Source organism: Neovison vison, chromosome 12 (assembly GCF_020171115.1).
Source record: "Neovison vison isolate M4711 chromosome 12, ASM_NN_V1, whole genome shotgun sequence".
NCBI lineage: Eukaryota > Metazoa > Chordata > Mammalia > Carnivora > Mustelidae > Neogale > Neogale vison.
In genome coordinates, this window is record NC_058102.1 from 2,427,279 (window position 1) to 2,499,040 (window position 71,762).

The window sequence follows — 71,762 nt, forward strand, 5'->3', positions numbered from 1 at the left end:
AGTGCACATGGGGCGGGGGCAGAGGGAGAAAGAGAATCCCAAGCAGACTCTCTGCTCAGCATGGAACCCAACGTAGGGCTTGATCCCAGGACCCTAGGAGCATGACCTGGCTGAAACCAAGAGTCGGACGTTTGACGGACTGAGCCCTTTAGATAACCCCACCCTATTATCTTAATTACTACTGCTTTAAAATAAAATTTGGTAATTATCCACTGCTCTTATTAAATATTGCCTTGGTTATTTTTGGTCCTTTGCATTTCCATATAAATTTTTTAAATGGTTTATAAATATCCTCAGAAAATTTACTGGAACTTTTATAGGGATTGCAGTAGGCTAGAGATGAAAGTGAATACAGTGGCTATCTCTACAGTATTTCGTTTCTCAATGCATGAAAATAACAGAGCTCTTGGTGTGTTGGTAAACGGTGAACTATGATTTCTCCAAGGGCAAATATGTGTCTTGCAACATTTGCCGATTTTTGTACTGTGAATCCTACCATTGGCCAATTTCAAGCTACCATTGTGTATTACTGAGCACAGACTTTGGAAGAGATACATAAAATTTGCTTTTCTGAGAAGTTAGCAACAAACCCGTGGATCTAGCCCTCCATTTATGTAGGTCTTCTTTCATCTCCCACAATAATGTCTGCCTTTTCTGTGTAGATAGCTAGTTGCATGTTTATTCCTAGGCTTTAGATGCTCTTGTAAATGTTATTTTCACTGGCATTTTTAAGTTTCATTTTCTAATTTGTGTGGCATACACATGAGGCCACAAAATGTGGAAAGAGAGGCAAATATATAATAAACAATTCATATTCTCTTCATTTCCAGACTTTGGGACCGTCCTAAAGGAATACAATGAGTTTTTGTGCATTGTCCTATTTTTGAAAAGACTCTCCAAGTTCACGCGTTAATTGTAAAAACTGATTTTCACTTTTTGGGGGTTCTTTATGTATATAAACATTCTGTCTTCAGATAATGACAGTTTTATTTCCTGCTTCCCACTTCCTCTACATTCAGTTTGTCTTTCTTGCCCTTTTTTTTTTTCCTTCAGGTTTAAAACTCCAGTTAAAATGTGGATTAGAAATGGTAATAATGGGCATTTTTGTTTCCTTCTGTGTGGTATTATAAAATTTTTCTGTAGTTGTCTTCTAAATACAACTTTACACATTTCCTATTAAGGAAATAGCACACACTTATTTCTAGTGTTTTAAACTTTTTGCATTAGTGTTGTTTCAAATTTTATCAAATGTATTTGTTTTATCTACTGCATCATGTGACTTTTCTCTGTATCCTGTTTTTTCAGCATATTACATGGAATGATTTCCAAATGTTAAATTGGCCTAAAATTCTTGGAAGAACACCAGCATGGCTGTGATGTATTATCCCTACATACTGCTCAATTCATTCTGCTGATATTTTGGAAGGTAATGGAAATATTCTTTATCTTGATTAAGGAAGGAGCTGCATGACCATATGCTTTTGTCAAAATCTATAGAACTGCATATTTAAAAGGGATGAGGTTTACTTTTATATTAATTAGAACTCAATACACTTAAGTTTAAAAAGATAGTAATTGTTTCTCTTTAATAAATCTCTATTTTGCTTGTTTATTTGTTTGTTTGTTTGATTCTCTGGTCATTGTCTCTCACACTCCAAAATCCTACTTGGACAGCTCATCTTATATGGGAGTTTTTTGCCTGTACCAAATGAGGGCTTACATTACCATCCTCTTTCCTTGTTCCAAATAGAGAATGTACTCAGTGAGCGTTCCCACCATCAGGACATGCCTGGGAATAGAGTCTCCAGCCCTGACTTCTCCAAAGGACCAGTCAGTTATGAATTCCGACTGGTCTGGGGGTGCCCAGTTTCTCTTCCCATGTTCCCAATTATGCAAGTGTCCTGTCCTTCACCTGACCTCTAGTTTCTGACCTCATGCATTTCTAGGGTCTTCCTTGGTTATTGGTTATCAGGCTTTCTATTCTCCTTGAGTTCATTTTGGTAAAGTCTATATATTCATAATACCCTCTGCTAAATTTTGTTGACCATTTAATATATTTTGAAATTTATAACATTTTTAAAGTTCATTTATACATCATCGTTGGTAGGATTCTTTTATCACCTTAAGCTTTTCCATAGTTGTTCTTACCTACTGTCTTTGGTTCTAGTGACTTATTTTTGTTTCATTCTTTTTTGTTGTTTATGTTTGCTAAAGTTTATCAATTTCTCTGTTTTTGTTCCAGAGAGTAAGTCCTGAGTACATTTACCAGCTCTGGTGCTTTTCTATTTTCTACAGCACTTGTTTCTGCTTTTATCACGATTGTTTAATAAGTTTCCTGCTTCTATAGCATTGTGTTTCTGTGGTTTTCTATGTTTTCATTAAAGTTGCAGTGGATGGTTAACAAAGGTGGCTGTCATGACTTCCCTGCCTGAACAGCACTCCCTGTAGACCCTTCCCGCCCTGGCCCTGGGCTTGGCCAGGCGATTTGCTTTGCCTGCTAGGTCAATAGCATATGGGGCACAAGCAGAGACTTGGAAACCACCTCTGTGTTGGGGCTGGCCCTCTCCTTGCTGTGCTTAGAACCATGAGACCATCATGTGAATAAGCCCAGGTCGGCCTGCTGGAGAAAAGCCACATGCAGAACCAAGGCACCCACGCCAGCCGCCGGCCAACCACCAGATGTGTAATTAAGGCGTTTCCAGATCAGCTAGCCTTCCCACCAGCTGGCCACAGCCGCGTGAATGAGCCCAGCATAGACCAAACATGCCAACCCTGCCAGAGGAGTGACCCAGCCAACGCACAGAGCCAACCACAACAGTCATTTCAAACCCCCAAGTTTGGGGATGGTTTGTTATGTACCCAAAGCTAACAAATACAACTGCCACAGTTTTAATGTCACTTTCTGATGATAAGGTAATTCCTGCTTATGAATTTTCCCTTGAGGACCATTCTGGCAAAATGCTGTAAGGTTGGGCACATAATAGTCAACGTAGTCCGTAATTGTGAAATTGCTTTGTTTCCTCTCTCTCTTCGCTAACAGTAAGTTAAGAGAACATTTACATTCCATCTTTCCTTAGTTTAAAACCTGATTATTTTCTAGCTTTCTGGCATTGTAGTTTGCAAAAGTAACCTGAACAATTTCTGCTTTTTGTAATAGATTCTTGTTTTCTTTACGGCTTAAGAGTTTGTCAGTTTTTATAAATGTCCCAACAACGTCGGCAAAGAAGAGATATTCTCTACAGGATTTGCATTTCAATGATTGATGTCTTTCCAGTCAACCTTCCTCAGAATGCGCGCTTCGTGGGGATGGGGTGGTTGTCTCGTGCATGGCTGCACCCCAGCCTGCGAACATTGACTGGTACGCACTTGGTCCTCGATTACTGTTTGCTCATTGAGTGATGGATGAAGGGACCTCACTCATAATACTAGTTAGATCCTACATTGCCTTACTGTGATTCATTATTTATGCTTTATTGTGACGATTGATCCTACTAATACGTTGGGAAGTGAAAAGGATATGCTGTTTTGTTGCTGTTGTAGGATTGCCAGTTTCTCCATGCATATCTGGTACTCTTTCTTTTGCCTATTCTATATTACCCATTGGTCATAGATTTTCTAAATCTTTGAGGTTGACTTTTATTTCCGTAAAATCATAAAATATTAAGTATCTTGAACCTCAGACAAAATATTAAGCTTTGTCTTGTGGTACATTTTGCCATGAATTTCTCTTTGGGAATCCTCTGCCTGATCTATTATTGCCTCTCCAGGCCAGAGATGGTTCGATGGCCATCCAACACCTCTCTCCCTCTTATCCTTGGTAGGAAGAAAAAAAGAAGGAAAGAAGGAGGGAGGAAGGAAGAAATGGGAGGGAGGAAGGGAAGAGAGAGGGGGGAAGAAAGGAAGGGAGGGAGGAAAGAAGGGAGGGGGGGGGAAGAAAGAGAAAGAGGTAGAGAGGGAGGAAGGAAGGAAGGACGGACCAACGGATGTTCAGAAAGAAGGAAGGAAGGAAAGAAGGAAGAAGTCACTTTTCTATAAGGCATCAATGTGCCCAGCTGAGAAGTCACATTTCTTCTGAAGTTAGAATGATCATAACTAGGTTCTGGCCAATGAGACGCAAGTGGAAGTTGCTGAGTGGAACTTGATGAAGGCTTCTTAAGAGACGCCACCCAGGAGTGCCACTGTGTTCCTTTCCTTTGCCCTCTCCCCCACGCCCCCTTCAGCATCCCCAAAGCCAGCTTGGATGCTAAGGCCCTCTGAGGGTCAAGGCCATGCACGAAGTGACCATGCAACAGGAAGAGAGAAGCCACACTCGTCTCCAGCAGCACTGGGCGGCGGCCTGGTACATCTGGACTTGTGTTACATGAAATGAAATGCTTAAGTGCAAATGTCATGTTACATACCAGGCATTTTGCAACATCCAGACTTAATTCCAAATCAGCTTACTCCAGTTAGTGGTCAAGATGCAACTGAGCAGCTTAAACCTCAGGCAAAATATTACGTGTACTTGCTTCATCTTCCTACTTGCATTTCACATCATCCCCATTGATTTCTTACAGCCCCCCTTCCTCTCTCTCCGTCCCTCTCCCCACCCTCCTATTATTTACAAGATATTCTCTCTCTTCAGAATTTTCAAAAATGTTCTATATGTACATAATTCTAATGTTCAAAATAAATCCTTTCGTGACATAACTTTATCATCATTGAGCTCTTAATTTGTTGCATCCATTGGCTGGTTGGCTAGATCTCCAGATGTATCTAGAGAAGGTTATGTAGGGAGTGTGTGTGTGATCCTTTGCCTTCACACCTTAAAAAATCTATCAATTCAATCCAATCCAATCAACCCTAACTGGATACCACATTATTAGATTATAAGGATTTTCTTGTAAAATCCTGGCAGAACTAGCAGACACATTTTCTTTTCTTTCTCTGTAAGCATCCTTGAATGAGTGGATTATAATGTGTAGGCTCACAGAAAAAAAGGTCAGGACTCCAGTCCTGAGCCAGGCTCTCTGAGCCAGCATCTTGAAGCTGTCACTCTCTCAGGGAGATTGAGACATGGACTACTCCCTAGCTTACAAGGACCATCCCAACTCAAACTCACATGAAAACCCAGCTTCACACACCTAGTGGGAGCCCTGCCACAGCTGGCCACACAGCGAGGGACTATCACTGTCCTTGGGAAATATCAAGGCTGCTTCTTCCAGCTCTCAGCATGCAAGCGAAAAGTTGGTGCTGGGCCATTGTGTGTGTCTCACTGACCTTTTGGAACACAAGTAAGACCCATGGAGACCCATGGACCCTGGGGTTCCCATCCAATCCGGTTGCTGAAGTGGTCCACTGATTTCAGAGAATGTTCCGTAGACTGGATCCTCCCCCAAGATCCTGAAGGATGACTTCCTGGCCAAGCATGGCCAAAATTTCATTTGAGGACTCCACTGGGTTAGATGGCAGACTCAAAAAATGTTAAGTCCATGTCCTTAACCCCAGGAACCTGTGAATATGGCCTTACTTGGAAAAAGGATCTTTGCAGATCTAACTTAACCATCTCCAGACGAGATCATCTTGGGTTTTGGGTAAGCCTCACATCCTTATGAAAGAAAGGCTGAAAATGCCTTATTTTCTGACTTCTGGCCTCCAGGCTGAGAGGATAAACTTCTGTTATCCATGAGTTACCATGTTTGCAGGTGGCTGTTACAGCATCTCTTGGAAACTAATGTAGGCACTTACTGCATTCATGGGAATTTATTAATAAAAATGAGTTCAAATTGTTTAAAGTGTATTTTGTGTTGTCACCTAGTAATGTTTGCAGAACTATCTCTGTTGATCTGCAATAAGAACTAGGACAGAGCATATGCATGGTGCCAGGTGGCCAGTATGACCTTGGAGCAATCCTTAACGATACTTTCCTTTAACTCCTTCCAGAATCAGTAGAGTGTAGTAGCAAAAGCATGGGCACTGGAGGCAGGCTGCCTTGTGTGAACCTGATTCTGTGCAAAAATAGCCAGTGGCAGAACCTTGTGGAAGTTAGTCAATCTTTCTGTGTCCCAGTTCTGTAAGGTCAGATGCCAGTATTTACCTTATAATGTATTTAGTACATTTAAAGAGCTTCAAAGATTGTCACATCATCATCATCTTAACCACCATCACCATCATCATCACCATCATCACCACCATCACCATCATCATCACCGTCATCATCACCATCATCAACACCATCACCATCATCACCATCATCACCACAATCATCATCACCGTCATCATCACCATCAACACCTCACCATTATCATCACCATCGTCGCTACCATCACTCCTAACACCACCATCTCCATTACTGTCACAACCATCCCCACCATCACCATCACCATCATCATCACCGTCATCATCACCATCATCAACACCATCACCATCATCATCACCGTCATCACTACCATCACTCCTAACACCACCATCCCCATTACTGTCACAACCACCCCCACCATCACCATCTCCATCATCATCACCATCACTATCATCAAGAACTAAACTGTCCACAGTATTAAACTTTGCCTGAAGCCTGTGCTCCCAGAAAACAATGATGGTTAAGATGTGCTTCCCCACCTTCCAGGAAATACAGATCCTCTGCCCATATGATTTACATAAGACTCGTAGGTGCATCTCTTATTTACCTAGAAAAATCCTAGACACAAACCCTCCAAATTCCTATTCCATGCCTCATAAATAGCATAACTGCTTTTTCCCACTGATCATTTAAAAAAAAGTGCTTATTGACTGGTTTGACCAATCTTATGTTATGCTCCCCTCCTTCCCCCCAAACCCTGGACTTTTACCCACCCTCAAGCTAAACCAGCAAAAGACCCTCCACAAGAGCCCCTCCCCAGAGTCAGCTGACACAAGGAGAAACAGTGGTCAACTGTCCCACCACATTGCTCACTCCCCCATGTGAGTTCTTTCTAGCCTTGCTAGACCTTTCCTATAAAAGGAAATTCCTTTTAGGACCTTTAGGATGCTGTAGATCTGGTCCCCATTGTGTTCTCCCATGGTGATAGTCCCCTTCCTCTACTGCATAAATGGAGGCACTCCTTGCCTAAACGTGGACTTTTTATTTGACACTATGACCTCAGTGTTTTTTGTATGAAGAATGCAAAAATAATGGAACATTGGTTTTTTAAAGAACTCCTCTGCTTCACACCTGTTCCTCGTTCCCATTGTTTTGGTTGACCTTAGGTATGACTGAAAGTCCTACGAGTTTAAAGGAAGGGAACTCATGAACTGCCCCTTTAGGAGTGAAGTTATGGCTTGGGTTGGTCAAGCCCAGGATGGTCAGTGAGTCACACCTTTAACAGTCTCTATGTTAATGCCTTGTGGCCATCAATGCAAACAAGGTGATTTAATTAGCAGAAATTTACTTTCCTCACAGCTCTAAAGTCTAGAAATCCAAGATCAAGATGCTGACAAGTTTGGTGCTTTCTGGCGGCTGTGAGGGAGGGTTTGTTCCAGGTCTGCCTCTCAGATTCTGGGGGCTTACGGATGATCTCTGGCATCCCTTGGCTTGTAGGAACACCTCCCCAATGTCTAGCTCCATCTCCACATTGTCCTGTGTATATTTCTGTGTCCAATTGTCCCCTTTTATGAGGACAGCTGTCATGTGGGATCAGGCCCACCCTTCTCCAGGATGACCTTATCATAAATGATGACATCTGCAAAGACCCTATTTCCAACTCAGTTCTCATTCGAAGGTGCTGACGGTAGGACTCGGGGGACATGATTCAACCCACAGCAGTCCTCATGCCTGAGGTCAGGCGTCCTTGAACATCATCCTCTCCTGAATCCCCTGACTCTGCCTAGTGGAGGGTTAACAGATTGGCCCCTGTCTAGGGGACGTCTCCTTTTCCCACAGCACTCCCGCTCCTTCTTCAGTGGAGCCAGCCGTCACGGATGCAGAGCACAAGCAGCAGGCTGCCCCGCTCCCACCCTCAGACACGCCTGAGCCAGGGAGGGTCAGCGCTCAACCTCTCCCAGCACTGTTTAGTACACACCCTCCCTTGGATGGGACCCTGCCCAGAGCAGGACTGACCACAACATCTGGAAGCCCCCAGGGCTATTACAGGGAACCTACTGACACACCTCCTTAGCCCCTAGCAGAGGTTGCCCTCTTGTCTCTGGTCAGGAGACACAGTGGGGGAGAAATCAGAGGCCAACAGGACCCTTGCTTACTTTGATGTGAAGTCTCTCTTCTCCCTGGATAGTTCCACGATGGCTTTCTCCATCCTTGTCATGTCAAAATTTCCATGGCTGTGTCTCCTTCTGAGTTCAATGTGATGAGATCTTTCTACCTGATACATGAGCTGTTCCTTCTAGGGAGAAAACTCGTCCCCTACCTCTCCCGCTTCTGCTTCAGTTCTGTCTTCAGTCCCATGCGCTGGACTCTGTCCTACCACATCTGCTGTCCGCTCGGCTCTTTTTTGATCTCCCAGAGAAGTAAGAATGAGCAGGTGCCCAAGGGGCAGCCTGTCAGCACCTACGGGTTAGATCAGGGTACGTGTTGTTGCCATTCCTCTTAGACGAAGCAAGTCAAGAACGGCAGAATTAAGTAAATTGCCCTGGGTTCATCAGCTTGTTGGGGGCAAGTCAAGATTCTCAGCGGAAACCCTCTTACTTTGTCCAGGGAGCAGAGCCGGCTTTGTGCTCCAGTCCTACGGAGTCCTGTCCACTCCAGAGCATCACCTCTTGGTCCCCAGTGATCCAGTGTAAACGCCCGACCTCCATTGCCAAGAAAGCTCCCGCAGGACTTCAGAGCCCGTGTTGGGAAGAGCAGGGCCCTGGGAGAGACGTGAGCTCACCGCCTGCCTGCCGGGGGTGTGTCTGTGGCCACCCAGGGCCATTCACGGGACCCTCTGTCTCCAGCTTCCGCTGGATGCGCGTATTCTAAAACATTCTTCCAACACTAAATACAGCCAGCCGGCAGCCAAAACAAAAACAGCACACGAGTTATCACTTAGAAACTCAACCTGTTTTTTTTCTTTCCCAAGCAGAAGCTTGTCCACACTTCAACGCGTTTACAGCCTTTATTAAGAGAAGCGAGAACTCAGTCTATTTGATTTATAATTGAAAATCATAAACTATAGCATTCACCTGCTGTTCCCATGCACTGGTGAAATGATACAAGGCTATTTCATCACTCAGCCTCATAATTGGCATGAACCAGCGTTCAGTATGCACCACGGTGTTCCCAGAGGTCCACTAACAAGTTGATACAGCCACACAGGCTGGAGAGCAGAAATTTAGTAAAAATATTATTTCTGACTCCTGCTTAGTGAAGAATCGCCGGGACGCACAAGGGCACTTTATTAGTAGGGAATGGAGGGCAGCGAGCCTGGGTCTGGCAAAGACACTTGGTCCCCTCCGTGCTGGGAAGGCCGCCAGCCCCACCGTCCGCTGCACACTGACCTTTCAAGTCCGGCCCAGAGCAGATCCCTGCGCCTCATGCCCCACCACCACCACCACCAAGCCTGGAATGGAACCCACTGGGGCTCACACAGCCAGGAGAGACATTGTCTCCACCCTCAAGGGCTCTCCTCTGAGGCCTGAGGGCACCTGCAGCTCCAGCAGGGATGGGTTTCACTGAGCATGGTCTGTCCTGTCTGGCCAGGCCCTGGAGACACAGCGGTGCCCTGCCTTCCCCTCGGGGCTCCCAGTCTCAGGAGGGAGATGTCAGAAGGGGAGGGAGTAAGTCACAGGGACAGAGGAAGTGAAAGGAACAGTCTAGATTAAGAACTGGGGATAGGGGTCAGAGCACTTGGGACCGTGTCATCCCTGGAAGTTGTGACCAGTCTCAGCTGAACTTAGGAAGCCGGGAGGCAGGAAGACAGGGTGAACCATACGGAACCCCTCTGGTGTCCTGGGGGTGACGGCAGAGGCTGGGGTACAGCCTGGAGACCAGGGTGGCCCACGCTGTGCACCGTGCACTGCGCACCAAGGTGTCCCCTAACATGACAAGACAATCTTTCTTATATTTTTCATTTAAAAAAGAATGACACCAACAAGTATTCTGCACATCTATGGGCCAGGCATGTTTATGACATTATATCACTTTAAAGTGTTTTCTCCTTAAAGTTAACATACTGTAAAATAGACCCTTTTCTGACTTACAGTCATACAAGATTTAACATGTGTAGGGGGCCATGTAACGTCAACCTAACCAGGGGAGAGAACAGTTTCCTCACCCCCAAACGCTCCCAGAGCGCCCCAACGCCAGGCAACCACGGACCCATGCCTTGCCGTTCCCGTCTGGCCTTTCCCGCGGAGGACATCAATGGGATCGTCCAGCGAGGCCGGCTCCCTGCCCGCGGCGGAGTGCCCTGGACAGGCCTCCGTGTTCTTCGATTGGCGAACAGCTTCTCTTCATGTGAATAAGCTCGTTTGCTTCCCCAGCCACCGGCTCAAGGACCCTGGGGCTGTTTCCCATTTTCCGCGGTGTGAGCCTTCCCGTCGTGTGTGGTTTTCCCTCCTCTCTGTAAATACGTAGGAAGGGACTCCCGGGGCACCTATAGCCCACGTCTCACTCTACAAGGACCCGCCTGACCGTCTCCGGAGCGGCCGTGTAGACGCTGCTGGGTCAGAGAGGGATCTGCGTGTCCCCGTCGCTCCACATCCTCGCCAGCCCTCCGTCCTGCCACGTTTTCTATTGTTATTTTATTCCATTTTGTTCGGACACACACCTGGCACGGTTTCAACCACTTTACATGGATTGGGGCTTGTTTTAGGATCACAATGTCGTCCATTCCGGGGACGGTCACATGCAAACTGGAAAACGGCGTTGGTGCTCCTGACCCTGGTGGAAGGATTCCAGAAGCATCATGTGGGCCCACGTGGCTCCGGGGGCTTCCGACTTCCAGGTGCTCCTGGTTTTCTGACCCCCCCCCCGATGAGGCACTGCCAGAGCCCACTCACGTCATTACCCAAGGGTCCACCTTTCCTTCCAGTTCCATCGGTGTTTGCTTCTTTATTCTGAGGGCTCACTTTCCAGAACGGTCACGTCTCCTTGGTAAGCTGGCCTTTTGCTCCTGGCTCTGGCATAAACCCTTCTTGGTCCCTGATCATTTTCTTTGCTTTGAAGTCTGCGCGGCCTGGTACTAATAAGGCCGTCCCGGGTTTCTCCCGGTGGGAGTGCACACGGCACATGTCCCCCGTGTCTTACCTGCGACCCACCTGCTCTGGCAGATTCGCAGCATGGCTTCAAAATGGTGCATCCTCGCGTCTTTTTATCGGTTCCAATTGTCTCTTTTAAGAGGTGTCATGTACTAATTATACTAATTTTTATTTTCCAGTCCATCAATTTTTACAACTTTATTGAAATTTCAAACACACAAGATTCCCTTGTTCAAAGTAGAGAGTTGTTTGGTTCTTGGTGTAATCATGGAGGGTACAGCCCCAGAGCAGCCTCTGTTAAGGGGATTTTCAACACCCCAGAAAGAAAATCCACGCTCGCTGGCCATCGGTCCCCACTCCCCCCAGTCCGGCCCAGGCCGCCCGCCGCTCACTGACTTTCTGTCTCCATGCATTTGCCTGGTCTGGGCATTTCAGGGACATTGCACAGTGTTAATGACCGATGCCAACCCCGTCCCTTTCTTCTGCGTGTTTAGAAGACATTCGTTTTTCTTTCGTTATTTCCCGTTTTCTGGTTTCATGTGTGTGTGTGTGTGTGTGTGTGTGTGTGTGTGTGTATTTAGTATTTCACTTATTTTATCTACAAGGTTTGCCTGTATCTTTAGTGGTTGTTGAACATGTAAAATTATTGTCTTGCCACTTGGAGCAGAAGACGTACGTCTGAGCCTCACCAGGTGTCCCGCACCCTCGAGGCCCTGGTCCCTGCAGAGCGCCCGTCGGTTGGACACTGGCAGTCGCCCGGGATGGTAACAGTCTTTTTGCCCCGATATCCATCATTCCCTTTGTTCTTCCTTCATCCCCAATGTTCCATGTTTCTCTCTGGTATAATTTCCACTTTTCCCCGAAAAACTTCCCCAGCATTTCTAAGAGAGCAGGTCTGTCGGCAACACAATCTCCTAGGACTCCTTTATCTGTCTTTTTCTCCTCTTCTCTTGAAAGATGTATTTTGCTGAATATAAAATTCTGGGTCTCCAAGTCTCCCCTTTGGGTACTCTAAACACATGACGTCCGCCCCTTCTGGCCTTGCGTGTCCCGAGGTGCATGCGGCAGCTCAGACGCGGGCTCCCTCACGCTGCTCTGGCTCCCTCCTCCTCCTCCTCCTCCTCCTCCTCTTCTCCATCTTTAAATTTGATTATTATCTGTCTGGTCGAGGACTCCTTTGAGTTTACCTTCTGCGGGGCTCCTGAATCTGCAAGCTTATGTCTTTCCCCAAATTTGGGAAGTCCTTAGCCAATATTTTTTCAAAACTTCTTCCTCGTCTTCTGTTCTTTCTTGCTGGGCCTTCGATGATGTGGACGTTGGACTTTTTACTAAGGTCCCACAGGTCTGTGAGGTTCTACTCGGTTTGGATCCACGTGTTTTCTCTCTGACACGCAGGCCCGGCCATTTCCGGAGGCGCGACTTCTAACCTGACAATGTTCTTTTGTTCTCTGCACCTTCTACTTCTCTGCGAGACCTTCTGTTTTTCTCCTTGCTTGCAGAACGCTTGCTCCTACTTCCTAAAGCACAGCTTTCCGAGTAGTTTCCTAATAAAGCCGTGGACGGGGTGTGGTGCAAAAACAATGAATACTGTTACGCTGAAAAGAAAAAAAAAAGCCGACGACTGCGCCATCCTGGCATTGGGAGCCGGGGTGGGCTTTCAGCTTGCTGGCTGACTTTCCCCTGGTTCCCGCATACCAGGGGGAGGGGGTCGGACCTTGGACACTTTGAACAACACGTTACAAGACCCGAGGTCTTGCTCACATCCTGTGGACAGTGTGGATCCTTTGTGCGGTGGGTAGCCGAGCTGGTTACGTTCAGAACGGAGTCTGGGGCTCCTTCTGTCCTCGGTCCCCACGTCAGTCCGGTTTTTGAAGCCTCATAGCGCCGCTTGGATCAGCCCACGGTGCGTGGTAGCAGGTGGCCCGTCCGGGCCCCGGGCAGCAGCGGATCCTGTGGTTTATGTTCTAAATCCACCATGTGCCTTCGAAGATCAAAACGATGTGCCCAGCTTGGAGGTGACCCCCAAGTTGATACATCCCTCTGTAGGGCGGCGGCCTTGATCCCCGTTCTCCTCCTGACCTCCCGACACACTCCCTCTCTAGGGTCGTCCGCCGTCCTCTCACCCGAAACCCTGGCTGTCGCTCTGCCCTCCTCATCCATGCGGCACCCGCACTTGTGTCTGTGTCCCGGTGAGAAGGACCGAGAGCGCGCCCACCTACTGCTCTCTACTAGCCTCTCCGTAGGGGGAACACCGTCCTCCCCGTGGGCGGCATTCCCACAGGTCTACAGGGGTACAAGGAAAAAACAAAACCGTGGGTTTTCCCCCCTTCTCTCCATCTCCAGCACCCCCTTCCTCTTCCGCAGGCCCCAAGCTGGGCCACTTTCTGTCCACAGCCTGTGAACGCATCTGTGCTCCGTGCTGCCTCGTGTGAGGCCGGGCGGCCAACGCCCGAGGAGAGGGCAGCGGGACCCTGGCTACCAGCCTGGCGCTTCTCCCAGCCCTTCTCAGCAGCCCCCACCTGCCTGCCGCCCTTTCTTTTTCTGAGTCCGCGCGTGGGCTCTCTGCCCAGGCTCCGTAGCTGCGTTCAGTAAGGGGACACGCGGAACGTGACTGAGACTTCGTCCCCCCCCCCAGAGAAGGCCCATTCTCTCCCTGCTGCAGCTAAGGAAGCTGAGACTCAGGGACAGTACGTAACGGACCCAGGATCACACAGCAAATGAGTGGGATTCGGAGGGGGCTGTGTGACCTCGGATCCCGGGATTTGTCTCCACGGCCCGTTCTGGGAGGCTGTGGGGGAGGGGAGTGATGCTGGGTCTGGAGCAGGGGCCCAGACCCCGCACCGACTGTCGGCCCTCGCTGTCTGTGGGACTGTCTCCGCCAAACCTGCTTTGGGTGCACAGGTCCACCCCTGTGGGTGAGGGAGTTTCACCGAAACACTCTCGGGGGTCTTGCAAGCCCGACGCAGTTGGGTTTCCTCTGTGAACAGGCCGTCCGGGAGGCAGTCTGTGACGGCCTCCAGCTGCCAAAGGCCCCGAGGAGTCACCGAGGCTCCCTCCCCAGCAGCCTCCCCTGCCCCCAGACTGTCTCGGGGCTTCGCTGAGAGGAAGGGGCTAACGGTGACTTTCCCTTCTTCGGTGTCATAGAGAATCAGTTCTACCTGCTTTTTCCCTGGGGTGGGTCCCGCAATCTCGCACACACCCACGTGAGGACGGCGGTGCGACGCAGCCGCGTTCCCGGGGTGCGGGGTGCTGGGGGAGGCTGGGACAGCGGGAAAGCCGGAGAGCCGGAGAGCCAAGGCTCCCGAGAACAGAGGGCTGCGTCTGAGGGGTGACGGACACGGTCTGGATTTTCACAACATTCTGCAGGCTCCCCACACCTGCGGGAACCCCCTTCTCCCAGGCACAGAGTTTGTGCCCATTTTCCCAGCGGTCTCTAACAGGTGAAGGCGAAGGTCCAGCCGGCCCCTGCGGGCCCCTCAGTGGTCCGGGTCCCTGCCTGTCCCGGAGGAGCCCCTGCCTTGCCCAGCCCCCAGGCTGCCTGTCCTCCTCTGGGGAAGCGGCACCAGGCACGGTTCTCTGAATGCTCCGTCTGGTATTTATTTGGAGCAGGAAAGCAAACCTCGCCTCTCACCAGCGTCCCAAGCCTCAGAGAGCTGCGGTGCCTCGGAGAGCTGCGGTGCCACGGGCCTGCTGCCCTGAGCTGCCCCACCTCCGGCCAGTCGGTGCCCAGCTCGGGCTGGCTCCGCTCCCCGCCCCCCACGGTCCCCGCAAAGCCGTGAGGCATCCGAAGGGAGCGATTATTGCTTGTATATTCCAAGCAGGCAGCAAGCTTTGTGCTCCACAAATGGGGTTTTTCTGGGTCACGGCTCAGAAGGAATAAAGGACTCTGATGCAGTTACAGGGCGCAGTGGCTGGGCTCCAGGGTCAGACGCCGGCCTGGCGTGATAGCAGAACCGGAGCCCCGAGCTCGTCTGCCCGGCGGCTGATAAGGACGCGGGCCGGGGAGGAAGCAGGGGGCCGCCGGCCAGCCCGCCCACCCTTAAGTAGCTGTGTGACCTTGGGCAGGCCCTCGGCCTCTCTGGGCCTCCCCTCCCATCCGTCAGCGACAAGAGTCCCCAGCCCCAGGATTCACTGGATCTGGGGGCAGGGGCTGCGCTGAGGGGACAGTCAGGTCCACTTCACGGTTCAGCAGTCAGTAATACCTTCTAGGCCTGTCGAGGGACGGAGGAACTTGGGAAATGCCACCTGCTCACCTCCCTGAGGCACTTCATATGCAGGGAAACTGAGGCCTGGTAGGGACAGACAGGACAGTTTGGGGAGCTCACCCCAGAGCTGTCCCCAAGCACGGCAGTGCACTCCACGAGTCCTCAGGGGTTGGGGCCTGGACTTGGCGCCTGCCTGAGGCTTCTGAGCATTTATGCGGGGCTGGACACACGGGTCTGTGAAGTAAGTACCGAGTCAGCTTCACAAAGGCGGCCTCCTGCCTCACCCCACGGCCCCCCAGGGTCCCCATCCCTGCCACCGTAGACACAGCCAGGCTGCAGCGACAGGGACGTACTGAGAGGCTTGACCCGACGTGAGGGGGTCATTGGGACCCCACACAGGTGAGTAGGACCCGTGGCAGGTGGCGGCTCGACGGGGAGCCAGGAGCGGACACTCAGGATGGGAGGGAGGCCTGACCAGTGGCCAGGATGGGCGCCGGCCCGTCGGAGGGGTTTGCTCTGTCAGAGGTGGAGGTCTGGTATGTCGTGCCGTGTGGCCACCGCAAGAAACTCCAGTGCAAATGCTGTTGGTGCGAAGTGGCCCCCGGGCTGTGATCGGGACAGAGAGCAGGTGGGAGAGGCCGCGCGTCCCCGGGGGTCCCCACGGCCTCACCCCGCAGAACCCCCACCTTGTCATTGTATGTCCACCTCAGCCCGGCCTCCACTGCCGCTGGCGGGCCACACCCGGTGACAACCATGGCCCGTGCCCTGCCCAGTGGGCCCAGGCCCTGCTCCTCCCCCTCGAACATCCCTGGTCCCCTGTTTCCGGCGCCTCACCCGAGAGACCGACGGCAGCAGTAACGGTAACCGCAACACCGCCAGCTGCCCAAGATCACAGACACAGAGTCTTGACCTCCACCCCAGACACGGATGCACGGCCCAGTGTTAACTACAGAGCCATGATCGTGACCAGTACGGTGTCCGCCCTCCTCCGGGGCCGTCACACCGGGGTGGCTCGGGGGAGGCAGGTCTCCTGTCTTCTGGCAGCGTCCAGAAGTTCAGTGGACACACGAGCAGGACAACAGCACCCACATCTCCTTAATGTACGGTTTACGTGGCGCGGGAGCCTTCGTAAGGAAACAGGAGACCAGAAGAAACGATCGGCCGGCGTATCGCTGCGGGGTTTGGAGGGAGCGAGGCTCGCGGCCGCGTATGGCAGGGCAAGGGGCCTGGGGTCAGCGTGTGAGCAGCGGGAAACAGCGGGTTTGTGCGTCCAGGGCTTCTTGGCGTCCGGACATGTGGATACTTTTCCAGGTGTGGGGGGACACCCCATAGGGGGGTTTCATGCTTGCTTCAGGGGCGGACGCGGGGCAAGATCACAGTGACCTTCCTGCTTCTGCTCCTTTCCCAAATTCCTACATCTTAAAATAGCCAATAGGCAGGAGGCCATGTTTTGGGGTGTCCTGAACCCCATCAAAGGAAACCCTACATGCGTGGGCCTCGGTGGGGCTCTTCCCTCCACAGGGACAGCACCTAGAGCCATGGCCCCGGTTCAGTGGGAGATGAAGTGGGCCTGGCAGGACAGGGCGGGTGGGACACCCAGCGGCGCCAAAGAGCAGGGGCGGGAGGAGAGAGCAGCACCATGGGGAGGCCACAGGCGGGTTGTAGGGGGCCCAGCCTTGGGGGGCAGTGTCTGGCCACAGCAGGTGCCGTCCTGGGGGCTCAGCATCCCCTGCGGCCCACCCCGCCTTTCTCACCAAGGACTAGGGTTTCTTGGTGTGTTTTGTTGAGAAATGATCCAGGTGCTCTAACCGCAAGACCTCATCCGCCTCAAGTTTTCCAGGAGGACACGGCCTCTGTCCCCGACAGGCAGGCGCTGGGCTCTGCCCTGCAGGCTCCGCACGCTTCACGCCCTGCTCCCGGAGCCGGGGAGGCAACCAAGGCCCGGCCGGGGAGGGGACCGGCTCGCACCTCCCAGCGGAGCGAGGCAGAGGCCTAGGCCTCGGCGAGGGGACAGCACCGCCCAGTGCGGCCCCAACAAGCTGCGACTCATGTGCAATCGCACTCGGCGTTTTAAAAAATCAAGAAAAAGTGATACTAATTTGAATAATATTGTCCATTACCCAATTGATCCAAAAACCCTCATTTCAATAGAGAACCGATGTGAAAAATTATGGAGCCACGCCTTCGCCTTCTTTTTCTCTGAAACAAGTGTTTGATGTCCAGAGCGTGTCTGCACGCCCAGCACAGCCCCCGGCAGACCCGCCGCGTTCCGCCGGCTCCGCAGCAGCGCACGTGCCCGGACCTAGAGCCGGGGGGAGACAGGGCTGGGGCGGGCGTGGGGCGATAGTCGGGACAAGAGGACGGTCTCGCCGCATCCCGAGCCCAGGAAAGAGCCGGCCTTAAGAATCCGGGGCAAGAGCTTGGTCAGCACGCAGGAGCAGGACGGCGTCGGCCTCGGCGGGGACTAGTCTTGGTGTCTTTAAGGAAAAGGAAACGGGCATCGAGTCAGAATGCACTGAACGGGGGAGGGTTGTCGGGGCCAGGTGGGAGGACCGAGGTGGGGACAGGCGGAGAAGAGCGGGGGAGGCAGAGCTGAGAGAAGCCGCCGGGACACCAGACGCGCTCGGGGAGGGAGAGGCCGAACCGGCCGAAAGGTGCCACGGGCGCCCCGTGTAGACTCGATCTCAGACACAGCTGTCTACACTGCAGGTGAGACCAGGCGTGGGGCCGGAGCGCTGGGACTGTAAGGCCTTGTGCTCGTGTGGGTGCGGGGGAGGGGGTGTGACGCAGTGACCTTAGCCTTTCCCCTGGTTTCCACGTGCCCAGATTTCGGGCCTCCAGGAAAGCAGGAACCTCTGCAGAGTGAAAACTCTCCAGCTCCTTCCAGCCTGCAAACGAGATCCCTCCCAGCGGAAAGCTCTGGGGAGCAGCTCGACCTGTCTGGGAGCCGTCGGGCTGGAATGTCCTTGTTCTGACTGATGGGGAGGCCGGCAGAACAGAAGGGACCTTGGAGCACAATCCTTGGTGGCTCCCGCCGAGGCTGCCGGCGGGCCCGCGGCTGCCTGCGCCCCCGTTTCTGCTCGTGGCGGCGTTTCATAAACAGGACGGCTCCTGCTGGTTGCCATAGAAACCACCCAGTCTGTTTAGCCTCTCCAGGGCGTTGGGCGCGGAATCGGCTGCAAGTTTGACCGGAGTCTGTCACCTTTTCCGAGTTTATTGAGTTTATTTAAATAAACAGTTACCCCAGGGGGGCATCGAGAGCCTCTCTCTGCAAACGGAGGCCTATAAATCCGTGCGGGGGCTTGTCCCCAGGGCCCGGCCAGGCACGGCGTCCAGCGCTGACTAACAGGCAGGCCGTGGGGGTGCAGAAGGCAGGCTGGCCCTTCGTCGGGCATTCCGCTGGGCAGCCTGGCCCAGAGCCTCGCGAGGCACAAAGAGGAGTCCCGTGGCTCAGCCCCATCCGTGGCACCACTGTCTGTGCGGGCGAGTTGAGGAGCCCCTGCGGCAACGACGTCCCAGGGGAGAGCATGGATCTGTAGAAGGTTCTGGAATAGCGGTCACAAGGGGCTCAGAGGTCAGCCACTCAGCCAGTCCCTGGACCCCTGTGGGGCATCAGGACTGTTCTAGAAGCAGGAATATGCCGGATGAATGACCCAAGTCCCTGAGCCACGGGGTGGACATCCTGTCAGGGCTTCGACGGCCCGCTAGCCACTGTCTGCATCCACCCGTCCCCCCAGGACTCCCACTCCTCAGCTGGGAAGTGGAAGCCACGATAACCCAGACGCCCTCCCTGAAACCAGGCCTGGGTCATCACCGTCAACGGGGGCTCCCCAGCGGGACGCAGCTCCCCTCGGGAAGGTAGAAAAGCTCTGGAACGAGATCACGGTGACAGCGGCAAATGCCATAAATGTATTTAATGGATTGTATACCTAAAAATGGCAGGAAAGGTAAATTTTACGTCCTGTCTATTTTGCCACCATAAAAAGAAAATTAAAGCACCTCCAAGTTTTTATTTAAGTGAGGGACTATCCTCATCGTTATTGTCACTTCCGAGAGAGTGGCCTAGCGGTGGGTGCAGGGTCCCGGCCCCACTGTGCGGTCACTCACCAGAGCTGTCGAGGGCCTGGGAGGCCTCAGGACGTGCACTGGCCATGGGGGACATACAAGTGAACCAGATGGTCGAGGCCCTTGCCTTCCTGCTGCTTGGCCGGGCGGGAGGGGCGCACAGCACGTGAACACACGGGAGGACGCGGTAACAACAGCTTCTGTGAAGGACTGAGAAGGACGTGGGCGGACGGGGTGAGAGAAGCCCCCGACAGCTGGGGCGTCTGGGCTTGGAGAGCGGGAAAGGCGGGGCAGCCAGGGGCTCCCAGAGGAGGCCCGCCGGCCCTGGAGGCAGGTCTAAGGTCCTGAACAGTGACCACAGAGAAGCAGTGGTGTCTAAGGCTGCAGCGGAAAGGAGAAGATGGAAGTCCCTCAGGGAACTGTAGGGGCTAGAGGAGACGGGTGAGCCCAGGAGGGAAGAAAGAAGGAAACAGTGAACACCGGTGAACGCCAAGGTAAGGAACCAGTGGAGAGCAAAGGCAGGAAGGAGTCCGGTATGAACGTGCATGCCTACGTAACGGGGAGAATGAGGGGTATGGGGAGCGAGGGGAGCACGGGCTGCGGCAGAAAAACGGGGCCAAGGACACAGGTCCCGAGGGCTCCACTGCGGAAGCTGAAGAAGCCACAGCGAACCCAAGCTGTGCAATGAAGGAAACAAAGAAGGTAATGAACACAATTCACAGACAGAGAGCAAAGTAGGAATGAGAGGCACGTGTGTGCTACTTGGCAAACTGAGTCACCAACTACAAAGGCAACAGGATGTGTATCTTTCGACAGAGAAACTGTTTCTCCAGACAAATGCACAAAGGCAACTGCCCCCAGGCTCCTTATACAAAGAGACGTGCGTAAATGCATTGATCAGATATGTGGGGAAAAGTGACCCCAATTACAAGTTCACCAGAGAGAAAATGAGGCAGTAAACCGTGGCGTAGGTACGAAATGGGATCCCAAGACAGTTAAAGCTAAATAGCCGTCCGTCTCGGGGCCAACCTCAAAATAAACCTCTGAGATATCCAGCAAAGATGGCCGATGGTTTATGAATATCACATTTGTAGCAAAAATATAAAACAACAATTTAGGAAAACGTGTTTTCATTGAGACCAGCAAAAGATGGGCATCCAGAATATGTAAAAATCCTTGACAGATCAACAAGAAGGAAAAGCACCCAGTGGCAAGAACATAGAGCAGAAAGGGGCACTTGCTGAGGACAAAGCCCTAAGGGCTAATCAAATTGTAGAGAGGGCCACTCCTCCAGCAACCAGGGAAATGAAAATTAAATCGTGCTGAACAGCACATAAACACCCTGGTTCCAGCAGGACCAAGATTTGGCAAGGAGGTGAAGGAAGAGATTCCTGTGCATATAAACTGGGACAGCTGGGACAGAGGCCCCTGGGTGCCACCTGGGAAGAAAGCATGGTTGGCCCTCAGAGGATGCTGCCCCACCAAGGGACCTCTGCACCCTCCCGCCAGCCGCACCACACAGATGTCTGCCGCGGCGTAGTTCTGCTGGGAAATCAGAAACACCAAAAACATCAATCACAACAAAATCAATGAGTGCAAATGATGTAACTGTGCGATGAGACACAACGAGCCGTTACCACGAATTCGAGATCTTGAAATATCAGTAAAAAAAAAAAAAAATTAAAAGGCAAATGAAATACGATGACACATTCTGTGCATTTTAAAAAACTCAAAACGACACTGTGATTGCCGCACTTGCACAGATCGGTAACAAAAGGTCGGTGGTGAAACACACAAACTTCATGACCGTGAGAAACAGGGAAGGTGGCCAAGGAGACGTCCGTTTGTCTGGAATGGTCTGTCTGTTCAGAGGAGGATAGCTGAGGGACACTTGCGAACGTCCCCATTTATTTGTTCCACTGGCAGCTGCACAGGTGTTGGTCCTACAATCTATTCTGTGTTCCTTCTTTGAGAGAGAGAGAGAGAGAGAGACGTGTCCTGTCCAGTGCACCAATCACAGCTCTTGGAGACGAGGACCAGCCTACGGTGAGTGCAGTGGGAGGCAGGAAGAGGCGCTCGGATGCGCCCAGACTAGGACCCTGGAACCGGCGACACGGCATCAGGCAGGGCCATAAAGGGACGGCGTGATTGTCCCAACCCCAGCAGGCGTCGCTGGCCTGACTCCTAACCCCCCCCCCATTCGCCCAGTAAATATTTCAGCGGACTATGGGAAGGGGCTGGGGGGGCAGACCCCTCCCTGTGCTGGGAGGAAACACAGAGGCACATTCCCTGGCCTCAGGCAGGAGGCCCCACCCACGCCCGGCAGCCAAGGAAAGTACCAGGAAGGGGAAGATTGATAGATTTTACCTTTTTACTACATAAAAATAAAAAATTTTATCCTTGCAAAAACACTATAAACAACATTTAAAAGCAAATGACAAATTTTACAAGGTGGGAAAATAGAGCGGAGATGAGTTCAGGCAGAGGGACAGAGGGGCCTCCAGAAGCCAAGGCGGGTGGGCCGGAGAGGGAAACAGGAGCCTCCGCGGGAGAGGCCCGGGGGCCTGGCAGCCCCTTCCTCCAAGCCCAGGCGCCTCTGCAGACCTCGGGACACGGGCTGATCGCAAACGCTCCGCAGATTAAGGAACTGACTGAGGAATGGTAAAATCTCAAGACGGGTTCCTCAGGGTCACTGTGCCCAGAATTCCCCCTCCAATGCCCTTGTTCCTGTGCTGTGGCCTCTAAGCTCAGAGATAAGTGGGAACCCCCAGATACAAGTCTGAACACCCGGGAAACCCTTCCTTCCAAACTGTGAGCTCCCCACCCCGGTGAGCGTGGGCGTTCGTGAGACCTTCCGCCCACTCTCCATCCATTCTGGAGACGGCATAGCACAGGCCTCACAGGCGTCCCACCTAGGACCCTGGACAGGCCTCCTGGAGCGTCCAGTCACTGCAAAGTGCCCGAGGACCTCCGCTGGCCAGCATCCCCCGCCTGCTCCCGAGGACAGAGGCAGGCCGCCCTCCCTGCGCCCAGAAATGAGCAGGGGAGACACAGCCGTGCTGCTAAAGGGGGCTGGTGGGGACGCAGGATGAAGACAGAGCTCCCGACCTCCGTGGCCTCGGTGGGTCCTCGAGGACTGGGTCCGCAGGGCGGAGAGATGAGCCTGAAGTCCGTGAGTTGGGGGAGAAGTAAACAGCTCCGGGGGCAGAGACCAAGAACTGAGTGAAGGGAAACAAGCCGTTCCGTCTGGGGAAGAGGCGGCCAGAGGCCTTCTCCGTGCTGCCGGTGCCGGGAAGCGTGCGGGGGCGGACTCATGGCGCACTGGCCTGTGTCCCACGTCCTCAGACTTCCTGGCTACCAGTGTCTGCCCTGTTGCAGGCACGGAGCCTGCTGGGGAGGGGGCCTGTGTCTCCAACTCACGGCCCCCCGGGGCAGGTGCCCTGACCCTGGAGGAGGGCTGCCCTCCGGGAAACAGGTGGAAATGGGAGGAAGCCCGCCCCGCAGGCTGTGGAGGGAAGGGCCGGGCTTGTGCCGCTGAGCCCGGGGTGAGCGAGTGAGGGCCCTCCCTGGCCCTGCCCCCTCTTCCTTGCTCAGCATTAACCGGTGGAGCCCCGGGACCGGGACCGGGGTGGGGGGGCCCTGCCTCAGCACAGGGGGCCACATGAATATAAATTCACTACTTTTCTTAATAACTGGAAGTAAAAGTTTGTGTAAACTCAATCGCCAGAGCACTAATAATCCGATTTCTCTCGGCAGGTCAGTCCTCTGGGCGCCATCTATAAAACAAATGTTTGTCATCCTCCAGTAAGCACTTCTTGGGGATAAATAAATAATCAAGGAGCTAATCGAGTGTACACCTTGCCCCACGTTTATGTATTCCTTCCTTTGCACATCAATAACCCCATCGGAATTGGATTTATAAATTCAAATTATCTTCCCATCTCTTCTCCTCCAATGGCAAAGCCCGTGCGGAGAGGCAGGGAGAGGCCTGCTCAGCTCGACCCCCCAGGCCACCAGTGTCCTGACCCGGAGGACAACTCCTCCCCGACGCGTGCCCACCTGGACGGCAGCCCTGCTGGCCGGGGATCACGCGTACAGAGCACCTACGGTGTGCCGAGATGGGTCACGGGGCTCCTCATCTTCCTCGGGTCACGGGCTTGTCATCCGGAACGAAAAGCAGTCCCAAAATGGGAGAGAGAGAAGGCGCTGGGCACCATTCAAGGGCCAGGGGTCCTGCACGCCGGGGGGCACTCCCTTCCACCTGGCCCTCAGAGGCCACAGGAAGAAAAAGAGTGCCTGGGGGCCTCCAGCAGTCAGGGAAGGCTGCCCAGGAGACAAGTGGGTGTCTCTCCCCATCTCTCCAGCTCTCCATCTCTGTCTCTCTCTGCATGTGTCTCTCCATCTCTGTCTCTGTCTCTACTGCCATGTCTCCAGGCCCCTGGGGTGGCCTCAGGGAGAGGCCGCCCAGCACCCGGTGAGGTCCCAAAGCCTCGGGCCACCAGAGAAGGGCCTCCCCAAAGCAGAGCCTCCTGCCAGGTCGGCTGGCGCTCACACCGCCACAGCCCACAGCCCGGTGGCCAGTGCGCCAGGAAGCTCCGGCCAGCGTCGTCAGCTCAGCCGCTCCTGGTACCCTGACCATCAGGAGCCGCGAGCCGGTTTCCGCGGTCGGAAGTCATAGAGCTGCAGGGTGATGGTCACATGGCAGCCGGGAACGACTGGAGAACACCGCCGCCTTCTCACGGCCGAGCGGCTGGCAGGGTCCTGGGGCGGCGGTGCCATCTGACCCTGCGGGCACCCGGAGATGCCAGGCAGGAGTGCAGGGGGCTGGGGGGAGGCTGGATGCAGGACAAGAGGAGGCGGGGCCACTGCCCGCGGTGTGAACAGTGGGCAGCAGGCCTCTGGAACCAACGGACGTGCAGCCAGGGAAGAAGACACAGCTTGCAGGGAGCCCGGGCAGAGGGTGGCAGGTTCTGTGGAAGGAGCCCACGAGAAGCAGGCCGGGCTGTGGGAGAAAGTGGGGAACTCTGTTGTGGCCGTGCTGAGGTGGACAAGCCACCAAGCTGGGTGGGAGGGGCGCGTGGGCAGCCGGAGTCTGGGGCTCCGAGTGTCCTGCTCGCCAAACTAGTCAAGGCCACAGCCGTCCTGTGAGCGAGGACCATTATCGCTCTACAGCTAGAGGCACACCCCAGGCCCAGAGAAGTCAAGACACCTGCTTGAGGCCGCACAGCTGGGACTCGAACCCACGCATTCTGGCTCCAGGGCCAAAGCGGCGTCTAGATCTAAAAGAGATCGCTCACCGGAGAGCACTGCAAACTCCCCTGCCTTCGGCCGCTTTCGTGTGCGGGGAACGGGGCCCCAAGGCCAGCGCCCAAGAAAGGGGAGGCGTCCCTGGCCCCACCACGCCCCTGAGGCAGGGCCTGGTTGGGAGGGCCTGAGCCCCTCGTGCGCTGTCCCCACACTCACGGTGCACACAGTGGCATGCGTCTCTTGCTGCTCCCTGAGGCCCGGGCCTTGCCACACGAATGCTCTGTGGCGGTCTGTGGCGAAGCAGCTAGCGGAGCGGCACCACGGCGGGCAGCAGGTGCCCGGGCCACCATGCACCCAGGCTTCTCCATGGCCTTCCCTGTGGGGCGGTGCTGAGGGCAACTCGCAGACAGGTCCATGAAGGCTCATGGAGAAGTCGACAAACATTTCCTTTTTAATGAAGGGCGACTGGGGGAATGTGGGTGAGGACAGGACGGGGTCCCTGCGCTGGAGGGTCAGTAGATAAAGGCTGCAGAGGAGGTGCAGAGCATGCTGGGAGCCCAGAGCAAGACAAGCTAATTCTGGCTCGAGTGTGAAGGTGCAGAGGGACGACGTGGGAGACGGTGTCACCAAGGACGAGGCAAATATCCAGCCACCGAGGTAGGCGTAGACGGTGGGGAGCCTGGGACGCTAGAATCCATGGGAGCAGAGGAGGGCACGGGTGCCGGGAGCTGCGGCCCTCCAGGCAGACAGCGACCTCAGGACACCCCAACAGGGAGACGCGGCACGGCTGGAGCACAGACGGCCTTCGCTGTCCTCATCCCGTCCCCCCTGCGCACAGATCCAGAAGCCACAGCTCCCCGCTGCCTCGGCGCGTCCAGCTCCGCGAACCTGGCCGGGCCGCCCTCACCCGGGGAAGGAGCCGGGGGTCACATCCCTTCCGGGCACCACGAGGGAGGGCGCCGGCGGGCTGTGGGTTTCACGCTGCATCGCAGGCCTCCTTCCCCGACAAATAAGTAAATAAATAAATAAGAGAAGAGCCGGCGGCTCTCCCGCTGGCCGCTCCTGCCGGCTGAAATTGATTATTTTCTCTGCCCTGTGCCCGCTCTCTGTGCTCATTGAGAAGTATATCTCTGAAGCGGTGGGTTTTTAAACTCGCCGGCGCGCCTGGCATTCTCAGGAAGCATCTTTCTTCCCTTTGAACACCAGGCTCCCGCGGCAGGGGTCTGCGGGGCCTTTTTATGAGCTGCAGAGGCATTTTTCATCCCTGAAATGAGAGCCTGGCCTCCGAGGCTCCAGGAGCTGCCAAGGCTGTTGGCAGAGTGTGTTCCCGGGGCCGGAGCCGCCCTCCTGGGGACGTCCTGGCGTTCGTGCCTCCTGCCGGGGCTGCGGGGGCCGCGTGGCTGGATCCTGGCACACCGAGGGGGGAGGGGCCGAGCATGCATCCCCCACCCCCACGTCTGCAGGATGGGCCCAGCCCTCAGGGAGCACAGGACAGGGAGAGCTCTCCCAGGTGGGGCGAGGAGGGCTGGGGCCTTGGTCCGCCCCCACTGGGCACCACCTCCAGTAGCAGCCTCAGCCCTGCAGAGGGGCACCTCATGGTGCATGAGCTGTGTGTCCAGAGTCAAGGTCAAAACGAACTCCTGGTGAATTTGGGAAACAGAGCCCTTCTAACACTGTAAAGATACGGATGGTCTCCCCAGGCCCCAGATCCCGTTTGACACAACGATAGCGAGTTCCCGCGGGGCCCCCACAGAGGGACACTGCGCGACAGTGCCCGTGGGCCTCTCATGTCGTCCATCCACAGCCCTAAGAAGTGAGGTGTCCTAAACCTCGCCAGTGTAGCAATGGTGGCACCAAGCTCAGGGAACCTGGGTGGCCCGCCCACGCTCGCCCAGCCGGGAAGAGTCGGGGCGGGTTTTGTCCCCATGGTGACCCACTAAGGCCACCCAGCCACGTCTGGTCTTGAACTGCTGGTCCAGACATGCTCCTTGGGTATCTGCTCGCCACCCAGCCTCAGGCCCGCTTCACCCCTTCCTGCAACAGCTACCTGAGCTCAGAGACGCTCGCCCGGAGCCCAGCGACACACAGCACGGAGGCAGGTGAGAGATGACCCCAACCGGCTGCCTTCTTCCCCAGCCCCCACAGCCAGCCCTCCACACGCCAGCGGGTCTGCAGGTAATCAACTGAACACCCCGTTGGCAACCATGATGGCTTCACTTCATGCATGGAGCAATGAACAGAGCCATAAAGGGAAAGCAACAACTCAATCGGGAAGATGTGGCCCTTTCAAGAATCGTTTACGCGTTAAACAGAAAGAAAATTCTAGCATTCCACTCTGGAATATTGAGCAATGCTCCTAGGGCTATTTGGATTGTAAAGTGTTATCGAGCTGCTCCCGTAATGTAAAGTATACAAGATGGACATAATTAAAAACAATTGATTCAATATTTTTTCCAAACCTCAGGGTGAGAATATAAACTAGCATGATGGAGAAATGCCAGACCTGGGGTGACCTGAGCTACGATGATCTTTGTGACAACACAGCCACCAGCAGAGTGCCAGTGGCAGCATCCAGCAGTGGAGCGATCGCGTGCACACACACACACACACACACACCCCAGAGTGATCACACCCACCCCCATGAGAGTGTCACACACACACACTCCCACAAGAGGGATCACTTACACACACACACACGAGAGTGTCACACACATAATGAAAGTGATCACAGCTACGGGAGTGATCGCACATGGTGGGGTGACCACACACACACAAGGGAGCAACACACTCCGCGTGCCACAGACAGCACGGCTCCGACATGTGTGCGTCTGGTGCTGTGAGGAAGAGCAGAGCAGACACTTCAGGCCACAGGTGGCTTCTGCTGGAGAGACGGGCACTGCCAGCACTCCGAGCGGGAGGGGATGACCCGGTGTGTAGGGTGCAGAGGGGCGGGGGCTCCAAGGGCAGCTCTGGGGACCCTTGCTGGCTCTGCTGGCTGGGAGCCCGGCGTGTCCACAGCAGGGTCCACGGCAGACAAGGAGACGCACATGCAGGCCCTGATCACCACCGCACAGACCGTCCTGCCTGGACACAAACAGGACACAAACAGGGACATCCCTTTTCCCCAAGAGCTTTGCCCAGAGCCCCGAGCGGCCTGCTCACTCGGATGAAGAGCTCACTGAGGGGTTGAGCCCGGGGCCGGCCTTTTGCTTGATGTCAAGTCTGCCTCCAGCCCACAGTTTCCTAGAAAGGCCACTGAGAGCGAGGTGGGTGGGGGACAGGGCGGTAAGACGCGCGGGCTTCTCACCAGGTAGGAAGAGTGACAGGTTGATTTATGGAGGCCATTAGGAAGGAGGCGCTAACCAATCCGGGGGGAGAGGAAGGAAGGCCTCATGCTGGAAGCTGGCCACGGGTCCGGCCGGGCCTGCCGTAAGGGTCCAACCACCAGCTCTCCCGCTGGGGAGGGGGTAACGTTCCCGGCTGCAGCAGCACCGTGGGGCCCGAGCTTCCACCAGCGACCGTTTCAAGCTACCAACGTGGTGTCACGTGACCAGAATTTCTCGCTGGGCCCGCCAGCTCCAGGCCTGCCCTCCCCTGCTCGGGCCTTGTGAGCCTCAGCCCTGACGCAAACCCCACAGCAGGTCCCTGCGGGGGTGGGGCCGGGGCCCTGCGTTCCCTCTGCAGCAGGACCGCGGGAGCCCGGAGCCCCCGAGGGCCCGTCCATGGGTCGGGTTGAGTCACGTGGTGGATCAGCTGCACCTGCTCCGTCCCGGGCCAGCGCTCGACCCGCAGTCACCGGTTTGGGCTCACCTTCCGGGGAGCTCGCCGAGGCCCAGCAGAGAGCGCCTGGGCTGAAGGACGGGGATGCTGAGCACGGCCCAGCGTGCGGCCTGAGCCGGCAGCCGGGAGCTGCTCCTCGGGTGCAGAATCCGCTCTCAGACCCCAGCCAGGCCCCGGAGCGAAACGAGACCAGAAGAGCCTGAGCCCACTGCCCAAGGCGGCTCCGCGTTCCCGAGCCCTCCGCGTGGCCCGCGCAGGACTGTGCCCACACACACACCATCGCGCACGCCCTCGGGGCCCGCAAGGCACGCCCCAGGGTGTCCCCGGAGAAAACCCTGGAGACTGGGGTGGGACACCTCACAGGAGGCCGGCGCCCGGCTGGAAGGCAGAGGGAGGACAGGCGAGCTCAGGTGTCCTGAAGGACCATGCAGCCCGCCGCGGTGCTCTAGACGGACGGGCCCTGCGGTATCACCCACGGCGGAGCCGGTCCCCGGACCTCAGCCCACACCCCTGCCTGCGGCCAGGCTGAGCCTCAAGGACACGGGCAGGACCTAGCGTTCCGGGGCAGGCACATGATGGCTGGGGACACCCGTGGGACCGGCTGAGCACAAACCGCACAGTAATAAAACGGAAGAGACGGATGGGAACGCGCCCAGATTTTCCGAAATATGCCTGGATTTTTGTGGGATGAGCGAGGAGGGGCCGCGGAGGGGAGGGATGAGGAAGCCAGTCGTCTCCCGCTGGCATCCCCGGGCTCCCAGGCTCCCTCTGGACTCCGTGCGCTTCCTGTGCGACCGTCTCCCCACCAGCACCGCGTGTCCTTCACCTTCAGGGATGCGTCCTTTCCCGTCCGCGCAGCGCTTTATCCCCGCCCCCAGATTCACGCGGAGCCGCCCCCGTAATCTTGTCCTTTATGTGCGCGTCTGACCTCGTTGCACTTTCGATCTCTGCATCCGCTCAAGAATCAAGAAACAGGGGGCGTTCAGTACGGCCCGCTGAGAGCACCAGCCCCTCAGGACCCCCATGAGCCCTGGGAGGTGACCTGCGGGAGCCAATCACGGGGGCGCCCAGCCCCACCTGGACCAGAGCAGGGGCCTGGAGGGGCCCCAGCCGGGACTCAGACTCTAGCCTCCGCGAAGAGCCGCACAAGCTCGTGCAGTCCAGCAGACTGTCCTCGCGTGCGGGGGCGGTGAGGGCCGCCCAGCCCTCTCCCAGACCCCCACAGGCCGCGGTGCTGGTTGGCCTCACGGGAGTTCCTTGCAGGTGTGTGGGAAGGTCCGTTTTCCTAATAAGAGCTAGGGAGACCCAAGTCCTGCCCCCGGGGCGACACCCCACATCAATTGTACCCGTCCCTTTGGGCAAATGAGAAGCCCCAGCCAGTGAGAAGCTCAGGCCCGCATCTGATCAGAGACTCACCCCTTCCCAATTTAGACAGGGTCCTCGGAGGGGGGCATCTCCACCCCTCCCCCAGCGGGTCTGAGAATCGACAGGTGGAGAAAAACAGAAGGCCCTCAAGGACCAAACAAAATGAGGCAGGCCCAGAACAACACAAGGAGGAGAAGGGGGTGGCTCTGTCTGACCCCCACCTGGAAGGCCTGGAGGACTTCCTGGAGGAGAGGAACCTCTCCATTTTTCTTTGTTCCAGCCCCTTGGCGTTCTGCTGCCAGAGTCAGAGCACAGGCTGATACACGCTGCAGAGGGAACGGCAGAAGGTGAGCAAGGAGGGTCACATCTGTCCAGATCCGAACATCCCCAGGGACACCGGGAGCAGCCATTTCTGCAGGTCAGCTTGGTATGAATCTCTTTCCAGAGCGAGGCTGGAGCACAGCCCGGACGCCGGGCTCGGAGCTGCAGAAAGTGGGCTGTGGAGTGGGGGCTGGGAGGGCGGGGACCCCTCTGCTCCTGCCCCGCTACGGAGCAGCTCAGGTCACCCAAGAAACCGGGGCGGTTCCTCTCCGACACCCGCTGGCCGTGCCTCCGCGGGAGCTGCCGAGGTTTCTCCCGTTGGATTTAGAACCAAGATGACAGAAAAGAGAGATACCTAAACCCATCTGCCCAGTAATTGAATTTTTTCAACTTTTATTTGGAGTTGTCAGGGGTTCTGATTCGAGTCTGGAAAAGGGAAAGGCAGATTCTCATTTCCCTTTGCTCAACCCGAGTTGTACCACTGGGTGTTTTAATTTACAAGTCAAACTTAATAAACTGTGCATGTGCTCAGTTACCCATGGTCCACAGGACATCTTCCCAGCCTGCAGGATGGAGGGCGGGCCATCTCCCCTGGGTGAGAGCTCAGCGGGTCTGGAAACAGCCTGCCCACCCCTCGGGGTGTTGCCTCGAGAGCTCCAGAGAGGGGAGACCAGGCCGGTGACCTCTACCTAGAGCCTCACGGGCAGGTTTGAGTAAAATAAATAAAACATTAATGTACCAACAATAACACAAAACTAAGACTTCAGCAGTGTCGTCCACGTGCCCCACAGCATTTGAAACAATCCCGTAGAAGAGAAGATCCTTTTAGTGCCTCATAGGGGGATAATGTCACCACCCTTGGCCCCAGAGCGCCAAGGCGCCAGGCAAAGATGGACCCCACATCTGCCCAGAGCCAGCGTCAGCCCTCAGCCCTGAGGACCCTGAGCCCCAAAGCCGCCACTATTGATGTTCCCGGGAGTGACCTGAGTCCGAGCCAGCCTAGAAAGTTCTACAGACATCTGGAAACTACCCATCTCCTCCTCCTGAACCCAGCCTAGTAAGTCACTCCTTTTCTCTCCATGCCAGATGCTAAGCAAATGTGCTCCTTCTGAAAAAAGAATCTGCATTTCTAAAGAGGTTGAGTAAAACTAACCTGAGAAAACTAACATCTACATGTGGAAAGGGAGACACGCATGGCCTGAGACTATGAAAACTCCGTCCGGCCTGACGATTCCCCAGAATGTACCCGTGCTCTCACCCACAAGCCCTGCCACATGTCACGTCCCCATCTGTGATGCTCATCCCCTCCCTCCCTGGTCTGTAACTGCCTGACAAATACCCAGACTCTGTCTTGACTCAGGTCAAGGTGTCACTTCCTCCAGGAAGTCTTCCTGGGTGCTCCCTCCCTCCCATCCTCTAAGTCTCCCACTCACCCCCCCCGTCAGAGTGCTGACTGAAAGAGGCTGTAATTGCCCAACTGTGTGACCCTTGCTCATGGCAGTAGGAGCTACTCCACAGGGGCTAAGACCTGCCCTGGCTCCCATGGGAACAAGAGGAAGGAATGTCCCGTGCTAGCCCCTGGGAAGAAGGAAAGAAAACCCCCTTCATCCCTCGTGCATTTCCCAGTCCTCTCCCAGCTACCGCACAAGCCATTCTGTGGCGGCCCGATTGATGGGAAGGACAGAGGAGCAAAGTCGTGACAGACCAGCCATCAGCCACGGTCTGTGTGTCCTTTCCTACCTTCTGCTTTAAATTCCCGCTTATTGGGACACATGGGTGGCTTGGTGGTTAAACATCTACATTCAGCTCAGGTCGTGATCCCAGGGTACTGGGATCAAGCCCCACTTAGGGCTTCCTGCTCAGCGGGGAGCCTGCTTCTCCCTCTCCCTCTGCCATTCCCCTGCTCATGCTCTCACTCTCTCTCTGTGTCAAATAAATAAATAAAATCTTAAAAAAAATAAATAAAATAAATTCCCATTTATTCAATAGACTGACAAACACTGAGCTCCTCCATGTCCAGGCACTCTTCTAGGCTCCATGGACGGCAGTGTACAGGGTGTGAATGGTCTCTGCCCTCGTGGGGCTTTGCTCTGGAGCAGGTGAACAGCTACACGAGCAGGAAGAGTTGACCCAGGCCACTCCCCAGCTCCTCCACCACAGAACAGAGAAAATCTGGGTGAAGCTTAATTTTTAAAGTTACAAACTAGTCAAGATTGAAAGAAAAGGACCCAAGTACGTAAGCCCAGGGCATTACAAGGGTGCTGGAATGGATGTAAACCCCGGCCATGGGGAACTAGGGCACTGATGCCCATACAAGGTCAGGACATGGCCTTGAACCAAGGCAGAAATGGGAAACTGAGACCCGCGCATAGGCAGGGCCCACAAGGGGCCGATCCACACAGAGATGTGGACAGGAAGGATGAGGTGCCGATCCACACGGAGACGTGGACGGAAGGCCCACAAAATAGAGAACTGACGAGGCAGGCCATGTCTGCCTCCCGCTTGGGTCAGAAACACAGATCTCATGAAAACTACCTGTAAGTCTTGGCCACATACAGATGTAAGGTCTGAACTTACAAGGCCAATATGAACTAAAATTCCTCAAATGAACAAATGTCCCAGACTGATGAAAATCTAGGGTCCCTTGGCAGAAGCAAGGGAAGAAAGAAGAGGCACATCTACCATCCAGAGCCCACGAGACCCCCCGGTTAAAAACCAGACACCCACAGTGAAGGAAAATTCAGGACAAACAACTACATACCACATGAACAGCTGATCTACCAGAATCGAGTGTGGGCAGACTCCACAAGGGCAAAGTGAGCACCTGTTTTAGCCGGGGTATGAACCACCCCCAAGTCCCATGACCTCGAGAACTAATGCCCCCTCACCTCATTTCTCAGGAGCAGCCGCTGTACCTTGGCTTTGGCTCTGTTCCATACGTCTCCTCTATTCTAAACTCCACTCCTCACGAACAGCCCTATTTGGGATGTGTTCTCGTGGAAGAGGGAAAACCATGTGATGTTTCAACCACGTGAAGGTCCATGGATGCAGTGGTCCCTAAGCTTGCTGCTAAAATGTGGCACTTTTGCTCCCATACATTTAGCCAAAGTGGTCCCTGAGCTGATGTCAGTAAGGTGGGAATTATCTCTTCTTGCAGGAAAGCATCGCACATCCCATGCCTGCAGCAGAGATGCATAACCCTCTCACAAAAGCCAGAGAATAATCGGAAACAGCAACCCAAGGACCTAAAGAGTTTCACCTAAAATCCAGTGAAACCATAAAACTACTATGCTTAAAATAATGAAAGAGATGAAATAGGACCAGAAATCACAAGGGAAAGAATGAGATTCCAAAAAGAACAAGCAGGTTTGAAAAATACAGCCACACTGAATTTCTCTGAAGGAAAGATATCAGCATTTACAGGGAAAAGTCAATGAATCCCTCAAACGGTAGATCAAAGCAGCTGAAAAGAGAATTCATGGACTGGAAGATCAAAGTGAGGAAATCATCTAGAATGAGCACAGAGAGGCGAAGGGTATAAAAATACGCCCCCGGCGACGAGGGGACTAATGTGATCCCCACGTGGCGCAGATCTAATGAACTCCAGATGGCAAGCATAAGGAGAATAAGGCAGGCGATAATGGCTAAGTAATTTCCAGAATTGAAAAGGCCCCAATCACCAAGCTGAAGGTAACTCATTGACTCATAAATAGGGTAATTAGAAATAAATGCACACCTGGACCAGCGTCAGGCAATGTGAACAAAAAAGGCAAGCAAAGCATTGTTAAAGGCACCAAGGAAAATACAGATCACCAACCAAGCAGGAGGGGAAAGGGAGGAGGAAGGGAAAAGAGAAGAGGAGGAGGGGGAGGAGTGGGGGGAGGGGAGGACTGACGGTTTCTCATCCACAGTGACTTTGAGGAAGGCAGCGTCTCATGCCTTCAAAGGCCTGCAGGAGAACGACTTGGAGCCTAGGATTCGAGACCAGATGAACCCAGTGGAGACATTCAGTCTGGTGCCCAGTGGTCTGAGACAAGAGGGAGTACAGGTTAGCACTTGGGGTCTCTGCTGGGAGAACGAAATACCTCCCCGAGCAGCTTTAACTGAGAACAAAAGGGCTCCCTCCTCGTCGACTCCTGCTGTCACCACCAAGGACAAATGCTCCCTCCAGAAGTCTATCGAATCAGCCAGCGTGTCATGGCTGGAAGGCCACATTAACCAGGGTAGAGACCTGCCGTGAGGGAGGGGAGGGTCCCGATGGAGCAGATTTTTCATCAACCGGGTCTTCAGATTGGAAGTTCCGTATAGTCAGAAATAAAGCTTTGGGCTGAGCACAGATTGAGTTTCTTAGTGCCTATTTACAACATTCCTTCTCTTGCATCTCCAAATGTTTAATGCAAATCTCCACCCCACACCTCCTGGTTCACAGATTGGAGGACGGAAGCCATCTGTTTTGGCAGAAATTGGGTGCTGGGCAGAGGTGGTGGCGAGAGTCTCCGTCCTCACCTTGGGAGCGAACGCCCCGGTTGCCAACAATCAGGCAGACCGTCCTCCCTCCTGCTTCCCCCCTGGGCTCAGGGTCAATCCCTAAAAAGCCCAAGCAGTGGGGTGTGAAGATGTATCGAGAGCCTATTTACAGCGAGCGTCAAAAAGCATGTATCAAAAGTGCTGATTGATTTTATAAGGAAATCAAATGAGATGATTACGGTGAAACTTATCGTTGAATCCGCGAGCACCGTGCAGACTCTGAAAGGTTCGACTTTGGGGTAATGAAGAGAGTACATCCTAACGGCAGCTGCCCGGGGCAGTATAACGCCGCCGTAAAGCAGGAGGGGACAGAGTGGGAGAGAAATCCCGTCCCTTCTGGGTCACCATCGCTCACGGCTCTGCAGGAGCTCAGTGGACGGGAGTGTGGCTTGTCTCCGGCGTGTTAATTAATAACACGAGGGTCCTTCCCTTCTGCGGGCGTCCAGAGGGAGACGAGCCTTGGAGTGGATGCGGTGTCCTCAGTGGCTTGCTAGGGCGCCACGGGGAACGAGTAACAAACACATCGTTTCTGCTCTCGGGAAGGTACGGTCTAGCGGGGAGACAAAGTACAAACGTAGGTTCACTCCAGGTGCTTGTTTAACCCACTCACTGGAGGGGGCAGCCTGGGGGAGGGGAGGCTCCAGCCACCACGGTGCTCAGTGAGTGTTGGCCACAGAACGTGAAGGCCACGGAGCACAGGCCACAGCCCGGACCACACCAGGTTGGCCAAAGCTTGCCAGCAAGACCCCTGGAGAGAACCCAGGACCCCAGATTCTCCGCGATGGACAGAGGTGGACAAGCGCTCCCTCGTCAGGAGCCAGCCGACACCCGGTTTCTGTCGGCACCCGTGAAAAAGCAGACAGTCCGCGCGTGTCCTTGCAAAGCCGTGACACACCAGGTCAGAGGAGCCGGGGCCAGCTACAGACGCAAAACCATGGCACTGCTTTTTAAGGGCAGTTGAGGGGACTCTTAGGAGTAATTTTGATTACAAGCAATTTTCACCTCCTAGGTGACTTTAGAGCCAAGCTCTACCCAAGACAAGACTGCAGCGTAAACAGGTGATTACGTCCAGAGTGATGTGTGTGGCGGCAGCAGGATGTTGGAGGCAGAGAAAGGACGATAAAGAGGGATGATTATCTCTGTTTGGGGTTTTCAAAAGAGACTGTGCTCAGAGGGTGAGGGCAGAAGAGGGTCTGAAAAGGGAGAGGAAGCTCTTCCGTCCTGAAATGGGGGGCGAACGCCGCAGGCCGAGGGCAGCCCGCAGCGAGCGGGGGCCGGGGACTGCAGGCGGCCTGGCGGGTGAGGAACGCAGGATGGGACAAGGGCGGCAGGGCGGGCAGCCAGACGACACCCTTCCGAGGCGCACCGCGGGGCGTGACCGGCTCCGGAAGGCGCCCAGGGAGATGCGCGCCTCTGGCTGAGCGCGGACAGGAGCAGATCTGCGGTTTTCAAAACCCCCTTAGGGCTGCCTGGTGGAGAACATGACGGGAAGGGTAAAGTCAGGAGCAGAGAGACACGTGAGCAGCTCTGGGTCCAAGGGAGACACGCTGTGGCCCAAACCATGGCCACCACAGCGGGGACAGTCGGGGGCGGGGTGCGGTGACAGGGCAGGGCCAGGGGAACGACCCTGGTGCTTGATTGCAGGTCCCGTGCACATGGGGGACTCTCACCAGTGACTGTGGGCCCCGTCCCCTCCTCGGCTGTCACAATGCTAATGGATCAAGGAGACGCGGGGCTTGAACTCACGACCCTAAGATTGAGACCAGAGCTGGGATCAAGAGTCGGACGCTTTACCTACGGAGCTCCCCCAAGCACCCCACAATAGCAATGGATTAAAGAGCCAAACTTTATTATTCTGTAAATGGCTCTTTCCCTGGCTTCTCCAAGGTGAGAACCACACCCGAGACATCCCCCTTCCATGCCCAGCGGCAAGGGACAAGCCCAGGATGTGGGGAAAGCACCAACACACCTGCCGAAGGGAAGGGTGAGATGCAGATCCCCTAAAGACACGGAGGGGTTGGAACTTGTTGAGTTGGAGTGGAAGGCTTCCCTGCACAACTAGCCAAGGGGAAATGCACATCTGGGCACCCAATAGCCCTGCACATCCCCCCCACCCCGCAGCAGAGACCATACAGGCATTAGCAGCCCACGGTCAGCATTGCGGGGAGTGCAGAATGGGAACCCCCCGTGGGCAGAGCCTCCAGGGCTGTACCTCACTGTCGACTGGGAAGGGGAGACAACCAGGGGGCAACTCCTCATGATTGGCTACTGGTTTGAATGGGCGTCCCGGGACCCCCAAGGAACAAGAGGGGAGGTTGGAGATAGCATGTTGGGGGAAGGGAGGCAGCCGGAACTCTCCAAGGATGCAAAGGGCACGGTCTGCAGGGGTGAGCTCTGCGAGTCTCCTTCCCCAGTTCCCCCTCCCTGCATCCTCACTGGGTTCACAGACACCGTGATCTCGGAGGCAAAGCCGGCACCACTGGGGGATGGGCAGACCGCATCTGCGAAGGGCACAAGAGACTGTCAACCGCAGCCAGATCTGCACCCTTGACCTGGGACCAAAGACCCGGGCACCAGCAAGTGGCAGCGGGAGGATCGTGTCCCACCTTCTGACACGGGAGAGCCAGAAACTGGCCTCAGAGAAGCAGACACTTGGTCCGAATGCGTACGTGCCTGGCCTGCCTCCGCCACCAGCCCAAGAATGTCAGAATGTCCCGCGTGGGTTTTCCAAGCCCTCGGCTCGCTGTAGACGCCTCTCCCATTGTGCTTCTGTCAAAGCACCGCTGCAGGTGGAAGGAGACAAGAGAAACAAAATAGTAAGGGGCGCTCGTGAGACTTTCTGGTCACGCACACCATCAACCGGAGGAACAATGGGCCCCCGAGCGGGGGAGGCCCCGCTGTAGACCCACGCCTGGCTCTGCCCAGAAATAACACCCGAGGAGATGGACGTGCTTCTCCGCTCTGACCCACCGGCTGCAATAGGCAGCAAGGTTTCCAGGCGCTGGTGTAGACGGCCGGCACAGTCCGCACCTGCCCAGTGTGGGCAGCGCTTAGCAACGTGACCAGAGAGCCACCCTGTGAGTCCGTCGCATCTCACGGCAGAACAGACTTGCACAAGTGACAGCAGGCCCTGAGCAGTGGACTTGGTTAAATGAAAGGAAGATGAACCTTGGTGGGCCTGCTTTAATCAGGTGAGTCCTCAAAAGGGACCAGGTCCTTCCAGAAGGACGTGATGTGGCGGAGCTCTCAGTCCTGCTGTCGCGGAACACGGAGTTCTGCCGACAAGCCCGTTAGCTTGAGAGAAACCCACGTTCGGAAGGAACAGGCGGTGCCACCTCCGGATTTCAGCCTTGCAAGACCCCTGAGCAAACACCCCAGGCAGCCATGTGCCGACTTCAGACCCGCGAACACAGCGTCGTAATAAACAGGTGTTGTCCTAAGCCGCCAAGTCTATGGTCATTTGTCACAGCGCATAGCGTCCTTTCTCACAGCAGGTGCCGGCTCGGGATCGAAGGACCGGAACAGACGGTGACAGTAACCACACTTTCACTTACACGTGCCCTCGCAAAAACTTCGCGTCTTCTATGTGCAGCTCTGGGTGTTGGATTCTGACATTTTGGTCCCAAAATGAGACCCAGTAATGGCCCCACTGACACAGGCTGGGGCTGCCACCCAGCCTCTTCAGGGTCCTCCAGACGCCAGACGGATGGAGACGGGAGGTTATCGTGTCGTCGGGGCAAGGGATCCTGTCCATCCGGGGAACACACCATGTCACCACACCATGGTGACAGGTACGGATGCACCAGAAACCTCACACCCTCTGCGGCACTGCCGGGGACCACCTCCCCCACCAGGGACAGGGACAGAAGCCAGAAAGGGGCTGCAGCAACCCCGGGACCATCAAGGGCTCAGCCTGCACAGCAGTAGAGGCCGGGGTCGCCCAGCAAGATGAGGACCCTACATGCCCGCATGCTCACCAAGGACACATACAAGCTTTTTTATTAAGATTTTATTTATTTATTTATTTGAGAAAAAGAAAGAGAGCACAGAGGGAGAGGAGGACGGAGAAACAGGGTCTCTGCTGAGCAGGGAGCTGGACGTGGGGCTGGATCCCAGGACCTCGTGATCATGGCCTAAGCCAAAGGCAGAGGCTTCACCAACGGAGCCCCCAGGTGCCCCTGACTAAGTCAGACATAGGCCAGGTGATGGTTGAAGGAATTTCCCATCAACTCCAGCCTTGTCCCAAGCAGGGTGAGGTCCTTTTTCCCACCTTCTGGACCCCTCCTGACTGGCAGATAGTGCATCAGTGCTGGGCAGCTGTCCTCCCACCCCCGGCTCACAGGCTGCAGACGAGAGGGACAGGACGGGGGCTCCTGGAAGCAGCGGTCACAAGGATGACAGCGTGCCCCTCCCTGCGGGGAGGACGAAGGCACTAACGCAGGTGCAGGAGCAGGTGCAGGCGCGTCCAGGACGCACAGAGCTGCCGCCGCCGCTGGAAGGCCAGACCGCACCGCAGACCTCGCGATCCTGCGCCAACCCCTGGGCACAGGCACGGGCCAGAGAGCTGAGGCTGGCCTGTCCTCATCCCCCAAGGAGCTAAGGGTCTCCTGCAAGGCACCGCCAACCTGGGGCCACCCCGGCCGGAGGTCTGGGGATCAAACAACATGCAGAGGACCTCGGGGAGTGGCGAGGGCCCATGCCCTGCGGGGGCAGCCGGCCCACTTCAGGGGTTCATCCTGCGCCCTGTGTTTGCCACTTGGTGGGGAGTGCCAACACTGGACGTTTCCCTGAAGCGACCCCAGCGTGTGCCCGGCGTCTCCTCCTCACTGCTTGGACCCCGGCAGAACGACACCCACACTTGTCTCCCTGCCCTTGCAAGAGATCCGTAATGATCATCATAAACACCGTCTGCTCAAGACCGCCTGAGCGGGTTCTCCGTTGCCTGCATAGACGGGGGCTGATCGGATATCTGCTGGGGGGTGTCACTACCGAAAGAAGTCCAGGGGAGGGGAGGTACAAGCTAGAGTTCCAGAGGCCTTGGGAGCAACTGACTCTTTCGGGGTGAGGCCCAACACGCCAGCCAGGGCATGGCCACCCAGGAACCGCGTCTAGCGGGCCCCCGAGGAATCCCACCCAGACACGCTAGTGGGGTATGGGGCGCGAGATTAGGAGGAGCTCGGCCCTCTGGAGAGACGTGTCCTGCCTGCTCCTGGCCGGCCTCCCAAAAGGGAGAAAAGATTTGGAGCCCTCACGTTAGAGAAACATGTTGGAGAGAGCTTTGGTTAAGAGCAAGACCATCCTTTACCTGCCGGATGGTTGGGAGGAGCGAGTCCCTCAGCACGTGCTCCTGAGCCTCGCTGTGCGAGTCTCCCGTTACCCAAGGATGGAAAAAGCACAGCAGCACTTTCTTGCCCTTCAAGGACTCCTGCTATTTGAGAAGAGAGACACCAGTGACCCCACTGCCTCGGCGAGGGACCCCTTCATCTCTGACTCCATCTGGTCTGGCCTTCCACGCTCCCTGCGCGGCTGGACAGAGCGAGGTCCCTGTCCCTGAGGATCAGCCCGCTGGTTCGGGGGCATGCGCAGAGCTCCATGCTCTGTAATGATTCGGGGCATTCTGCTGCAGGGCCCAGAGAGAGTGGGAGCAGCTGGGTGCATCGATGGGTGGTTATTATACCATGCAGAAGCTTCTAGGAGGTGGTGGGGGTTTGGCAAACCCTCGAGAGACGGGTGGTAGGAACTGAAACCCAGGCAGGGCGCAAAGCTCACCCAGACCCAAAGCCTCTGGGAAAGGCAGACACTGCTGCGGGGCTGCCTGTGGTGACGGCGTCAGGAGTGTGGCCTTGCGGCTGGGGCTCGAACCCGGGGCAGAGAGCAGGGGGCACAGAGCTAGCCAGCTCGGGGAAGGAAGCAGACGTGTATCTTTCAGGGGCTGGGAAGGCCTCAGGTGCAGTCCACAGGGCACTGGCGAGGCGACAGTGGTCCCTCCCTCTTCGGCAGATTGCAACGTCCCAGCGAGAAGCAAGGAACGTACAGACCGCATTGCAGATGGTGGGCGTGAGGGAGGAGAAAGGTGCTCACCGGATACCGCGTGGGGTGAGCCCTTTCCACCTGTGTCTGCCTCCCTGCCTAGGCCAGAACCCCATGCTTCTGCATCTCCCCAACAAGTAGCACACTCCAAGACTGCGGCTGATGCCCCATGAACATGACCTGAAATCAGGAGCAGACACAACAGGACACACATGAAGAGAAGGGGCCAGAGCAATGACCATCTGCAGGCATCTGACCACTTACTAGAACTTATCTAGCAAAACTTTCATTGAATCTATAAATAGGGTCCTTCAATACATGTGTTATGTGTCCCCTTTTATAGAGGAGGAAGCCAAGACTCACTCTCTTTGAGCGAGAAATTGATCAAAACCACATGGTTGCTGTGTGGCTTCCTCTGGGCTCAGACCCACGCCTCCTGATTCTTTTTTTGTTTGTTTGTCTGCATATATATATTTGACATCGACTTGTAGGAATTCTTTTTTTTTTAATTTCTTTTTAGTGTTCTAGATTTCATTGTTTATGCACCACTCCCAGGGCTCCATGCAGTCCGTGCCCTCCTTAATTCCCACCACCAGGCTCCCCAACCTCCCACCCCCTCCCCTCCAAAACCCTCAGCTTGTTTCTCAGAGTCCACAGTCTCTCATGGTTAGTCTCCCTCTGAATTCCCCCAACTCCCTTCTCCTCTCCATCTCCCCATGTCCTCCATGTTATTTGTTATGCTCCAGAAATCAGTGAAACCATATGATAACTGACTCTCTGCTTGACTTACTTCACTCAGCATAATCTCCTCCAGTCCCGTCCATGTTGATACAAAAGTTGGGTATTCATCCTTTCTGATGGAGGCATCATACTCCATAGTGTATATGGACCACATCTTCCTTATCCATTCGTCCCTTGAAGGGCATCTTGGTTCTTCCCACAGTTTGGCGATTGGGGTCATTGTTATTATGAACATTGGGGTACAGATGGCCCTTCTTTTCACGACATCTGTATCTTTGGGGTAAATACCCAGAAGTGCAATGGCAGGGTCATAGGGAAGCTCTATTTTTAATTTCTTGAGGAATCTCCACACTGTTTTCCAAAGTGGCACCAACGTGCATCCCCACCAACAGTGTAAGAGGGTCCCTTTTCTCCACATCCTCTGCAACACATGTTGTTTACGGTCTTACTGATTTTGGCCATTATAACTGGTGTAAGGTGGTATCTCACCGTGGTTTTTATTTGAATCTCCCTGATGGCTAATGATGAACATTTTTTCATGTGTCTGATAGCCATTTGTATGTCTTCATTGGAGGAGTGTCTGTTCATGCCTTCTGCCCACTTTTTGATGTGATTATCTGTTTTGTGTGTGTTGAGTTTGAGGAGTTTTTTATAGATATTGGATATGAGCCCTTTGTCTGTATTGTCATTTGTGAATATCTTCTCCCATTTCATGGGTTGCCTCTTTGTTTTGTGGACTGTTTCCTTTGCTGTGCAGAAGCTTTTGATCTTGAGGAAGTCCCAAAAGTTCATTTTCTGTGCCTCCTGATTCTAAACCATGGACAGCTCCCAGGGCAGCCGGCACTCTAAACACCGACAACCGTGTGTGCACCAGGACACGCCAAGCTCACGTCCCTACCGAGATGGATCAATATTGTTCCTCAACCCGCTCTTCCTTGGCTCTTGTCACATCAGACAATGGCTTCACCTCCACTACAAACACTGCAGAACTCAAAGAAAGGATAAGACTGCCAGGAGAGATGCCATAGGCCACTACCATGGGGTGTGCAACAAGGGAAGATACTTGGGGAAGAACGCTAAGAACAAGCAAGCGTGGAAGTAGGTGAAAAAGCAAGAGGACAGGTCATCACAGAAGCCAAGTGTGGAGACAAAAGGGAGGGCCAGCAGCACCCAGTGCTCCCGAGACACAGTGACCTTACCCTTGCTGGGTAGCCAGACCATGCAAGTTGCATTGACGGGCTGGATGGTTGGTTGGTTGGTTGGTTGGTTTTTGGTTGGTTGATTCTGAGTTAGTTGGTTTGGTTTCAGTTGTTTGATTTGGGGTTGGTTGGTACCAGATAGGTGGGTGGGTCCGTAGATGAGTGGGTGGAAGGGTGGTTCAGCTGGTTTTCTTCCTAAATGACAGAATTTTGATCCTCACATCCAATAGGAAACTTACTCCACACACCAATGAGTGGATCTGGATCAAGCATTTAGAATGGAGAGATGCCATATATGAATTTAATTTCTATCACTTCACTTCTAGTTTCTTGGAACAAAACAGAAAGAAAATGAAAGAACACGGGTGGTATGGTTTATTTTCCTGCCTTTCTGCTCCATGAGTGAGCAAGACACAAGAGATAAAAATCACCTTTTTTCCAACTCACGCACATCCCTTACAATACGAGCAACTCGTTAGCTGTGTGCGCATTTAGGGCTTTAAGATGGTATTTTAGCACAAGACAGCCCCTCACGCAAGCCGACGACTTTATCTGGCTCTCAAACAAAGAGATCCCCACCAGTGAGAGTGCTGTGAGCTCTCTCAGAAATCACACGGCAAAGATGTTTATAGGTGCTTTGAGGAATTATCAAAAGAAAACTGGCTGATTCAGGACTTCTGTCATCACAAAGAATTTAAGTCCTACATAAGGAGCTCCTTGGCTGGAGCACATGACTGATGTGCTTTTCGTCAGGATTTACCGAGCGAGCGTGATATAGAGCAAGTATGCTAACACGGTAACAGCCTCTGCCTGCCCAGCCTCGTCTCGCCCTCAAGATCTTACTGGATTTCCCCAAAAATACGTCCTAGACTAGAGACCTGAATGATCCGATGTGATCACTCCCTCCGTACATTCATCCAGCAAAGACTCACCCAACACGATGCACCTTGTTCTGTTCTAAGCCCTGAAGACAACGGGATAAGCACGGCCCATTGCTCACAGTAGGAGGCACCGGCATGTTCTAGATGGGACAAGCCCTGGGTGAGACTCTGGGCTGGGCCGGGTGACATTCATCCAGATGGCTCAGGTCCGGTGTTTGACAAACATCATTCCCATGCATCCTATTTCCAAGAGGAGCAATCTGGCTCTGACCTGACCCTGAAACATGGGGGTGGAGCGCGGCTGACACCAGGGCCCGTCCTTCACCAAAGGGGCCCCCCAGGAACTTGCCAGAGCTCTTCTCCACGGACCCTGCCTTGTTACCCGAAGCGATTCTCGCCCCGCGCGTCCGAGTGGGCGCGAAGAAGTAGTTCCTGCCCATGTTTATTCATGCTCTCTACTCAATTAGCTCAGAAGCAGTTGGAAGCCCAAGTTCAGAAGTAAAACTCCACCCAGGAGTCTCTTAAAAAATCCCTCTCCCAGTGGGAGGCTTTCTGGGAACAAAAGCAAACCCATTTAACTTATTATTGAAATTGATTAGCCATTCTGCAAGACTCTCTGTTGCAGTTCGCCTGGAAAGAAGGCGTAAGACGGATGACACCAGTGGGGAAAATGGGCCGGGACCAGCCAGGAACCTTGCTGGCGGGAGGCCTCTGGCAGAGAGACTCACGACACCCTTTCCCACCAAGCCAAGGGCTAGGGGGTGGTCAGAGCAAAACCTACGGCGGGTGTAACGCAAAATCGGCGCCCGGTCAGTGCCATCATCCCCACGGGCACCGGAGCTCCCAGACCAAGCTGGACATAATGAGTCCAGCCCAGCGGGAGGAGGCCGGCTCGAGCTCATCATCCTCCACTCGTGGGGCTGACAACGTGGGCTCCGGGCATCACCCTCCCTCCATCAGGAGGTGAAGGCACCACAGGCGAGTGGGCTCGGACAAATGACGGGCGCAGGACTGCACAGGGGAGAGCTGTGGGGGCACAAAGACCCTCAGAGGCCCACTCAGCTCAGGGTTCCCGGGAAGAGGGTCTACTCCCAGCGGGAACCCAGCCTCCATACCGTGCTGCTCATGGGGGCTAAAGAGGACATGAGACGCCCTCCATTGTAAGCACCTTGCAAAGTGGTCTTTGTTTTATAACATTCAAGCAAAAAAATTGGCTCCGGCCCCATCCCCAGGCCAACAGAATACTGAGGAGAGGGCTGATGCGCAAACCCACTCGCCCCAGAGACAGAACCCCCCTCCTTTGGGCTGGTATTTTGTCTGGCAACTGGAAGGAGAGGAAAGGGATTTCGACACAGACACAGACAAGCACACGTGTGCACACGCGCACACACATACACACACACACACACACACACACGCCCCACCAGGGCTCACAAGCCAATCAGGAAGAAACTGATCAGCCCAGAATCCACATTCTGGGGGAACTCAGAATGGGGGGAGATTCAGTCCAACCTGGAAGCCAATCAGGCTTTCCCTCCGCCCTCCGTGCACCCCCAGCCTGTGGGGCAGCCCCTGTTCTGGGCCAGCCCACACGGAGGGAGCAGCCTGGCATGCACAATGGTACGTGCTGTGGAAGACGTTGGCCCCTTTATTCCTGCAGGAGAGGTTGGGAGAGTGCAATCCTGGGGTCCTGGGGACAAACGCCTCCAAAACCAACAGAGCCACTGAGCATTGGGGCGGGGGGACCCCAGAGCACAGGATGGCCGAGGGCAGTGTGGCAAGGAGGCCAGCAGCCCCACTGGGGGACAAGCCGTGAGGAGCTTCACAGCCAGGGGCCCACACGTGCCCCCAAGCAGCCCCCGTCAGCACACAGGGGTCCCGGGAGGGGACCCAGCCGGTATGGGTAGTGGTGTGGGCGAGGAAGGCTTTCTACAGAGACGGAAGCCAGCACCAGCCTGGAAGGAGGCTCAGTGAGCAAAGTGAAAGAGAGAGGATGTCCTTTTAGTAATTAACTACACCAAATTAATCATGATGCCACTTTGAAAACTCAGTTTCCCAGCAGAAACCAGAACTCCACTCAGAGGGCGAACTGGGGAAATTAATGAGAGAGCTATCTACAGATGGGAGCAGGACAGGCGGCCACCCTGGAGACTGCAGCCCGGAGCCCAGCGGCGGCAGGAGCCATGGCCACCTCCAGCTGGAGGGAAAGTGGGAGCAGCAGTGGGTCCTAGACCACGGGACGGAGCAGGGCCGAGAGGACTACCCCTCCTTCTGCTCCTGCCAGGACTTTCAGGGACACAGGGGGGCAAAGCAGGGGTCTGGGGCTGGGGATGGGGGGCGATGGAGACTAACCAGGGCCCCTCTTGCCTGGGGAAACCTCTGAACACCCTGAGCAGATGACAGCAGGACCCCAGGCCCCTCAGGACTCAAGGGTGTCTCCTTCTGGCCCTTCCCAGGAGCTGGGGGAGGGCCCGCAACGGGGCTCCCCAGGGCTCTTCCCATCGCGGCAGAGTGCCAGCGTCCCCACGGAGCCCCCCGGAGCAGCTGTGAGAGGCAGGCCTTGCTGTGTGGGTTACAGAGGAAATACAGCATTGTTTGTAGTAGGTCTGGGGAGAGACAAGGACAGAATGCAGAGTCCTAGGGAGAGGGGCAGACGCCAGGCAGCTCCCGAGGGGGAATCCTGAGGCCTCGCTGAGTCCTGATTCCGGACTCGAACTTACCAGCCAAGCTCTTGTGTTCTGGGAGCTCAGGCCCAAGCAGCAGGTGGGAGGCTCCAGAAGATGAGGATCACAGGGCCCAGGCAAGTGAGAGGGTTGGCACGTGGTGGGGTCATCTCAGGAAGGGGCTGGCCTCACAACAAAGCTGGCTGGGCTGGGCACAGCGGCCCCCGCGCACGATCCCGGGTCCTGACCCTGGGCACACAGCCACGTGGCCCGGCCCGCTCCCCTGGGCTGAGGGGCCAGGCCTCCGATCCCCCATCCGCATAGTCAAGGCCCAGTGAAGAACATGCCAGAACGTAAACAACTGGGCCCCTCGAGCCCGATGGACACCCCAGGACACGCCGAGTGTGCCGCACACGGAGGTCCATGGCTCCCCGGCCCGTCTCGGCCCCGAGGGTGACTGGGACCCATCGCACCCTGATTGTTTTTGTTTTCCTCTCTTCCCAGACATCCTCTCTCCCTTGAAACCACCTCCCCCCTCGGATCCCCCACAGCCTCCCTGTTCCGCGTCCTCGTCCACACGTGACAGCAGGTGCCGTGGCTCCCGTGAAGTTCCGCGAACCTTGTCTGAGCTGAAGCGAGGGAGGCGGGGTGACGAGGAGGGCGCGCTCTGGACCACAGAGTCAGGAGCACCGGTGGGTGCGGGGCCCCCGAGGCCAGGGACAGAGGGCTCAGGCGCTGCGCTGGCTTCGGGAAGCCCCCTGGGAGCTGGGGCAAGTGACACGTTCTCTCCGTCCTCTCTGACCGAGACCGGAAAACCAGCTAGGAAAAGCACTGCTGACACCCCCATCCCAGCGGGGTTCGGAGGAGCCAGGACCGAGGTCTCCACGGACCCTGCCCCCCGTGCCTGTGCCCTGCGGAATGAGGCCCCCATCCGGCTTCCCAGGTCCCAGGAAACTGACCAGCGGGGACAGAGGGGATCCTTCTGGGAGGCCAACCGAGGCCTTCTGCGGATTCAGGACTGCCAGGCCACAGCTCAGAACCCATCTCCACACCCTCCGGGCTGGTCTCTGAGGCATTCAGCACGTGGTCCAGGGCCCTGGAGGGTCAGCAGGCCGGGGCTCGTGGCCTCATGCCGTGTTCAAGGCCAGAGGGCACGTGTCCCCTCACCAGGACCTGGGATGACCGGGGCCCTCGCAGACAACCCAGGATATCTCCGCCCAGTTCCCCTCTGAGGTCTCCTCCCCCTCGTCCCCCCCCCCTCCGCCACCCACACGCCCACATGCTGGAGGCCCCTGAGATTATTAGTATTTTGCATGAAAAAAGAAAACAGAATGGCATCCCCCATCCATCCTTTCTCTGCTAAACAACATGAAAACCTCACCAGGTGTTTTGTGAGGACAAGTCTTCATAAATTGAGCTCCGCCTTTGCCGGTCTGGGGAAATATTTCTTTAATATGCGGAGCCATAATGGAGAACGCGGTTAATTACAGCCCAAAGACATAAAACACACCCGATTGAGACAGTGAATTTGGAGCTCCCGATAACAATACGCAGCCAACACCGAAGACGGAAAATATCCAGAAGGGACCTGGGGCTCTGCTGCGAACACACGTGGCCATCCATCAACTATGTTCGCTCCCTCTGACCTTGATTTCCATTCACGTGTCCTGTTACCAAGACGAGCAAGATGCAGCCACGTCTTCGGGGGGATGGGCTGCCGGCTCTGCACACACCCACCCAGGGCACAAGGACCAGACTCTGGCCAGCCTCCCCCTCACTCTGCAGCCCCAAGCCCTTTTCCAAACTGGGACCCTCATCTCCCATTCCGGGCCTTTGCCGTCCCGATCCCTTTACCTGACCCACACACCAACTCTAGGCAGCTTCCACAGTTCAACTCAGTTGCTCTCTCCTCCAGGAAGGCCTCCGGATTTCTCCTCTTTCTGTCCAGCACTTATTTTGGGCAGGGTGCTTTGACTGTGATCCGCACGCCGTCTGTCATCCCTGGCTGCTTCAGCACCGAACCCCGCCCCGCACGGGCAGTGAGCTCACCCACCCCCAGCCCCCACCGGGCTAGACGTCAAGGCGTCAAATCTCTGAGGCTCCATGTGCCTGCACAGAGTCCTCGGCCTCAGTGTGTGAGCACTTTGGAGAAGGCCAGCACCTCAGCCGGGGGACACCCTGACTTCCTGGAGGACGCGGCCCCCACCCAGCCTCCACTCGCGTGTCAGGACACGTGTCACTCGGCTCCTGCTGCAGGGTGGGGGGCTGCGGGCAGGCAGAGGCCTATGCAGGCCCCCCTCGTTCCTGGGCCTCAGCCTCCCCATCTACAAGACGCCCAGTGCTTCCCTCCTGAGACACTGCTGCTGCCGGGGGCTCAAGGGGGTCCTGGGTCTCTGCTCCGGTGGCTCTGTGGCCTTGTGCTATGACACCAGGACTCCAGGCCTAGGGTCAGCCGCTTCCACCCACACTGATGGGTTCCCAGCCCCCCATCCCCCCACTCACCTTCCCTGCCTGAAGCCACACGGAGGCCACTCTGTGCTGACCCTAGTGTCTCGTGTGGTGCCTGCCGTGGGCCATAAGCCCACACACCGCACATGCACGCTCAGACGCACACAGACAAATACACACACACCTGCCACACATATGTGTACACATGCCACACCTACACACATGCACACCCTTCCCCTGGGTCTGGGGCTCCCCCAGAGGCTGCATATCCTGCAGCTCCCCTCCCTTGGGAAATGCGGTCTTGGGACCCCTGGGTAGTGGGTGCTGTGATGCCTCCGTGTTGTACTCAGGGGAGGCACCAGGTCATGGACACATTACACAGTGCTGTGTGCAGATGCCCTGCTCTGACCACGTCGTGGAATAGTACTGTGTTCCCTTGACTCGGGGCTTCATGGCTCCCATGTGGCAAAAATTCCGAGAGATAACAGGCCTGGTGCTCAGGAAGTGTTAACAGATATGCCGCTGTTCAGTCCAAAGTGGGGTGACCTAGAACAGAGATTTTCAGCCCTTGGGGGATGCAGCCAGGGAGCGGAGGTGAGGGGCTGAGCCGCCCCAAGCCTGCAGCTAGAGCAGCCGGGTCTGTGCTCTTGGAGACACCACCTTTGCGGAGAGGAGGACCCCGGCAAGGTCTCTGAGTGTGGCTGACGTAGGATACAATGTAAACACCAGCCCTCTGCTTTCCTCTGGAAAATGTATGTAAACAAACACCAGTGGAACTCAGGTTCCCACAAGTTGTGACAGAGAAAGGCAGGCCCAACTCACAGCTCTGTCCCCAAGCCCTGCGACCTCTGATGTTCTAGAGCTGCGTAATAAGCTACCCCAAACTTCAGTCCCAAATCCAAAAAGCACAGAGCAAACTGTTGTATTTGCTACTAGCTCTGGGTCAGGACCTGGGGCAGGGCCTGGCAGGACGGTTCATCTCTGCCCGCTGTTCTGGGGACCCCAGGTGGCTCTTCAGTCCTGCAATAATAAGATCATCACCCACTGTCCCAGGCAATGTATACACGAGGCTCTGAGCTAGGTGTACTACGCGCTGAAAATTAAGAAGAAACCTCGTCGACCTCGCAGTCAGGAGGAAGGCAGGGAGCCCTCATGGCCAGCACTGGTCGGCTGTAGACCCCGCAAGATGAGACCATGCTCACATGGTTACAACTTTACCATGGGCAGGAAGAGGGAAGCTTTCTTCCTCCCCCAGCAACAGCCCAGCCAATCAGAGACGACCACAGCTCAGCCAATGAGCAGCCACTACACTTGCAGCTCCCAGTTTATTTTCTCCAGTGGACTTTCTGTTTACATCAGCAGCTCCCAAGTCCCCTTTCTTGTATAAAAGAGCCTCCTCTGTTGGCTGCTCCCAGTTTGCCTGTGGTTCTGCTGGAACGCACCTGTCCTGGGCTGCCGTTCCCTGCTCTTCCTGGTTCATTTTTAAGGCTAACACTGTGCATCATCCCCGATCTCCGGCTCCGGCTTCAGAGATGGACTCGAGCAGGAGGGAGGACGGTCTCTGCCCTCACCTGGATCAGGTGAGGGATTCCTCGACTTGGTAAAGCCACACACAGCAGCTCTATACACGGCCCTAAAATCCCAGGGGGCCCGACTCCCTCCATCTGACCCATCCTCCCTTCTCTGGACTCTAGCACTTGGCCAATAGCCTACACTTCCCAAGGCATCCCCAGAGGCCCTCTTCCATGGCAAGTGGGGGACTGAGGTGCTTCTTTAATGGGGGTCAGGGTCACAGGAACGAAGCTGGTCTGCCGCCCATGATGGATCTCCTGTGTCAGACAGTAAAGAGCTGTGACCTCACATCGTGACCCCCGTCCCTCCTGGGGCACCAGGGACAGACATCCTGCCCACAGTGGCCGAGTCAGTCTCCAGAGCTCACAGATGCCATTTGTTCAGATGCAGGAATGGACAGATATCAGATGGGGGCCGGCCTCCGTTCCCCAGCAGGTCACCTGCGAGGACAGGAGGCATCCACTCCCTCCCCACCCAAAAGAGACGTCCACATCCCAGAACCCACATGTGTGACCTTACGTGGAAAAGGGTCTTTGCAGATGTGATCAAGTTACAGATGTTGAGAAGACTCATCCTCAATTATCCACCCGAGCCCTAAAATCAGAGTGTCCTCTCAAAGACACAGGACAGGGGAAGCCCGCCGGTGGTGGAGTACAGTCCCCGTGATGAGGGAGGCAGGGGAGGGTGATGGCAGCCACAGCCCAGGAGCTCCTGGAGGACTGAAGAGAAAAGGAAGAGTCCTCCCCTCGTCCCTCCAGAGGGAGCACAGCCTTGCAGACACCCTGATTTTGGACTTCAGGCTCCAGAACTGTGGGAGAGTAAATTGTTGTTTGAAGCCTCCCAAACCTGATACACCATCCAGGTGCCCAGGGTTACCGGAGGGACTGAGGTCATCGTCCACTGAGAACCAGCACAGGCCAGGCTGGGCCTTTCAGGAAACCAGTGTGAGACCCTTTCCAGACACCCAGAATCCTGCGTGAGGTCTGGAGACAGGCAGGTGGGGGCAGAGGATCCCTGAGCTCCTCGGACTCAGGACCCAGGACGATGAAGCCTGCAGATTAGGAGGGAGGACCCTGGCCCGGTGTCCGCGGAGCAGGGGATGCCCCGGTCAGGGCCGCTGCTGTCCCCAGACCTTTACTACAAAGCAGGAGAGGAGGGCCTCAGAGAGCAGGGGGAATGGCCCACCAGCTCGGTAAGCAGGAAAACATCTGTGACATAAATAAAGCCAGTGCCAATCAAGTGTTGGAAGGAGCCGGCGGCCGTTTAGTATTGATAAACGGCTCATTAATATGAAACTTTGCTTCATTTAGCATTTCTTATTGCCAATTAGCAGTAATGCCTCCACCACACTTTAGGCTCCTGCAAATGAATGGTTATCTATTTTCCAGGGACAAGCATGGCAGAGGCCTTCTGGGGGCCACTCTGTGCTGACCCGCGGAACTGCGGAATTCTGCTCACGGCATGGAGAGACCGGGGTCACGGCCCCGTGCTAGGCAGCGAGGCCACGGAAATGGGACCTGCTCCGGACCCTCAGCCGTGCCTCTGGGGGCCACATTCTCAAGTTCCTCGTCTGCTTTACAGACTAGCTGCCCACCCCCATCCCTCTCCCCAGATGGTGAATGCCAGCCTGTGTGTGTCCCAGTGTGAACATGGGGTTGTGCGCCCCCCCCCCAGAGTTATGGGGCAAAGAAAGCCACCTCGCTCCCGGCCCAGACACGGAGTGGGAGTTACCTCAAGGCATGAACCATCCTTTGTGGGTGGAAACACGTCGATGAATGTTTGGCTCATCGGGGTGTTTGTGAGGTTGGAAATTGGAAAATCGGACCAAAAAGATGAAGTTGCGTCTTTGCAGCTGGTCCCCGGAGGGGGATTCCGGGGAATGTCCCCTGGTCCCAGGAATGGTGGGCGAGGCCTGTGGAGCACGCGCAGGCAGTCAGACCGGGGGCCCCGCTCCCCCTGCAGCCACAGCTGTGCCGCCGTCCTGAGCCTCCGTTTCCACATATGAATGCAGGAGCCACAGCCGCCAGAAGGGCCTCGAGTCAGACAGAAGTGTTTCCCCCTGGACCTGCCGGGAGGCCCTTCAGGCTTGAACCAGAACCGCTGGAGGGAGAGTGTCTTCCACCCAGCCCAGCCCCGCCCAGCCCCAGAGGGCACGCAGGGCCGTGTGTGCCTACAGGTGTAGACACTCTCACTCTCCACCTCCTGTGGCACAACACGAGTGCCCCCAAGGGTCCACCTTCACCCGGAGCAGGACCCCCAGGGCCCATTTCTGAGCCCCCAGCAGCAGCCCAGGGCCTGGCGCCCAGAACAGACAATGGATGGTGGGTGGGCAAACCTGGTACACGGTTGCCTGAGCCAGAAGCGTGTACACACACATGCAGGTGTGCAAACGCACACTCGCACAGCCAGCCTTTCTCCCCCCACCCAGAGTGGGGTCCTGTGGCTCTCCCTGCCCTGCCCCGCTTTCCTCTGGCCTCTGGCTCCCGCACAGCCTGCCTTGGCACCTCACCCCAGCCAGGGGCCCGGGGGCGCTGTCTCCTCTTCCCACCCCACGCAGGCACGCCAGGGCCGCCGCAGGCTGCCTGTGCGGCCGGTCCCCCCACCGTACCCTCCCTCCTTCAGGACATCCTTTGGCCGTGGGGCAGACCGATTCCAAACCGTCCTGCACAGTTCTGCTGGCCCTGAAGGTCTGGAGCTGTGAGCTCCCGTGGCCATGGCCACACAGTCCCTTCCACTTAGTGGCTTTGATGACACAGATGTACTCTCTTCTGCTCTGGAGGCCAGAATCTCAACACCTGTCTCTCTGGGTTCAAGCCAAGGGGTGGGCAGGGCTGGCCCCCCCAAAGGTTCCGGGAGACACCGCGTCTCCTTGCCTTCCCAGCTCCGGGAGGCTGCTCCTGGCGACTCGACTCACACCCCCTCCCCCAGCTCCAGAGGCATGGCACCAGCTTCCCCATTTCCTGCCGCACCCCGGCACACGGCTTCCTGCCCCGCCGACGTCCGTCACCCTCTGTGTGGTCTGCTAGGGACCCGGTGCTGACCCAGGACCCAGCCAGGTCAGCCAAGACCGCCCCCATCTGCCAAGCCCCTCTGCCACAGAAGGTGACATCCGTAGGTCCGAGGGACTGTGGTGTGAACATCTTGGGGGGCACCATTCAGCCTAGTTCATGGCCACATTTCTACCAATAGCAGGGGGGACACAGAGGTACTGGAGAAGGACTGCGGTTTTAGGGTCACTGATCTCTGAATGGGGGCCCAGATGCACCTTAGCACAGGCACGTGTGCAGCGGAGGATGACTGAGACTCCCACGGTCCCCTGCCCTCCCTTGGCCTGGTGCCAGGTGGCCCTCTGTGACCTCCACGCCCAGGACACGCCTGGGGTGCTCCTGCATAGGCCGTGAGCCCCCACGCACCTGCATGAATCTGCCTTCTCTCCAGACTCAGCAAAGGCGAACTCCTACTCCTCCCTCAAGACCCGGGCCAATGGCTGCCCTCCCAGCCAGGTTAACGATTTCCTTCTCTGCCTTCATCTCTGCATCTTTAAATACAGAGCCCATTTGCTCTAAGAAGGTTTTGCTCGTTCACCCATCTCCCAGCTGGACTGTGAGGCTTGAGCACAGACAATAGGCCAGTGACTCCCTCCTCTGGCCTCCCTGGCTCACAGCACAGGGCCTGGAGCGTCAGGCGTCTGGGCTTGTGGACTGAAGGTGTGCGAGCATGCCACAGAGATAGGGGCACGTAATTTATAACACGCACCCCCAAAGCAGCACGCCCTGATCCCCAGAACCTGAGAATTTGACTCAGTATCATTCGTGGGATTTTTTTATGCTCTCCACCATCACTGACCTCGAGATAGAGATTACTGGGTGGGCCTGGTCTAAGCAGGTGAGTCCTTAAAAGCAGAGCACTTTCTCTGGCTGAGGGCAGAAAGCAAAAAGATGCGAGCAGGGAAAGGACCCAGTGCCCTGATTGTGGAGGGCCACGTGAGCCACGTGAGAAGAAATGCAGGTGGCCTCCGACAGCATGAGCCCTAGCGCTGGCAGACAGCAAGGGGGCTGGGCTTCCCCCAGCAGCTGTAGGGAGCAGCCGAGCCAGCTCAGAAGCAACCCTTTCCCTCAAGCCTCCGGATGGCAGCCGGGCCTGGAAACTCCTTGATTTCAGCCCCGTGAGACCCTGAGCAGAAAACGCCACAGCTCTAACCTGCAGAACGGGAGCCACCAAATCAGCGGTGCTCTAAGCCGACCCCTGAGTTCATGCATGACACGACAGCAGAAACCCGACCCCCAAGCCTGTGCGCACTCAGGGGGGCACGCGTATCGATGATGATTCCTGAGTCTGCACACAGAGAAGGCCACACACGCCCGTAAGAGCCCGCACACGCACACACCTGTGCAGAGGTGACCAGACTCGGGGTCTGTGGAATCGCGGTCACAGCCTTAGACCCTGCCCGTGCCCCTCCCAGGTGCCCCCGCCTCTGCCCACGCAGGGGCAGTGCCGGCCTTTGGACCCAGTGATATGTCCTAAGAGTGGCCTGAGACAGAGAGGTGTGGGAGTCCTGTGGCCACCAAGAGCTCACCCGACCAGGAGGGCCTCCCGATGCTTCCTCCGGCCTTTGAATTCCCCCTCAGCCTCCTGACATGGGGAGATCTTGGGGAGGGAGGTCAGCAGACACACACGCGTCAGGCCTGCCTGCCCCTTCCCTGTGTGCCACACGGTCTGACCGCCGCAAGCACATCATGAGGACTGTTCATGGGCATCTGTTTTGGGATCAGGAACCAGGCACCCAGCATGATCCTAGTTCAGTCCCGCCGGCCAGATTCCCATGTACATTCCCGCGAGGCTGAGGGCTCCCCACCAAGCCCTCGGCCGGCCCTGGCAGCAGCTCACACACAGTCCCACTCGGCCCACGCGGGGCGCTGTCCTGCGTCACCCACTGTGACACCGCAGACCCAGGGGCTTCAGGCTCGGAGCTCCAGCCTGGGCTTCACTGTCCCCTGGGTCCCCGATCTAGGGCACCGGCCTCTCACATCCTCCCAAGAGTCGTGTCCGTGAGCCGAGCAGCTCGCCCGACGCACTGCAGGAAACACAGTCCGTCTGACTCGTCCGCTTTCCCAGATCTGGGGATGCGCAGGTCCAGGTTCGCACGAGTCTTACTCCCGAATCCCGGGTCCTGAGTCAGTGCAAGCCAGCGCCGGTGCCCAGGGCTTGGACAGAGAGGGTGTGCGCTCCGGCTAGCATCCTGCCTCGGCCCTGTCCTCTCCCCTCCGAGCTGGGCTGCATCCTCCTGACCACATGGCCAGGGCGAAGTGTCGCCGCTCGGGCTCAGGGAGGGGCCCACGCGGCCCCGGGTCCTCGGGCCTGGACAATCATCCCGTGGAGCGGCCGAGTCCCACGCCAGCAGCCGTGAGCTGTGAAGGCCAAGCCCTTCCTCTCCAGCCTCTGCCTTCCCGTCACTCTGCTGGCATCAGCAACGCTGGCCCCATGCCCAGGCCCAGCCCAGCCCTCTCCGAGTGCAGCTTAAACCACAGGCAGGCTCCAAGTGCCTCGGAGGGACCTTCCTCCCGGGCTGCTGGCGGCCTCAGCAGCACCAGGTGCAAGGTCTGGAGCATGGAGGCCGCTGGCGTGAGCGCGTAGGGCAAGTGCCTCGTGAGAGGCCGGGCACCCGGCGCTCGCCCGTGCACAGTGCACCGGCTTCTGTCTCTGCGATGACACGAAGGACGGGTGAGCACAGCCCTGCAATCACGTCCCACCCCCAGCACGGAGGGAGGCCCCTGATGGTAACCTCACAACTGGGGAGGGCCTACCCCACCTGGGAACACTCTGATGGGCTGCCGCTGACCCCTGGCCTCAGTGGCCTCATCAGAGACCCTCCAGAATGGCCTGAGCACTGTGGTTGCGAACAAGGGGACACGGTCAAAGCCCGGCCCCCCGGGGACCCCAAAAGCCCCGTTGACGGGGTGGGGGGGCAGGCGTCTAGGACTCGGGCCCCAGGAAAGGCACAGGCTCTGTTCACAACAAGACCTCGGCCCACCTGCTGTCTCCAGATGAGCAGGTACCCGTGAGCGGCCATGGCTCAGCCGGTACCCAGCAGCGCCAAGCCCAGCAGCGGATGGATTTTTGTGTCAAAAGCAAAACCTTCCCGGCCTGGCCCATCTCACCGGACCACCTCAGCTCCCAGGCCAAGCCCTCCTCCTGTGCTCTCTGCTCCCACTGCCGCCCTGCTTCTCCAGGCAGCCCGAATGGCCGGGACAAGGGCCGGGGTGGACAGGCGGGATCGGAGGCTTGGACGCAGCACCCACCAGTTTGTTGGCAGGCTCGGCTAAAAGCTGCCCCCTAGACATTCTCTCCAATTATTTAAATCCCAGCCTCTCCGTTCACTATGAAGATTGGACAGGATTGGACATTTATTAGCTAACTGAAGGGTTGTAATAAGATAGCAAATCCAAAGGAGCAGAAAATTAAATGTTCTTGAGTTATCTTATTGAAATTTCCCTTCTATGGCTTTTATTGGAGGCGACAGCGGCAGAATTTCAAAGATGCATTTTAAGAGACTTCTTTATGGGGTTACCCTGTGAAAGCGGAAGGCAGCCAGCGAGCCGTCAGGACGGACCACCTCCGGGCCGGGCGGGAGCGGCAGCTCCGCATGGCGGGCGCTCCCCGCGGTCCCTGGGGAATTCCGAGCAAACGCCATTGGGCCCGGCCGATGGCTCTGCTGATGCAGATACTGCTTTTTATTAGCAGAGTTCACGCTTTTATTCATTGCATTTTGATTACTTATTATCATAAGGAGAAACACTGATTTCGTAAGCGAGGCCGGGAGACTAACCCACAAAATGGAGCTGGCTGTCGGCTCCTGGGCACGGCCTCCCTTCCAGAAAACAAGGGCTTGGGCTTCGTCTTGATGGAGACGCGGTGAAGTCAGCATGGGGCGGGGAGGGAGACGGCGGCCTCAGGGACAGCAGGGCCCAGCCCCGGGGGACAAGGACCCCAGCGGGATGTGTGAGGCACCTCTCCGAGAGGCAGTGCTCGCCCAGGGCAGGGACTTCTCAGGGCAAGACTCCGTGTGAGCCCTGCCAGGCTCTCCCACTCCCCAGATGATCTTTCTAGAACATACCCCTAGCCCTCATTATGGTTTCCTATTGCCTGCGGACCCTGTGGTATTAGAATGTGATTTGGGCCTGGTTCTAGTTTGTAAAGATGACCACATGGAAAGTGTGGCGTCACGGTCCCTTAGAAATGACAAGCCATGGGGAGAAGCACCACACCTGCCAGGAGACAGGAGAAGGGGAAGACACGGCCCACCCTGCCTGGGGTCTCGGCCGGGAGGCACAGGTAAGGCATGGTAGACGGGCCGAGGACTGGTGAGCTGGAATGGTTCCAGCAGCCCCGGGACCCCGGGGTGGCCCCAAGTCACTGGTCCAGCACGGTGTGGGAGTCCGGAAAAAGCTGGCGGGGTTCGTGAATGAAGGGCATGTTAGAAACATGCTTACCCCCTCTAGGGTTTAGCTAGCCGGGGAGGGGCCATCTCTCCCCAGACGGCAAGGTCCCCCAGGAGTCAATCCATCCCAAAATAAAGAAAATAAGAAAGAGGATCCGTGCTCAGCCCATCTTCCCGCTCCCACAAGCAAAGAGGAGCCCGTCACGGTAGGAGACAAACTCCACAGCTGAGGACGAGACTGACCCAGGGATCAGGCTTCCAGAGCGAGGCCCCGGCCCCCCGCGCTGTTCCAGACACAGAGGAAGAGTCCCGGCAAGACGGTCCTTTCGTTGCTGGGCCTGGAGTGTCTGCAGGTGAGCAGGCTGGCGGCGTCTGGGCTGCGGGCTGGGGCAGAGGGACAGGCACTGCGATGGCCCTTGGCGGCAGGTGCCGCTGTCACAAGCAGCGTGCTTCCGTAGCGGCCCCCTTGTGCCCGGCATGCTGTGGGGCATGGGCTCAGCGTCAAGCACACGAATGGAGTCCATCCTCATGACCTGGCCGTCTGCCAGGAGAGATGGGGACCCCCGGACACACAGACACAGCACCCCACGTGGCTATCAACGGCAGCAACAGAGTCCCTCCTCGGTGGGTCTTCAGGCTCTCGGTGGTCCCACTAGGGCTCTACCTGCTCTAGCCACCAGCTATGGACAAGGAGGTTCCCCCAAGAGAGAGACGTCCAAGGTGAGACGGGTGAACCGGGCATCCCATCACGGACCGGAGACAAGTGTGTTCCAGGGAGGGGGAGCGAACTTGGTGACGGGGAGCCTATGGGGATGGCATGTGGGGGTGGGGGGTGAGAGATTGGCCCCTGGTGCCGGAGAAGCAGGCCCATACCCGGCCCCCGGGCTCCGCCGGGTTTTCAGCAGCCCTGCTGTCTGTGAAGGAGAGTGCGGGGAGCAGAGCGGCGCGGGGGTGGGGGACGGAGCCCAGGGATGCCCGGGGACGGTGCGGTGGACGAAGACAGGGTCTGCGGTCCTGCTGTGGAGCTTCATTAACAGTTTAGCCGCAAATCGGACCGTGGGGTTGGGGACGGCACGGTCCTGCTTCTCCCCGGCGCCCGGCGTGGGGACACACATGAACCTTCTCATGCTGCCGTGACAGGTCTCCAGAAACGGAGCATCAGCACACGTGAAACGCCGTACAGTCTGGGGGTTCAGAGCCCAAAATAGCCACTGAGCCGTGTTCCCTCTGGAGGTTCTAGCGAATCCGTCTCTTGCCTTTGCCGGCTTCTAGAGCCCCCACAGCCCTGGCTCATGGTCGCCTCCCGTACCCCAAACCTCGGCTCCCGTCCTCCCACTCCTCTCCCGGACCCCCTGCCTCCCTCCTATAAAGACCTTTGTGATGACACCGGGCCCCCGGCAGCGCAGGTCCATCCCTCCCCAGCCACACCTAGTGTCCCTTTGCCATGACGTGTCCAGCAGGCTCTGGGAACGAGGACGGACATGCTGAGGAGGCCACCAACCCACTGGGCAGGCAGGCCTACTCATTCTGGAGCTCCAAGGGACACTCTGCCTGTCCCTGGTGTGCTCAGAGTCCTTGCTCCTTGGGCTCATGGGAGCATCACCCCAGAGTCTGTGTCTCTTGTCACATGGTCTTCTCCCTGTGTGTGTCTCTGTGTCCTCTCTTCTGCTTATAAGGACACAGCCATTGGATTTGGGGCCACCCTAATCCAGGATAATCTCCTTATCTCAAGATCGATCCTTAACTAATTATATCTGCAAAGACACTAGTTCCAAGCAAGGGCACGTTCTGAGGTTTCTGGTAGACACCCGTTTCTGTGGGACTCTATTCCATCCCCTCCACCAGGAAAACCGGATGGGACAGGGGCGCCTGCCCCAAACGGCATGAAGACACTGGCTGTCAGCTGTCCCCCCACGGCAGATCGCAGATCGTTCCAGAAAGGGTTCAGAACCCCTCCGGTGGCAGGAAGGATGGAGGGGGCTGCCGTGTCCCGAATCCCATGCAACAGAAATTTAACCGCGTGAATTTTGCTAAGAACTTTTATGAACTTGCGTCCCATCTGACACCCATTCCAGCATTCTGTTGACGCCTGCTAAATCTGTCCACACGCGGGGCCGAGAAGAGCCATTCTTGCTTCGTGCATTACACAAGACATCTGTAAATTGGATACTCTTTTCCTCCCTTTAAAAAATAATTTCCCTCAACCGCGATACACAGACAATTTTACTCCGAGGAGTCCCGGCTGCGAGGCTGGAAATGCTGAGTGTGAGTGGAAAAGGCAGATGTGAAATGGTCCCCCAGCCACTGAGGTGCTTTCTGGAAAATGCAATCAAATACTTGATAACTTGCTAATAGTATGGTTATTAAACAGTCAGCCTTCATCTTTCCCTGAGCAAGAAAATGTACAAGAATTTGCAATACAATGGAAAATGGGAGATTATGAGAACGGGTCTGTTGTTAGTATTTACAGCACTTTACATTTCTAAAGGGTTCCGGATTGTGCTCCATTTCTGCCCGCCCCCGGCTCCTGCCAAGCTTCTCTCCAAGGGCGTGAATGCTGATATCAGCCCACATAAGACCCGTTCCTGCTCCTTCTCACCCCTGCCCATGGCTTGGTCTCTGGGCAGGGCAGGCCTGCGGACACTTACAGACCTGCCCTCAAGCTGACCCTGGCCAGCTAGGCGGCCTGCTGGCCTCCGACGAACAAGTTAGCCCCGTGAACCTCCCTTTCCCTATGTCCCAAGTGGGAATGAAACGGGTACCACCTCCCAAGGCTGTTGTGGTGAGGCAGAGGGATCTGACAAGGCCCCGACGTGCTGCGTCTCGATGGAAGTCAGCAGGGAATTTGCGGTCAGGGAAGGAGAAGCGCAGCCCCTCACCCCCTCACCGCCGGACTAGACCGCTCGCCATGGTGTGGGACTGAAGAGGAGAGAGGCGGGAGGGGCGGGGTCTCGTGCCTGGCATCGCCCAAGGAAGGCGTCGGGGTCCCATTACCAGTCAGATGTTGGCTAGGACTGGGGCCTTGGATTTTAGAATTCATTCCTTCATTCCTTCATTCATTCCTTCATCCATTCACTCACTCACTCATCAGAGGATGCCGGGCACGCCGGACCTGGGACATCCATGTCCCAAGCAAGCCTGTGGTTCAGCCGGGCTAACGTCCTTCCCCCAAGCTGAGTCTCTCCTCTGCCTCCCCCCATACTCGGCATTGACACTTAAGTAAACTGAGGCTCACAGAAGCCTGTGGCTGTCTGGTCAGGTCTCATGGCCAGTCCAGGCAAAGTAGACCCTGCCTTCTTGAACTCCGCTTTCTCCACCCACTCCAAATGCCAGCCTCTCGTTATGCCGTCCCACAGACTGAGGATTCCCTGCAGCCTGTATAAGCAAAGCTCCCCATACTTCCCCACCCAGCCTGCCATCGCCATCCCCCAATGCATGCGGCTATCCCCTAGAATGGAAAGCCACCTGACAAAGAGTGTTGGGTGTCCTCGGAACCAACACAAAGCCTGGGGCAGGGCACGCAGGCAGGAGATGTCCACAGGGTAAGTAAATGAAGGGGTAGAGCCTCTTTTTGGTGTCTCCCTCTTCCTGGCATTATTCTGAGCTATAGAACCTCACCCTCCCACCTGCCTTGGCCCTGACAAGCTGGTGACTTCATGAGCTCCAGCCCTCACTCCAGGGCAGTCCCCCACAACAGTGACATCAGCCCTTTTAATCTCCATAGCAGCACTTTGCGCTCAGAGAGGAATCCCTGATATGGTTGGAAGTGGTACTGCCTCCATTTCACAGATGAAGAGACGTTCAGCCAAATCACTGGCTTTCCTGGCTCACCCAGCCACAAATTCAACTCAGACCTGGGTTTGTTCTCTGGTACCCCCTTTCCTACACACCAGCCATCACCAAAAGATTCGAATACCACTGAGGGTAACCGGATAACTTCCATTTTGTCTGCAAAAGTGCTCTAAAAGACAGAGGGCATCCAGGAGGGAATACAGATATGGAGAGGAGGGACTCTGGATGAGCCTGGGGTGCTGGAAGGGGATGGGGATATTGTCAACTTGAGGTTGCCAACGTATAAAGACATGTCAGTGAAAACAAACATAAATGCATAAATCTACATCATCTCTAAGTTTTCTCCCACTGACAGGATGTGGCAGCTGTGACATCCCAGGACCCGTGAACACACAACGTGCCCAAATCTTGTCTGAATACCATTCACTATGAATGGGACTTCTTGGGTAAATGGCTGATTTCAGCGGGGGCAAGGAAAGTACAAGTCCAGATTGAAATATCTTGATGGGCTAAAACATAAGAAAGGACTCAAAGAATGATGGAGATGGGTCAGAAAGACCCAGAAACCACTTATGCTACAAGAGACTGAATTTATACTCCCTGCTCAAGAAACAATCCAAAAAACAGTCGACATGTATGAAATTAGTGGTTTTCAAAACACGAGACCTCAGGCAACAAAAGATCCTGAGAGATGAGAAATGAAGAGCCCCATGACTTCCCCAGTTTACTCTTTGAGGGAGTTTCCAGACCCTGATCCTGGAGGGGAAGCCAGGCAGAGCCCAGGGACTCCCTGAGTGCAGGAGAAAGAGCAGAGGGTCTGCAGAAAGCTGGAGGCCAGAGTTCAGTTGACAAAGTAGCAGAAGAGAGAGATGCACAGAAAGGGCATTTCAGAGATCCAAAGAGGGTCCCCTCAATTAATCACATGAATATGAGGAAAGAGTCCAAGGCCAGAGAGAGAGGATTATAAGCAGCAACCTCAAATTCACACACACACAACTGGGAACGGTGCCTGCCAGCATGAACCAGCCCCCTCCCTGACCAGACAAAAATCTCATTATTCACCAGACATTGGGTAGATACTCAGAAGTCTTGCGGCAGTAGTGGAGAATAATCAGCTCTGAACTGAACGCTGTTCTAATTCCCACCTGACAGACCTTTAAAAAGCAGGACTAGAAAGGATCAAACTACTTCAAGCAACTTAACTGCATCCCAGAAAGAAAAGCTCAAGATTTCTAAGAACACAAAACATCCAGCATCAAACAAGGTAAAATTCATAATGCTTGGCATCCAACCGAAAATTACCAGGTGTGCAAAGAAATAGGAAAATATGACCCAGGATGAGGAAATAATCAACTGAAACTAACCCAAAACTGACACAGATATTAGAATTAGCAGAGAAGGACATTAAGCAGTTATTATGACTGCATTCCATATGTTTGAGAAGGTAATTCCATATGTTCATGAAAGATGAGAAACAAAATGTCCCCAATTGAACATTTAGAGGTGAAACCACAAAGCATGGGATGGAAATGCACTGGATCTAATCAGAGGCAGAAGGAGAGATTAAGAAATGTGAAGACATGGCCGTGGAAACCATGCAAAACAAAGCACAGAGTCAAAAAAGAATCTTCAGGAAATGAACAGAGCATCAGTGAGCTATGGGACAGCTTCAGGAAGCCTGATATCTGTGATATTGAAGGTCCTGAAGAAGACTATGGGGGGGGGTATTTGAAGAAATAGTTCAAATTTCCTGATAACTGTGAATCCACACATTCAAGAAGCTCCATGAACCTCAAACACAAGAAAAAAGAAGAAAACTACATGAAGACACATCATAATCAATTTGCTCAAAACCAGCAACGAGTAGAAAAATCTTAAATGCTGTCAGGGATAAAAGACATGTGTCATACAAAGGAAGAGAGATTAGTATGATAGCAAATTTCTCTTCACAGAAAAAAGCAGGCAAGCATTTCCCATCAAAAATGAGGCAAGAAGACAGAAAAGCAACATCTTAAAGTATTGAAAAAAAAACCTGTCAATCCAGAATCCCATACTCATCCAGTATACAATTAACAGAAGGATTTCTGCTCTTGCTGCTTGCCTTCACTATTTTATTGGAGATACTAGCTAGTGAAATAAGGCAAGTAAAAGAAATAAAATGCATCTCAGTTTACAAAGGAAGTTGTAAACTATCTTCCTTCATAGACACAATTGCCTAATGTAGAAAACTATATGAAATACTCCCTCTAAAATACCTACTAGTAATAATAAGTGAATTTAGCAAGATTACAAGACACAAGATCCACATACACACACACACACACAAAAATCAATTGTATACCTATATATTAGTAACAATCACATTTTGAAATTCTAAAAAAATAACACTTAACAGTAGTATAAAAATATGAAATGCTTAGGGATAAATCTGACAATAAATGTGAAATATCAAAAAACTGAAAACTATAAATCATTGCCAAAAAATCAAAGAAGACAGACAGATATACTATTTTCATTCAATGAGAAACTCAACATTAAGATGTCAGTCTTTCTTAAATTCATCTATATATTCAACACAATGCCATTTGTTTATTAAAAAACAACCATTTTTTTTAGAAATTGACAAGTTGATCTAAAATTCCTATGGAAATTCAGAGAACCTAGAACAAGAAAACAAATTTACAAAACAAGAACAAAGTAGGGCAACTAAGATTTCCTGAATTCAGGACTTAGGACAGAGCTATAGTAATGAGGACAACATGGTATTGATAACAAGTTAGACAAGTAGATCAGTGGAACAAAATAGTCTAGAAATAAATCCAATGGACCCAAATATAGGTGAACAACTGATTTTTTATGAAGATGTAAAGGTAAGTCAGTGAAGAAGAGACAATCTTTTTCACAAGTGGTGCTGGGAAATTAGATATGCATATGAAAAGAAATGTTCTTAAATCCATACCTCTCACCATATGCAAACATTAATTCAATGTACAATTGAAAACTATAAAACCTCTTGAAGGAAAAATCCTTTGTGATTTCAAATTAGGCTGTTTTCTTAGCTACAGCACCAAAAACAAATTCAAAAAAGAAAAAAATAATAAAATTAAAATTTCTGCTGTTTGAAAAACACTCTCTAAAGAATGAAATGGCCAGCCACAGGCTTGGAGAAAATATTCGTAATTCATATATTAGACAAAAGACATGTATCTACAATGTATAAAGAATTCTCAAAACTTGAGAAAATGAAAAACCTAATTTCAAAAAACGCTAGAAATTCAACAACAAACACCTCCTGGAAGAAAATACATAGACAGTAACTAAGCACATGAAAAGATGCTCAGCGTCATGGCCATCGGGGACGCGAAGATTAAAAACCACAATGAGATGCTACTCTGCAAACACTAGAAGAGCTAACTTTAGGAAACTCTTATTAGGAATTAGGAAGACTAACTTTCCCAAGTGCTGGGGATGCTGTGGGGGAAAGGGTACCTCTAGAATGTGGAACTGAAACTACGAACACAGTTTGGCCATTTCTAGAAATGTTGAACTTACAGCCAGCCATATGGTTCTGCTGTTCCACCCCACGTATTTGTCCAAGATGTAATGTGAGCGTGTATCTATGCAAAGATGGGAGCGAGGATATGCACATTTTGCGAATCACAATATTTTGAAATATTCAATTATACTTCAACCAAGCTATTACAATAAGTCACAAAAACCAGCTTGAAGTGGCTCTTACTGACCAACTTTGGTACAATATCAACATCAAAGCAAATTGTAATAGTGACATATTACAGTCCTTTGAACAGCGCTGAAACTTCTGAGCCTGCATGGTAAGTATGTAACAAGTATGTATCAGTGTCTGCTGTGATGATATTATTTAATGAATTAACTGATAAGGAGAGGAGAAATGTCTTTCTTACAGAAGTTTGCCAAATACTAATAGATGTAGAGAGAATGATAAAATTAGAAAATTGCTTTTTATCAACCTACATAGTAATAAGTAATTCAAGAAAGAAACATCAATGCAATACTAAAGGAAATGGTGAAACTGAAATGGGGAAGTGGTATTCCCTATAGTCTCATAGTATCTCCCCCACAGAATGCTTATAAATTGCAACAACAACAAATAACAACAAATAAACAAACTATAACCTTAGAGAAAGGAAACCTGGTGGGCAATGTCTTAGTCAGAAAATTGTGACAAGATTATATTTTCCAAATATGCCTCCAACAATATGTCCTGTCCCATATGCTCTTCTTATGTGACCTTGACATTCTTCTCACTCAGTGAGGAGGTCTACCCCGCCCCCACTTTGAATATGGATGGTCTATGTGTCTACCTTGACCAACAGAGTAAGATGGAAGTGACACCTAAGGCAAGGTCATAAGAAGGTCACACATTTCCACCTTGTTTTCTTAAAAAATGCTCTCTGGGGAAATTATCTACCACGTCAGAAACCCAACATCCTAAAATGGCAGCTCTGGGAAAGCCCAAACTGGCCTGCATGAAGAAATTCTATGACTACAGACAAAGAGAGAAATAAACCTCCAGCCACCATCTCACTGCCACTACACAAAAGACTCCAGATCTGAGCTGCCAGTGAACCTTTTCTGAATTCCTGATACACGGAAAGTTTATTAAGTGTTTGTTTTATGCTATGAAGCACTGGGCACAGCAGTAGCTAACTGGGATAGTGACAAGAGAAATAATGGTAGAAATCGCCCTCACGGGACAGCTGAGAGGGTGTAGGGAGAGGTACAAAATACTGCATATGTGATATCTGACCGAAGATGCACTAGTCGGGTCTAATTATGAGGAAATACCAAACAATCCCAAATTAACATTCTATGAAATAACTGCCGTGTAATCTGAAAAAACATCAAGGTCATGAAAATCAGGGAAAGACTGAGGAACTGTCCCAGAAATTTCTAAAGAGACATGACAAGAGGCTGCCATGCCTGGTGCTGGATTGGGTTCTTTTGTCATTGAAGGACATCACTCAGACAATTGCAGAAACTTGAATAGGGTCTGTAAGAGAAGGGGACTATTTTTGCAACTTTTTTGGTAAGTCTGAAATTGTTTCAAAAGAGAAAAGAAAAGAAATGGCCTTCCTTGTGCTAAACTCTGATGAAAGGGCTTGTATGTGCACCGGGCTCAGAAAGGAAGGTCATTTCCACTCCATTCAGGCTTTCTTCTTTCTCCCAGCCCTGGGGATTCATCTGGCGACGAGACTCCATTTAGACACCTGGACCAAGGAAAGGCTACAGCCCCATTAGGAAGCTGACTCGGCTGCAGAGGTCGCAGGTGAGTAATCAGGGAAGAAGGTATTTGGGGGGAAAGGAGCCTCCCGAGGTCATCATTTTGCATATGGTTGTTAATAATGCAACATTGAGTCTATTAAACAGAGTAAAAGGTAACTTTGGCCTGTGGGAAAGGACCATTATGCAAATTCGGGCAGAAGCAAGCTTTTTAAAATGCACATATTTAACTAAAGCATTCAGAGTTTTGGTCATTAGTTTCTTTTAAAAATGTTCCCAGGAAAGCATTGTTTCCACCAACTGCCACTGCACAGAGAGCTACAGATTTGGAATCAAATGAACCAGAGCACCGGCTCCATATTGTTGCTTTATCTACTGGGGGGCACGGGGGATACTACTTCAAGTCTCTGAGGCCCAGTGTCCTCACTAGCCGGGATTTTTTGGTTTTCGGGTTTTGGTGGGGTTTTTTCCTTAAACCCTTTTTCAGACCTAATTAATGTTCTGGAATTCTGAATTTGTGCAGAATCTTCGGGGTGGTGCTGTCCGGAGCCTTGTGGTGCTGAACCTCATTGTTGCCAGAGCCCTGCGTTAATGTGCCCTCTCTCAAGTGCGTCTCCGGGATCCACCTGCTCTAGCCTATCCGTGGGTGGCAGAATGTCAGCTCCGCAGCCATGGAAACAGCTCTCAGAAAAGCAATTAGTGCACAGGTGTGTATTTTAGATCTGTGATGTTTTGAATTTATTTATAACTGTAAAAGCAATTAGTCTACATAATGAACTAATCACTTACTGGAATTTGGAGTTCTCTTGGATCTCCATGTAACACACATGTACGGAGCAGAATTTAGTTTTCTAAATGCTGATAATTAAATCAACTCAAATTTCATTGCAATTAGATTGAGCACAACGATCATAGTCGATTTCAAAATTGCCTTGTGGGTTTTTTTTTTTTCCCTCCCTCCTACCTGCTGGTTAAAAAAGGGAAGTTAAGTGAGAATATACTAAGGTAAACAATATTTCTTTGGAGAACTTTCCAAAGGAACATGTGTTATCCCTATTTTACAAATAATAATTTGTTCCAAAAAGGTTAAGGCTAACTTCAACTTTTTTATTTTTTTTTAAGAGAGAGAGAGCATGGCGGGAAGGGCAGAGGGAGAGGGAGAGAGAATCTTAAGCAGGCTCCATGCCCGGTACAGAGTTTGATGCAGAGCTCAATTTCAGGACCCTGAGATTATGACCTGAGCCAAAAGCAAGAGTCAGGTGCTTAATCAACTGAGCCACCCAAGAGCCCCAAGGCTAACTTCAAAATATACTGAGTTCCCCTTGGGCACCAGAAAATTTGTAGTTATTATCTCATTTAATTCATATGACAATCCAAATATGTAATTATCATACATTTACAGATGAAGAAACTTGGTCCCAAGAAGGAAGTAAAAGCTAACAAAAAGTAATTACTGCTCACCAAATGAGTGTCCATTATTCTTTAACATCTGTAACAATTCTAGGCAGGGGAAATTATTTAACTTTTTCAGATGAGAAACCAGATGTTTCAGAGATACCAGGTAACTCATCCAGATTTATCCCTAGTAACTGATAGATCTAGGTTTTAAACCCAAGTCCGACTGGCTCCAAAGCCCAGAATCTTCCCAGGCCGCTCCTGCAAATCCCAGGTTGCCCCGGGAAGCTGGCCATTCCGTATGTCCCTTGGTGATGTCAGACTCCTCTGCCAGGATCCAAATCCCATCAGTTCCCCTACCCCTTCACACAAGGTGAGGTGTATAAACTTCTCTGCCACTGGCATGGGGTGAGGCAGACACTTCTTCCGACCACTCTCCCTCCATTCAATACATCAGTGGATTTCACGCATCGGTTTCTCCCTCCTGCTGCCTCACCTTGTTCCTTGTTCCTCACTTTGTGCTCCAATCACTGCCCATTCCTCCTCACAGACCTTGACTCCTGTCTCAGTGTCTGCACAGCTGACACTTCATAATTAAGCCATAACCATTCCCTTGAATCTATACCCTCAACTCCCATGTCCCTTTCCCCTTTACCTGAGTCAGTTGGGCCAAACCACACCTCTGATCACATTTGACCATCTACCGACTCATGACAGCACCTGCTCAGCTAGTGCGGCTGGAACAAAATGCATGACCGTGTTGACAGGTCGCACGTTCAAATCTAGACCCTAACTTTAAATGGGCTCTTAACACTACGCACCAGTTTCGACCACATCTGCTGTGTCCATTCTCTCCTGCTTTCCTAGTCAATGATTTTTACCTCCTCCTTTCTTCTCAAGCCCCCAGGACATCCTCTAGTCATCCCTCTCATTGGATGGCCTCACTTTGTATTTCCCTGAGAAACCAGACATGCTCAGAGAAGAGCTTCCCTAAGCCCTGTCCCCCTTCCTGTCCCCCCCTTCCTCACTCCAGCCTTCTCCTCAATGTATCTGAATCTCCTTCTGTAGACGTTGTTCCTTTACTGGACAGTGGGGCAGGCATGTGTGCCTGCTCTCTCATTGTTCAGCTCCAGTGTCCAGCACACAGTAGGCCCTCAGTAAGTGTCAAATGAACAACCTCCTCTCTTTGTGCCCATGTCACTAACCCCTGCTCATAACTGGTTTAGAGCATTGGTCATAATTTATTGAAACTGTTGGCTGAAATGTCCACATCACCCATATGTCACTCATGGCAACCTGTTGGCTGGTGACCAGGTAGAGGAAGGACGCAGCAAATATCTGTTCAATGAATGAGTCAGTGCTGAAAACCGCCATGTAACTGACCACCATTAACCACGTGCCCAAGACATTGGTTTCCTGTACTTTCCAGGGTTTAGTGTAGAGCTCTGGCATGGAGGGGTTTGTCTCCAGATCCATGTAAACTGTGTGGTCGAGAACCCACTCACCCCCTGCCGTCATCCCACATCCCCCGCACATACTTCCCATCGCAGCCTCTGCACGTGAGGGTCTCGACACCCATGGTCCCCCAATCCAGCCATCCCTCCTGTGATCACAATACCTTCCCAGACTTAACAAAACCTGGAGTTTCGATGTTCCCTTTTCAGAGATGTCATCCAGACCTCTTCCCCACTTTGAGTAGTCTTGGCATCTCGTGATAGGGCAGAATCCTTAAACTGCTCTGCACAGTGCGTGTGGATCCAGGCGCTCCAAATCTCGGATCAAATTCACCGTTCAAGGGGTGACACCCTGTCCAGGACTGTCATCAGCAGGTGCAAAGAAGACAAGCGCCAGAGCCACATAAAGCCTACAGCGCACAGAGGTAAAGACAGTGCATGCATCTCTAGCTCGCCACCAAGGCTGAAGGGACTTGGGCTGACTGCCAGTGGCAGGACGTCCCAGCACAGGTGTCATCGTCATAAAGACTTCCGACTGCAGGACTTCTCAAACAAGGGGGAGAGAAGATGAAACAGGATGCATTCCAGATCCTTATTTTTAATCCAGATGCCCCGGATTCTACCCTTTCTGTCTTCTCACGCAACAGATATTCGTACTGATAAGGAAAGTGATTGGAAGATGCTGTAAGTAATAGTCAACACTTGTATATTTTTTTTTCACTGTCAAGGCAGTTTTACACTCATTATCCACTGTCCTTCTTCCCATCCCACGGAGATTTCCGGGGGTCTGCCCACATCACCCAGCCAGCGGTTGGAAAGCTGGGATTGGAATCCCAGACTGCTGGCGCCAACCAGCACCCACTCCCCGGCTGGCCACGCAGGACACATCTGCACTCCTCACCCTCTGGAGGACATGGGGTGCCGCCGCCGCCGGGAACCGACTCTGTCCCGAGAACCACGGACAGCCCTGGACAGCAGCCACAGGCCAACGTGCAGGCTCCTTACGCTGATCCCCTCGACTTTACAGGTTGCCCCATTGAAAGGGCAGGTTGAGTAAACACTATGCTTCGAGTCAGTGTAGCCGATCTTTCTTCCCCCGGCACTCGGGCTTGCCGCTTGCCCCGCGAGCACACTAAACGCCTTTATGGCTTCATAATCGCCCTGCACCGTGCTCTATGCACACCTTGTTATTTAAACTCCAATAAAAGGTAAAATAAAAAAAGTTAATGGTCTAAAACTTGCTTTTTTGAACAACCTAAGAAGACATTTTACTCATAAATGTAAGTGAGGAAACGGGATCCCATTTCTGAGGTTATGAGACAAATAAATATCTTTCCAAGGCCCCCACAGCCATGGCCGGTACAAGCCACCCAGCAATAGTGTGTGTGCACGGCCGTGGGGCTCAGGACTCCAGAGACCCTGACAGCCCCAGGAGGCTGCTCGTCGGAGGGGGAGGTGGACACCAGGAGCAAGGAGGTCACTTTCGCAGCCCACCTCCTGCGGTGGGAACAAGAAATGACAAACTGCTCTTTCTCTGATCAACAAGCCCCACCAGCCCTGGGGATGGAAACACGGAACACGTCACAGTCCCTGCCCCTGCAGTCCCACAGGGGAGAACACGGGGCAGCAGCGGAGATACGGCCCAGCCAGCTACCGCGGAGGAAAGATGCTCCGTCTAGCCTGGGCTTGCACCGGAGGCTTCCTGGAGGAGACCAGATTGACTCCGGAATCAAGAATAGCATTTTCCGGGTGAAGAAAAAAGGGAAGCCCAGGTCCAGGGAGGAGTCCGAGCGAGACCGGGAGAATCAGGGCTGCTCAGCAGATCAGAGCCCAGGGCAGCCGCGCCTCTGGAGAACCTCGGCAGACACTACGTTGCTCTAAGCTCCCAGCATCTCCTCCGACTCCCCTTCCCTGACGGCCCCTGCTGAGATCCAGCTCCTGTCCGTGCACAGATTGTCCTTGATGTGGATGAGGGTCCATTTGAAGGGCACGCTGCAGGGCTGCCTGGGCTCTGAGGGTCTGTGGAGCTTCCAGAGCTTTGGGGGGCCCTGTGGGTGTTCTCTGTCCTCCCCGTCACCATGTGATCTTCCATGTGTCCCTTGGTGTGGGCGGGGGGGGAGGGTCTTCCACTCCTGTCACGGACACTGTGACTTGCTTTAGTCAATCCAGCGTCAGCCGGACGTGTGAGGGCATGGCCCGTCTCCCTCGGCTCTGCCGCTCTTTCCCTTC